Source organism: Suncus etruscus, chromosome 4 (genome assembly GCF_024139225.1).
Source record: "Suncus etruscus isolate mSunEtr1 chromosome 4, mSunEtr1.pri.cur, whole genome shotgun sequence".
Taxonomy (NCBI): Eukaryota; Metazoa; Chordata; class Mammalia; order Eulipotyphla; family Soricidae; genus Suncus; species Suncus etruscus.
Genome location: NC_064851.1, coordinates 98,079,212 through 98,151,300, shown reverse-complemented (window position 1 = coordinate 98,151,300; position 72,089 = coordinate 98,079,212). Strand labels below are relative to the sequence as shown.

The window sequence follows — 72,089 nt, the reverse complement described above, 5'->3', positions numbered from 1 at the left end:
GTGGGGAGGAAGGATATTATATAATAGGAACTATATACCATATAGGCAGGAATTATGTGCAATACAGGCTAGACAAGCATAGAGGAGTCTACCATGTATACACATATAGACAGATAGTGAAGATCTATTTGTAGGTTACAGTTGAAGGATTGACACTGTGGAATGGTTTAGAGCTCTTAAAAGAAAAAAATGAGCCCAGAATGTGGAGGTGGGTGGGAGTTTTCCAGTATCTAGGCAATTCATTCATGGTGGGGATAAACTTTGCTAGATAAAAGCTTCTGGAGTTAGATTATGCATAGAGCATTCTTATTACAATCATAATTTTATAATCAAGGATACTTAGCAATATGTTAGTGGACTCTGTAACAGGAATCTACCCCAAATTGTAAAAATATAGTCAATGAATGGGGCCTGTAACAAACGTTTAAGGTGTACATTTGCCCATTTTGATGATCTTTGCGAACATAAGCATTAAATCTATCAATCTTGATTTCTGTGGCATTGTGGTCTGAAAGGGTACTACTTGGTATAATTCTTATATTTGTGATTTTATGTAGGTTGGTCTTTTGTCCTAAAACATGGTCTATCCTAGAGAAGGTTACATGTGCACTTAAGAAGAATGTGAATTGGGGCCGGGTAGGTGGCGCTGGAGGTAAGGTGTCTGCCTTGCAAGCGCTAGCCAAGGAAGGACCGCGGTTCGATCCCCCGGCGTCCCATATGGTCCCCCCAAGCCAGGGGCGATTTCTGAGCACATAGCCAGGAGTCACCCCTGAGCGTCAAACGGGTGTGGCCCAAAAACCAAAAAAAAAAAAAAAAAAAAAAAAAAAAAAAGAATGTGAATTAAGCTTTTTGGGGATAGAAGGTTCTGTATAGATCCATTAGTCATATTCTACTTTCTAATTTAGGGCTCTTATGTCTTTGCTAGTGTTCTGCTTAGTGGATCTATCTAAAGGCGATAATGGCATGTTGAAATTTCCCACTGTTAACACATTTATTTCCATATGTTTCTTTAGGTTTGTGAACAAATACCCTTTATATTTTGCTGGTTCTGCATATGGTGCATAAATGTTGATCAACATTAGTACTTCTTGGTCTAATGTTTCCCTGATCAATAAGTAGTGTCCATCTTTTTCTCTGAGTACTTTGTTGAGGTTTAATGCAAATTGAGCTGATATAATTATGGCTGTCCCAGCCTTTTTTGTTTTCCAGCATCTTGTATAATTGTTTTCCATCCATTTACTCTGAGTCTGTGTCTATCCTGAAATTGTGTGTTTCCTGCAGGCAGCAGGTATCAGGGTTTTGTTTCCTGATTCAAGCCTCTACTCAGTGCCTTTTGATGGGAAAGTTTAGTCCATTACCATTGAAGGAATTTTTTGGGGGGTTGGGCCACACCCGGTGACGCTCAAGGTTACTTCTGGCTATGTGCTCAGAAATTGCCCCTGGCTTGGGGGACTTATAGGACACCAGAGGATAGAACTGAAGTCCATCCTAGGTTAATGCGTGCAAGACATATGCCCAACCACCTGTGCCACCACTCTGCCCCTACATAAATTATTGCTAGAGATGGTTGCTGTGCCAATATTGTGTAGAGTTACACAATATTGTGTAGTTGTTACAATTGGGGGGTTGGATCATATAGTTGATATTTGAGTAGTTCATGTAGTATTGGTTTGGTTAGCTTGAATATTGCGAGTTCCTTTTAGTCTGAGAATGTTTTAACCCTCCATCCCATTGTAAATGAGCTTTTTGCTGGGTAGTGGACTCTAGGTTGAATGTTTCTTTCACTCAAAAGTTTAAATATGTAATTCCATTATTTTATTGCCTGGATTGTTTCAAATGGAAGTCTGGTTTGATTTTTTATGTTCTTTCCTCTAGAGGGTTTTTTCTCCCTTACTGCTTTAAAGGGTCTCTCTCTCTCTCTCTCTCTCTCTCTCTCTCTCTCTCTCTCTCTCTCTCTCTCTCTCTCTCTCTCTCTCCCATTTTGATTATTATATGTCTTGCTGTTTTTCTGTTAGGGTCTACTTTTTTTTTGGCATTCTTTTTGCCTCTTAGATTTGTACAGCAGCATCTTTCCAGAGAGTGGGAAAGTTCTCTTCTTTTATCTCCCTCACTAGTTGTTCATCTTTCCCTTTTCCCTTTCCTTTGTAATACCTATAAGTTATAAATTGTTTCTTTTGTCTTTGTTCATTAAGTACCTACATTTTTTTTAATCTTTTGTCTTTTGTTTCCTTATTGACTTCTTTGTTGTTGATGGTTTGTAGTTTTTCTTCAGGTTCCTCTATGTGATTCTTCAATTGTATAATTCTGCTATTAGGGTTTGCTAACCTGTTTTTTTTTTTATTTCCCTTAACTCCATCTTCCGTTACAGTTCTTCTTTGAGTTGGTTGAATTGTTCACCTATAGATTTCTTTATTTTTTGGGTTTGGGCCACACCTGGTGACGCTCAGGGGTTATTCCTGGCTATGCACTCAGAAATCGCTCCTGGCTTGGGGGACCATATGTGATGCTGTGGATTGAACCCAGGTCTCTCCTGGGTCAGCTGAGCAAGGCAAATGCCCTACTGCTGTACTATCACTCTGGCCCTTAGTTTTCTTAATTTCTCAGGCTAGTGATTCCTTAATTTCTATTGCTAAGATATTCATTGCTGATTTTAGGTCCTCATCTTTTGGGCTCATGTGTTTTTGTGGATTTGGAAACTTGCTAGGATTTTCTCCATTTCCCCAGCTACTAGTGTCTTCTTAGTGTACCCACCCATATTTCTTTGCATGCAATGATATCTTTGATTATTGTTTCATCAGAGGAATTCCTTTCCTGTACTCTGGGGTCCCAGTGAGTATTGTTATTACTTTTGAATTCATTGCCCAATCATTTGTCTGCTATTATTATCTTGAGGCAATTTTCATTTTTCTGCTGTTTTATGAAGGTTTTTTGTATGTCTTGAAGATCACTGATTTTTGTTCTGAGCTACTCTTATTCTGCTGCTAAGACCTTTCAGTGAGTGTTTTATTTCACCTGCCGAACCCTTCAGTTTTATCATTTGTGCTTTTATATACTCTTGAGTTTTATATTTTGTGCTTTGCATTATATCTTTGTTCTCTTCAACATTTCCTCTTTAAACTTCATACTCTGGGCTGTGCTGAAAGTATAGAGATATGGCTCTAGCCTTGATTGTGACTTACTTGGGTTCAATCCCTGGCATCTATTATGATCCCCCCAAGCACTTCCAGGATCAATCCCTGAGTGCAGAGTCCAGAGTAGCCCCAGAACAATGCTGGATGTATGGCCCAATAATAAATAAAAATAAAAACAAGACACAAAAATAAATTTTTATTAGAAAGAGTGTGTAACTGGTTTTTTACTACTTGAGTGTTAAGGGATAATAGAATCATTGCTCACAAGATGTAGTGGGGTTTAATCTTACTTTCCCATTGTGACTTTTACAGTAAGGAGTTGCTACTTGTTTGTTTTGTGCCTACATGCCGAGTTAAAATGTCAGTTTTTGCTGACTGTAAGATATGAAGAAATTAAATAATGAGTGGGCCCCTTAATGGCAGGGATCCAGACCTGAGGCACAAATGTTGGTGGTTTATGTATATTGTTTCCTAATCAGTATGTCTTCAGGGGACACACTGTTTAGTCTTGGGACACAGATTGGGATGGAGCCAAGCTGGCACCAATAACCTCTTTCCCTTTTCACAGGAGGACAGAATGGTGAGTGGCTCCTGTATACTGATCTGATGCAATTTTTTAAGAACAAATCTTATTGGAAAAGCTCTAGAGTGCTAAGAACTATGTCTTTGTCAAGTAATCTCTGGGCTCACAGTTAGGTTTCAAGTTTTATTATCTTTTAGGCAGTTATTTTTTACTTAGATTGCCACTAGCCTACTAACTCATCTTTGTTATCACATGCATTTAATTTTAAAAATACTTGAGGAAAGTAAACGTGGGTTGTATATGACATTGAGAGGTGGGAATTAGAAGAAATGAGATTGCAAAAATATAGGCAATTTAAAAAATATAGTCAGTAGCTGATAATCTATGCTACTTTCTCTGTGCATGTTATAAAGTTACAGAAATTAGAAGTGTTTACAGAAGGGGCCAGAGTGGTGGCGCTAGAGGTAAGGCATCTATCTGCCTTTCAAGCACTAGCCTAGGATGGACCAGGATTCGATCCCTGGCATCCCATATGGTCCCCCCAAGCCAGGAGCGTTTTCTAAGCACATAGCCAAGAATAACCCCTGAGCGTCAATGGGTGTGGCCCCAAAACAAAACAAAACAAAGTGTTTATAGCAGGGTCCACAGTAATAATACTGTTGGTAGGGTGCTTGCCTTGCATGATTGCTCCTTAGCACCCCACCCTTGGCTCAGTCCTCTGAGCCCTGTAGGAGTGATCCTTGAGTCACAGTCAGGAATAAAAGCCCTGAACACCACCATCTATGCCCTCTCCAAAATAAATTAAAAAAACACACACACACAAAAACAAGAAATCCCAAAAACCTTAGGCAAACTGATCCTAAGGGTCAAGATAGTTGTTAATCTTATTTGGATTTGTGACTTAAAGGATACACAATGGATTTCTGAGATTCTTGCCTTGTTGTTGAATCTGGATGCTATTTACTTTAGTGTATTCACCAAGAAAATTCATTAACTTGTATTCTATGATGTCTATATTACTTTGATTATGTTTTATGTCATTAAAAATGCTTACATGAGGAGCCAGAGAGTAGCACAGAGATAGGACATTTGCCTTGCATGTGACCGACCTGGGACGAACCCAGATTCAATCCCCAGCATCCCACATGGTCCCCTGAGCCTTCGAGGATCTCTTTCTGAATGCGGAGCCAAGAGTAACTCCTGCTCAAAAGCCAAGAAAAAATTTAAGAAATGCTTACATGAGAAGTATAGCCTATTGGTAGAGATTATTTTACCCAGGATATTTATATATAGTAAGTTAAGAAGTTAAGTGACAGAATCCTGTGGAACAAAAGAATACTTATTTTTTGTCCATTATTTTTATATGGGCTCTTCTTCAAAGGCTCTTCCAGTAGTTTTCAGAAGGCAAGAATAATGCTAAGGAAAATTCTTTTAGAGAGTGGTATTGTAATATTTTTCAAAAATGTAAAAATAAATTCCTCCTAGAGACTGTTTTCAAGGTGATTTTGGACTGAATTTATTTTTACATTTGGATTATTACATACTTACTTGTCTTTTCCAGAAATGGCAAATCTTTTGAAGACATCATCCTTAACTGTTAGGACAAAGTTGCTACATCAATCAGCACTTTACAATACATCTCATGGCTTCCACGAAGAAGAAGTTAAAAGAAAACTACTGCAGTTCCCTGGTGGATCTATTGACCTTCAGAAGGAAGACAGTGGCATTGGTATTCTTACATTGAATAATCCTAGTAAAATGAATGCTTTCTCAGGTATTGTATATCTTTCTTTTATTGTTTTGTTGTGTTTTTGTTTGGGGGCCACACCCAGCAGTTCTTAGGGATTACTCCTGGCTTTGTGATCAGAAGTCACTCCTGGCAGCCTCGGGGGACTATATGGGATGCTGGGGATAGAACCAGAGTCTGTCCTGGGTTGTCTGCATGCAAGGCAAACACCCTACCACTTTGTTATCACTCTGAACCCTGTACATCTATCTTTTTGCTAGGTAAAAAATAAAATAAAAATCTAACCTATTACATGATTCTATTCCTCCTCTGGTGACAGAATTTGTGGTACTTTTTTGTAGAAAAAAATAAAATCACCAAAAAAGTCACACAAACTGCTTTCATATTTTATTAATATTTTTAGTGATAGAAAAAAGTCCATGTGCATAGATGTTGATGAAAAGGAAACAGATTTGTCTTGATTGTGGGCCCCAGGGCAACTTGAGGACTACCAGAACTGTACCCACTGATTCTCAGGGATGGTCAGTTGCCCACAAGGCATTTGCACTTTAACCCCTTACTTCTCTCCCCAACTCCATCATTGGAACTTTTGTTTTGTTGTTATTTTTTGATTTTTGGGCCACTAGTTTGTGTTTAGGGATTACTCTTGGTGGTGCTTTGGAAACCATCATAGAGTACCAGGGATCGAACCCAGATTCACCATGTGCAAGGCAAAGACCCTCCCTGTTGTACAATAGCTCTGGCACCTCTTATTTTTTGTAATTCGAATATAATTCGAATAATCTTTGAAAATATAACATTTGTCTACTTGTTAACCCTTTCTTAATGCTTAGTTTCTGATTACTACGTTCTGTTTGTATATGGCAGTCCAAGGAGCCTAAGGAAAGGCTCTTGTCTTAGAAGAATTCTGTAATTAAGCCTTAGAATTCTTTTTTGCATGTATGGTTAATTTTTCTGGGTCAAAGCTTGAATTCTAATTATATCATAATGATATTAGCTAAGGATTAAAACATAACCTTACTATTGAGCACTGGTATGTCAAAGTGGTTTTAGTAATCTGTCAGCTTTGTAATATCATGGAGGTAAAAGATACTCTTCAATAGCACATGAACTTTGTCCCTTAATATTAACTTAATAAGATACTTGATAGACATTCAGAAAATATTTGTAAGATATTTAACCTAAGCATCCTGTTTGACACGTCACAGTTGCTAAATTGTTTTCATTTACCAGTTTTGTATGTATTTGTGATTGCCCTGTTTCCCTTTTCTGTCAGGTGTAATGATGTTACAACTTCTGGAAAAAGTGATTGAATTGGAAAATTGGAAAGAAGGGAAAGGAATCATTGTCCGAGGAGCAAAAAATACATTCTGCTCAGGATCTGATCTGAATGCTGTGAAGGCACTAGGAACCCCAGAGGCAAGTGTTGCATGACTTCTGCTGAATTCTGTATGGTTTATAGTTTATCAGCGTTTCATTTATTTACATAAGTAAAATATATGATAGCAGTTATTATGTTTACTATGATAGTATTATGATAGCAACCTTCAAGCCTTCAAGGTGACAGTTGTAATTTTGCTTCTAAACTAAGAATTAAGGTATAGTAGTAATGTACCAGTACAAAAAAATTGAGGGAGAGGGAATATTAGAAATAACTAAAGTTCATTATTAAAGCCACTAAGATATGAATTTTTTTTTTGTTTTTGTTTTTGGGTTACACCCTACAGCGCTCAGGTTACTCCTGGCTCTGCACTCCAAAATTGTTCCTGGCAGGCTGGAGACCATATGGGATGCTGGGAATTGAACTGGGGTTGGTCCTGTGTTGGCTGCATCTAAGGCAAATGCCCTACTGCTATACTATCGCTCCAGCAAGATATGAATTCTTAAGAAAAAATGATTTGTTTTGGGGTCATCTCTTCTTCTAGTAGAGGTGTAATTCTATTGATAAGGGGGTCAGTTCTGTACCGTGGATCAAATCTGGGTCTTCTACTTACTAAGCTTGCACTTCAGCCCTTTTGTGCAATATATCTTGCGCAGTGATTTTTTTTTTAAATGGAACTTAAAATTTAATTCTTTTAAATGGAATCCCTTTAGCATATAACGATAAAATGTATGTTATTTAAGAAGCCAGCCTTTGTTTTAACAATAAGCTTTAATAAATGGTAACAATGAAAAGACTGTTGCTATTGAATTATAATAGAAATAGAAATTACATAATATAAATTACTATAATGAAATATCAGTTATCTTGTCATTTCTCCTAAAACTTGTTTTTCTTGAATTCATCCACTCCTTTATTCATATTCTTCTTCTAGGTTAGAAGAGATAAATGAAAAGGGAAAAATGATTTTTTGTTATTAGTTGTAGATAGGGGGTATATGTAGGTAGTACTGTCTTTCTAAGTAGAAAACTATCCTTTAAGTCTTGTTTCCAAATTAGCTAGTAAGAATAGTACACATACTACAGTATCTATAACCACCAACATTTATTGGTATAAGTTTGGGCCATACGCTTGATGGTACTCGGGCTAATCCAGTCTGTACTCAAAGGTCACTATTTTTTGTTGTTGTTTGTTTTGGGGCCACCTAGTAGTGCTCAGATAAGAGTTAAACTTCTGGCTCTGTGCTCAGAAATCACCCCAGGAGGTGCTGAGACCATATGGATTCCCCAGAATTGAACCTGATCTGTTGTGTTGTGTTCAAGGCAAGTGCCTTACCCACTGTCATTTCATTCTGACTCCTATGGGGCACTTTTTTAAAAGTAGTTGGCCCCTTAAGAAGTTGGTTTTAAGTGCTGGAAGTAATGTAGGGAAAAGGTACCCTTATTCATTGTTGAGACTATCAGGTCTAAAGGAAATAATATATAGACTTGCTTAAGAAATAGGTTTGGGAGGGCTGGTGGCACTAGAGGTAAGGTGCCTCTAGCCTAGGACGGACCTAGGATCGATCCCCGACATCCCATGTGGTCCCCCAAGCCAGGCGCGAATTCTGACCTCATAGCCAGGAGTAACCCTTGAGCGTCATTGGGTGTGGCCCAAAAACCAAAGGGGAAAAAAAAGAAATAGGTATTGAACTTCTTAAGTGAGCACAGACTCATACTACATTGCCTTTCAGACAGGAGCAAATAATTTTCAATGAAAGACTCACTCAAAGGGTCAGAGTGATAGCATGGCGGTAGAGTGTTTGCTTTGCATGTGGCCGACCCAGAACGGATCCTGGTTCAATCTCCAGCATCCCATGTGGTCCCCCCTCCCCCGCCCCACAGCCTGCCCAGAGCGATTTCTGAGAGCAGAGCCAGGAGTAACCCTCAACTCCCCTCCCCCCAGTTGTGGCCCAAAAACCAAAAAGAAAATAAAAAGACTCACTCAAAAGTTATCTTTTTTGCTTCTATTATTTTGTTAATTCCAAAAGTGTTTTTTTTTCTCTTAAATGCTTTAATCATACCTTTGTGTTTACTTTTCTTATTTAAAGGATGGAATGGCCTTGTGTATGTTCATGCAAAACACCTTAACAAGATTTATGAGGTAATGCATCTTTTTTTATAAAATATGATTACTCTAAAACCCAAAATGTATTTTTATTAGTACAATTTTTGTATCAGGTAAAATATATTAGCTTATTTTTAAGTTACCTTTATTCTTATGCTATTCCTTTATATAACAGAGAATAGTGGGGCCAAAGAAATAGCACAGTAGTAGGGCATTTGCCTTGCAAGCAACCAATGCAGGACGGACAGTGGTTCGAATCCTGGCATCCCATATGGCCCCCGAACCTGTCAGGAGTGGTTTCTGACTGCAGAGCCAGGAGTAACCCCTGAGCGCTGCCGGTGTGACCCCAAAACCAAAAAAAAAAAAAACAAAACAAAACAAAAAAAACAAAAAGAAACCCAAAATAGAGAATAGTAATTTATTGAATTCATTAAATACATGCACAGAGTTTTTAAATATTTGGTCGAGAAGTGTTTTAAAAATAGATGTAAAATAGGAATTTAAAGCAGTCATTCTCTTTATGAGCTTATATTACTAGCTATATTGAAGTAGAAATATAGGTTATGCAGAAAAAGGTAACTAGAAGAGACTTGCTATTTTCTAGTAATATAGTGTACTTTCTCTCATGATAAACTATCCCTTTTAGTGTATTTGCTATTATAAATGTAATAAAAAGTTTATTTGATTATATTTGTTATCTTAAAAATAACCTAGATAAAATATTAATAAATATTCAATATTTAATTTTTATTATTTATTAATTAATAATATTTAATAAAATAAAAATGTAGATAAAATATTAACATTCCACTTTTCTGTTTTCTTTTAAATATATAGACTTCCTTTAATAAGTGTTGCTCTGATTCAAGGTCGGGCATTGGGTGGAGGAGCAGAATTTACTACAGCGTGTGATTTCAGGTAGGATGGAGATGTATCCTCTTAGCTTAAATGTAGTTTATATATGCTCATTATATATATGTATATATATATATATTTTTTTTTTTTTTGGTTTTTGGGTCACACTCGGCAGCACTCAGGAGTTCCTCCTGGCTCTGTGCTCAGAAATTGCTCCTGGCTGGCTCAGGGGAGCATATGGAGTGCAGGGATTCAAACCACCGGTCCATCCTGGGTCAGCTGTGTGCAAGGCAAACGCCCTACTGCTCTGCTATCTCTCTGGCCCTTATATGCTCATATTTTATGGAATCTTATCTGACATTTCATTCATGACCTCTGACTTCGAACCTCTGGCTTTGTTGTTTGTTTGTTTTGACCACACCTGGCAGCGCTCGAGGTTACTCCTGGTTTTTGCTCAGAAATCGCTCCTGGCAGGCTTGGGGACCATATGGGATGCTGGGGATTGAACCTGGATTTTTCCCGGGTCGGCTACGTGCAAGGCAAACGCCCTACCGCTCTGCTATTGCTCCGGCCCCAGAACCTGTTTTTGAAGGAGTTATTTCTATCTATTTTCTGTTTCAATAGAAGCTTTTGTGTCTTAGAATATTTCTTCTGGGGCTATAGCAATAGTACAGTGGGTAGTATTTTCAGCTTGCACAGCTTCACCCTGGGTTCAGTCTACCGAGAACATCAGTAGCAATCCCTGACTGCAGCAGATTCAGGAGTAAACTCTGAGCACTACAGGATGTGGATCCAAAATCAAACAAACACAAATAACCAAAGGACTTTCTTCTGATTTCAGATGTACTTTTGAGAAGGACTTATCTGTTAATTTTGTGTCATACCATAAAAAGTGAGATGGGTCAAGAATTCTTTTTTTTTTTTTTTTTTTTTTTTTTTGGTTTTTGGGTCACACCTGGCAGTGCTCAGGGGTTATTCCTGGCTCCAGGCTCAGAAATTGCTCCTGGCAGGCACAGGGGACCATATGGGGCGCCGGGATTCGAACCGATGACCTCCTGCATGAAAGGCAAACGCCTTACCTCCATGCTATCTCTCCGGCCCCATAACTAGGGTCAAGAATTCTAACATGATCACAACTAAAGCCTTTTCATTTCTACCTCAGAGAAACTATTATCCTGAATCTATAATTATAATTTACCTCAGATTTATTTAACAAGTTGCTCCCTTATTTTTGTATTTCATAAATGGAATCACATAGAAATGTGAGGGAAAAGGCAATAAGCTAATTCATGCAGAGTACAATTTTGTATTTTTAGTTTTATAATCTGTGACTTACGTTTCAGATTACCATTTAAAATATATGATTTTGTGTACTGCTAAAAATATTATAACGTTACTATCTGGGGACTTGAGGGACAAAGTAATTGTACATGGGTTCTGTTATATTTTTCTTAATGTTCTTTGGCTGAAAATTCAAAATTAAGGTATCAGAGGTATCAGCAAGGGGACTTCTGAGGATTCTGTTTATGGGTGATTGTCCTTCCACTGTAACTTTACCTTGTCCTCTTTCTTTGCATCTTTGTTCTAATAATTAAAAATAAAAAAATTAAAAAATATATATAATTTTGTATTCACAGAGTGATGTTAAAATAAGTTTGCTCTATAAGAGGATTTACAAAGATCCTAGTTGTCTTGAAAACTAATACTAATTGGAGCAGAATCTAGTGAGTGAAGTGACCATTTCACTTGATAGTGCCCTCTGCTGTCATAAGTGTAAATTGCACCAGCTTGCTAATTTTTGTTTTAAGAAAAGGAAACATTGATGATCCTTGATGAAGCTAACTAGAAAATGTTCTGCAGCGACCGGAGAGATAGCATGGAGGTACGGCGTTTGCCTTGCATGCAAAAATGACGGTGGTTCAAATTCTAGCATCCCATATGGTCCCCCGAGCCTGCCGGAGGCGATCTCTGAGCGTAGAGCCAGGAGTAACCCCTGAGCACTGCCAGTCGTGACCCAAAAACCAAAAAAAAAAAAAAAAAAAGTTCTGCAGTGAAGTGACTAAATGTTTTTATCCTTTAACCTGTAATCAGGTACTTGTGAAATAATTTAAATATTTTATAAATTATTTTAATGTTGTAATATAGTTTAAGAAGTAAGTTGCATAACTGTTATTACACCAGCACACTCTGTACATAAAAGCTAATTTAAATGAAGCCCTACAGATGTTCTTAGGAGAAAGACTAACATAGTCTAGTTTTATTCTGAAGCATTTTATTTAGACTTTTATATAATCTTCCACACTAATTTCTGATCTGTGGAGATAGTGTTTAATTAAAGGCAAAAAACTATAGGAAAAAATGATCAGAGGCTGTTACCTTTTAATACTGCTAATTTGTCTTGTGTTATTACTAAAATAAAGGAAGCATCACGTGTGCTAATTAAGTGTTACATGGTTGAGGATCCTGGCCTCATTTTACATCTAATATTATACCCCATACATTCACATTGCTTCCAGTGTAGACATGTTCATTTATAGACCAACTTTTTTGGGGGAATGGTTGTACTGGGGATCTCAAAGCAACACCAAGAGCACAGGGGCCTGTAGGGCTGCACCCAGCAATGCTTAGAATGTGATGCTAAGAACTAGCATTACATATAAATAACATGTGCCCTGACTATTAAACTGTCTTCTTTCCCCAGATCTGTAGTGTTTTGTTTTCGTTTTTGGGCCACACCCGGTGACACTCAGAGATTACTTACTCCTAGCTATGTACTCAGAAATTGCTCATGCTCAGGGGTTACTCCTGACTATGCACTCTGAAATTGCTCCTGGCTTGGGGGACCATGTGGGATGCTGAGGAATCGAACCGTGGTCCATCCTAGGTCAGCCCCGTGCAAAGCAAATGCCCTACTCTCTGCCACTGCTCCAGCCCCAGATCAGTGTTTTTCAACCTTTATACATTTGCAGATGAATCTATGGGTCCGTGGTTGAGGAATGGGTGTCTAGAAAACTACTTTATACGGCCTAACTAGCAGAAACACTACTGTTTTTTGTAGTGGTTAGAATAGTTTTTGTTTGTTGGGGATTTAGGGGTTATACCAGTGGTGCTTGGATGTTTCCCAGTATCAAACCCATGCAGCACCTGTGCTCAGCTGTTTGAATTCTCTTAGTAGTTTACTATGTGTTAGGCGATGAGGCTATACGATATATTTATATTTCTAAATAAAAGTTTAGTGTTCTGCTTGTTTTATTATAGATCTAACTGAAACATTTCACATTTAGTTTTTCTCCCCTTGAGACACATTCAGTACTGCTCAGCAGCCATTCCTAGAGTTGCTCAGGAGTCTTCTGGTGGTGCTCAAGATTTGAGCAAGGGTCACAGTTGCTGTAGCCACAGGAAAAGCAAGAGCTGTACATCCTGTACTCTCTACCCCCACACTCCTTTTTTTTCCTTCATCATTTATGACCACAGTCCCTCTAAGCTCCTGTTTATTTCTGGTTATCAGACCACATGCAGTGGTATTCAGTTGCTCCAAGCAGTGCTTGGGGGACCAAGTAGTATTTAAGTCTTCTAGTATTTTATATTGTACATATATTATATATGCTGTATATATGTGCATTATGTCTATATACAACTACACACATTTACACAAGCACAAATATATGCATATAAATAAAACACCCCCAATGCATCTCAATCATAAAAAAAAGACAACTCATTCCAGTTCTGATGTCTCAGTGCAGTAATTCATTTTACTTCTAGAAGTAAATTGTGTATAATCCAATAAGGTCTATCAGAAAGCAATTTCTCTTCTTTTTTTTTTTTTTTTTTTTTGTTTTTTTTTGTTTTTGGATCACACCTGGTGATGCTCAGAGGTTAATCCTGGCTATGTGCTCAGAAATTGCCCCTGGTTCAGGGGACCATATGGGATGCTGGGGATTGAATGGCGGTCCTTTCTAGGTCAGTCGCTCACAAGGCAAATGCCCTACCACTGTGCCACTGCTCTGGCCAGCAATTTCTATTTTGAAGTATATTGGTAATAGGCTATTTTCCTCATATTATCTTCTAAAATTAAAATTTTTATATTTACACCTTACACTTAAATTGAGTCTTATGAAAGCTTACATCTGAATTTTAGGTATCTTTCATTGAGCTGTCCTGTTTTATAGATTGATTTCAAAATTAAAACATTTATATTGATTTTCTGGTTATATGTACTAATAAATGTTAAATATAGGGAACCATGGTGATAGAGGGCTAGAGCACATGCTATGTATGAATGCAGTGTGCGAGCCTCAGGCTTGATTCCCCAGCACCTCATTGCCCTCTATAAATAGTGTTGAGTGACTCAAGCATCACAGGATATGACCCCAAAATAATGATATATAACATCAAATTATAATACATCAATTCTATTATATTCCATTTAGTGCTATGTAATAGATTTGATCTTAAAAAGTTATCTTTTAAAAGATTGTCTCAATTTGAAGTAAAAAAATAAAACAAGAACAAATATATTTAAAATGAAGAACAACTGAAGTTAAAAAAACTAAATACCAGTATTTCAATGGGAATTATAGGCCAGCTTTTGGTGTCCTGTAGTGTGAAGACCCACCCTACATGAGGCTTAGAGTAGCCAAGAAACAGGAGGGGAGTTGAGAGTGTGGCGCATATCCCACACCTGTGCAATATAGGCATGGGTGAGTTGGCCATTAATCAGGACAGAGACAGCAAAGACACCCAGCAAGCTGAATAATGTCCTTGGTGGGCTACATCTGCCTCACGGGCTGTAGTTTGAGGACCCCTGGTCAAGATGGCATTCTTCACACAGAAATATGTTGCCAAGGTTGACTATATTGTCATAGTAATTTATCCAACACTGTTTAAATTTTATGTCACCTGATCTCTAAATACCAGTAGTTAATTTTTGATCTTTTACTTTATGCAGTATGCATAATTTTGGGTTAGATTGAGATTACAAATTTGCTCTTTATAAAAATCTTTTATTTAATCCTACCATTTCCTTGATTATTTGCCCCTAAACACAATTGTTCATTTAGAGGCAAGATTTTTCCTTGTAGGAATTCACAGCTGTGAAATGAACATTGTGAAAATGAACATCTCTGTCCCATTGGATTAATAAATAGCTTTTGTGAGACTTCTCCATTGAACTATTTCTATTTAAAGGGTCAGAGACTCATAAGTCTATGGTCCTTGATACTGATAGACCCAGACAGACCACCTGCAACTGAGCACCGACCACTTTGGAAAGCTGATCTTCAGAGTTTTTGTCAATAGTTTGAAAGCAGTCATTTTTCTTAAAAGGTTAAAATTCTGCTATTACTTATACAAATTAAGATTTTAAGATAAGTTTCTCAATTAGCATAGTCAAAATAAAACTCAAGACAGCATAGCTAAGCACTATAGCAAACAACCTAAATATTTTTAGTATACAAATATTTAGTGGGCAAATGTAAAGTCTTATACTGTCATTTCTTTGCTGCTCCTTTATCATTCCTTCTTTTTAATTTTCTACTCACAAAAATCTCTCAAGATATCAGGAAAATGAAACATGGCTAAAGGAATTCACTGACCTCGGTCCTGTCAACTTTAATGCTAGTGATAGCACAGCAGGATGCCTTGCACACAGCTGACCTGGGTTTGATCCCCAACATCCCATATGGTGCCCTGAGCCTGTCAGAAGTAATTTCTGAGTACAGACACAGGAGTTAACCCCTGAGCGCTGCTGGTTGTGGCCCCAAAACAACAACAAAAAAGAAACTAATCTAAAATCAGGGGTCTCAAAATCGCGGCCCATAGGCCGCAAACGGCTCTCCAAACATTTTGTGGCCCTGCCCTAGAGGAATCTTTTTTTGTTTTAGTTGTTTGGGTCACACCTCCCAATGTTCAAGGCTTACTACTGACTTTGCACTCAAGGATCACCCCGACTTTGCCTCCTGCGGCCCCCAGGTAAACTGAGTTTGAGACCCCTGGTCTAAATGCTGGCTCTATCATTTACCTATTTCCCTTTTTGTAAAATAAGATCATTTCTATATTTCATATAGTTGTCCCAAAGACTAGATTGGTTCTTTAGGTTGATGCATAAATGCATTTATTCTAATAAATCAACCAGGGCATTGCTCAGAAAATAAATTGGATGCTAATCACTTGTTGCCTCCTCTAAATGGCTTTCACATTTAAAAAGCTAAACTTCAAGGTACCGACAGTGCCTCTGATTTCATCTCCTGTTAATCTATGTTTACTCTACTTCAACTACTACTTCAAGGGCTGGCATTTGAATTCCTTTCTTCTGGAACATATTCATCCCAGCTTTTTACATCCTCACTCACTGGAGCTGTTGGGAGTATTCAGAGGCCTTCTCTATTTAAAAGTAACACGCCTCAACACACACAACCTCAACTTCCAATAATCTGCCTTGTTTTTAAATTTTAGGCTGCAACTCATGCTAAAAAAAATATGAGAAAAAATAAGGACAGCAAAAATGTCTTTAGAAAGAAGTATTTAGTACTGTGTAATAAATTGAATTTAGGCTGTGACTTTCTGTACAATGGTTTTTATATAACATTTGTAGATTTCAGGTCAGATCATGAATAAGTTCATTATAAACAAGTTTTCCCTTTTTTCTCTTTTCAGATTAATGACTAAAGAAAGTGAGATCAGATTCGTCCATAAAGAGATGGGCATAGTACCAAGCTGGGGCGGTGCTACTCGGCTAGTTGAAATAATCGGCAGTAGACAAGCTCTCAAAATCTTAAGTGGAGCCCTCAAACTGGAGTCACAGAAAGCTTTGAACATAGGAATGGCTGACGAGATCTTAAAGTCCTCTGATGAAAATGAATCACTGGAAGAGGCACAAGAGTGGTTAAAGCAATATATTAAAGGGCCACCAGAAGTTATTAGAGCTATGAAAACATCTGTCTCTTCAGTCAAGCAGCTTTGTTTCGAAGAGGCACTGCAGACTGAAAGAGATCTTGTAGGTTCAGTTTGGGGTGGACCTGCAAATTTAGAGGCTATTGCCAGAAGAGGAAAATTTAAATAATTTTTAAAAGTAAACTCTATTAAATATGCACGAGCAGTTAAAGGATATTAAATACATCAGAATTATTTTGAAATCTACAGTTAGTACTTGATTTGTGCTAATTGAATACCCAAACTCATTGGTTTTCAGTGTATTTGGATTACTACCAAATTTTTTGTTTAAAATATATAAATGACCGAATATCTCTAGTTCTTAGAGTTAGCCAAAAATCTATTTTGAAAATAAAATTTTACAAAGTCTGTTCCTAGGGTTGTTTTTTTATATTTTATCCTTACGTAGAAATAACTAAAAATATAACAATGAACTATGTAAGAACAAAAATGGAGAGGCTACGTGAGGAATAACAAATCATTTTCTTCAGCTAGAATATAAAAGCATTAGGTGTGGTCCTTGAAGCTTCCTTCTTTCACCCTCCTACAAATTTGGAGCTTTACTAATTTGATCATTTTAATTATTTTCCATTTTGAATTATAAACAGTGATAATATGGCAAGTCTACTATAAACTGATAATTTATGTGCTCTGGAATTTTCAAACTAGTAATAAAATACTACTTACTATCAGTAAGTTTTACATCAAAATCACCTTAGTCTTCAAAGGGATTCATGTTACAACTTATATGTATTTGTATTTATACCATGTTTCTAGTTTGTGAAAAAGTAAACAATCCTTTTCAAGAAATCTAATAAAGATGAACAACTTTATTCTGTGTTTGCAGCAACACTTTAAAATTTAGACTTACAGGGACTGGAGCCAAAGTACAGTGGGTAGGGCTTTTGCCTTGCACATGGCTGACCCAGGTTCAATCCCCAGAATCTTATATTGTCCCCCAAGCTTGCCAGATATAATTTCTGAAAGCAGAAGAGCGTCCCCTCAACTTTAAAATTACTTGTACGTATTCTTTATCAATATGATCCTATTGTTTTTAAGTTTTAAATCTATCTTAATTGCTATTATTATTACCGCTAGTTTGCAATACTATAAAAATTTAGTAGCCCTATAGCTTAATACCTCTTGGTGCATACAGAATTCACCACCACCAAGGTGGTAATGCCATACAGCATACAACTTCAAAGCTCAGAACCTTCAACTCTCATCCCTATGTCCTATCCCTTGGTGTATGTATGTCTAAGGTCTGGGATCAAATAGATTTGTCCTCTTGTGTGTGAGGCATACACCTATCCACCTGAACTAGCAAAATACAGTAAATCAACCCAAAACTGCTTTTGTCCAGAACAAACCCCTCGCTAGATTACATTAATTCATTATTTTGTGGCCTTCCATAGATTTTTACATTGTTTTAAGTGAATGGCTATTGATACGGTTTATAATAAGCCTACCATTTAATTCATATTAGTGTAAGAATATAACTACAGAAAATAGGCAAAGAAATTTAAAAATACAGTCTTTACTAACATAACAAATTTAAGTCACAGGCTTTAGGTTTATACAGAGTTAATGCATGTTCTGCCCATTATTTTGTTTCTTTTCTATAAAGAATCAAACTGTGCAGGTGACTATTAAAACTATTATCAATAACTACACTAACAACTAGCATGACAATGTTAAAGAATGAGAAGTAAAATGCTTGTTACAAATACAGGCAGAGGTGGCAGTGGCAATGTTGTACTGGTGAAGGGGGGTATTCTGTTTATGATTGAAATCCAACTACAAACATACTTGCAATCATGGTGCTTAAATATTTAAAACAAACAGGTAAACACTGAAAAAAAAACTTACCGATTCAAGCTATAATCTTTAGCCAACGGTTGTAAAAATATTTCCAACCTCCCCCCCTTTTGGACTCAAATAAGAGACATATTGTTTTTGGTAAACTCTAGTATTTATTAAATTATAAATTCTGTAACCAAAAAGAAAAATGCAGACTGAGAAATCTCAAACTACAAGGACTAGACAGCAAAGCCTATCAGAACGTCATGAAGTGTTATAAACAACAATCTGACACACGTAAGTTATTAGCTTCTTTCTTTACATTTCCATTTCAGCAATTTTACTATTATAGTTGTTATTCGTCTATTTTTAAATTCCAATTCACATATCCTCACATTAAGCTTCCCTTTCATACTGATACCAGATATCCTATAGGTGCCAAATTTTTGTAATGGTTTTATGTCAATTCATGCAGGAAAATAAGATGCAATGCAAAGTCGTGAGGACTGGAAGGTAATGCACAGATAATACAAACACTGGCCAAAAACCTGAAGAAATGAAACAAAACTGAACTATAAAATAAGCAGACCTCAAGAAAACTGGGTTAATACTAAGAGCTCTCAACTATCAACACCCAAGTTCCTTACATTAAATAAATTTCTCAACAGAAACATGTTAAACTTTTAATTACAGGTTTATCCTTCCCATATCCCTTCCCACCCCAACACCCAAAATGCACTACTAGGGATGAGTATAATGTTACGTGGGCAGAAATTTATACTTTAACCTTGAGTATAGAGCTGAAGACTTTAAACTTCAGTTACTGTGCATTGTCCATCAGGCCTCCTAGATCTAACACTCACTGTTCCACCCCCTGCCACTGGTCGGTCATTTCCTAGTTGATCTGATCTATCAGACACTGTCTGGTTCGCATTAGGAACCAAAAGTCTCTGCTGGATCAAGGACTGTTGTGCAACTAGCGCAGATACATCTTCACTATCACTACTATCATCTGATTCGGTTTCTTCAATGGAAGTGTCTGCTGCTGGTCCCCTGCCTGAAGATGGTGATTCATGATCTTCTTCTCCTTCTCCTCGATGACTCCTCTCAGTTATGCTATCTCCACTGAGTTGTAAATGAGCAAAAGAGTCTTCTAAGGAAGTGCTTGCATCAGGAGTTGGTGTTGCAGGACTTGTTAACTGACCATCTACTGATGTCAGGGGCCTCACAGATGATACCAGCGGCTGAACAGATGCTCCGCTTTGTGCTGATACACTGTCCGCTCCATCTGCAGAGTTTTCTCTTGCTAGGTTTACCGTATTAGCATCACAATCCAGCCTAAGTCCAGCTACTCCCTTCTTTGGTATATCAATTATATCCCGCTTAATCTTTCTGCGACGTCCATGTTCATTTCTCCTATATTGAACCATATTTTCAAGATCGGCAACATACAAAAACCCAGCTATTAACATTTCAGTGCTCTTTTTACCTTTGGAAAAAGCATCTTCCAGCTCTCTACTAGTACGCTCATCATACTGCCACCATCCATTTCTTCCTTCATAATACCAGGCATATTCACCATTTCCTCTGCTTGCTGCCTTGAGTTCTTCTGGAGACAGTAAAGTTGGCTTGTCAAGGAAATCCTCTGGAATTTCTTGTCGGCAGAGGGCACATCGCTTTCCAAGCCATGAAGCTCCCTTTACACATAAATAGCAGAAAACATGCTTACAGGGTAGACTGACTGGGTGAACACAGGTTTGCAGACAAATGGCACATTCAGGAACAGTTAGAGAAGGTGTGGTATTGGAACAGGACTCATTTGCTTTCTTGTTTGTAGGAAGCATATTTATTGAGTGATCGATTTCACCACAGCCAGCCATCCTAAGAAAATGAGTAAAATAAGAGTATTAAAATGTTTACTCTTTTAATATCAATTCAACAATTTGGAAAACACTAAGTACCTACCTATTATGTGCATGTTATAAATAATGGGATAAAAATGATGAGTAGAGGGTGTAGAAAAAATATTTTTAATTTATCAATTATATTTGTGAAATGAAACAAACAACAGTTAAGCCAAAAATATTCAAATATATATATATATTCAAATATATATACACACATATATATATTTATTTGGTTTTTGGGCCACACCCGGTGACGCTCAGAGGTTACTCCTGGCTATGCACTCAGAAGTCGCTCCTGGCTTGGGGGGACCGGGGGATCTAACTGCGGTCCAACGTAGGCTAGCGCTGACAAGGCAGACACCTTACCTCTTGCGCCACCACGCTGGCCCCAAGATATATATTTTAAATAAAGTATCATTTTATCTTAATCACAGAACTTAATATACAGATTTAAAAATATTGTGTGTGTGTGTGTGTGTGTGTGTGTGTGTGTGTGTGTGTGTGTGTGTGGTGGGAGAGAGGGGGAGTAGTATAATACTATAACTGGAAAAACGACAAAATGGTAATTTTACTCTTTTTTTGTTTGTTTTTTTTTTTTTTTTTTTTGGTTTTTTGGGTCACACCCGGCAGTGCTCAGGGGTTACTCCTGGCTGTCTGCTCAGAAATAGCTCCTGGCAGGCACGGGGAAACCATATGGGACACCGGGATTCGAACCAACCACCTTTGGTCCTGGATCGGCTGTTTGCAAGGCAAACACCGCTGTGCTATCTCTCCGGGCCCAAAATGGTAATTTTACAACTTAGGATATTACAAAGTTGGAATTTTGCAAATATTTCCAGGTATTAGTATACTTGTTTTCTTGAAAAGAATATAATTTATTCTTAATGTGAATTTAGGCTAAATTATAGAAATCCGAGAAACCCCCTATTTCTGCTGTATATCTAAAAAAATTGATCATATCAGTCTTACTTCAATCACCCTCATTGAAAAACTATACTATCTTCCTCAAGACTTCAATTACTATTGCTGTTTTCTAAATCATATGCTTTTCTTAGTATAATCTGTTAGGATTATCTTATGTACAGTCATGGCCTCAAACATTAACTATGTACAAATAACACAAATCACTATCAGGTCAGGTCTCATAATCTTATACCTTTATTTCTAAGTATCTATTTTAGCTCTTTTCTTAGATATCTTATATATATCAAGAAACCTGGGTTATGGTAGATAAATTTAAGGCTTGTTTCTTTGTACCTAAAAGTCTACCCAACCCACCCATGAAACCATCATACATATTTTTTATCTAAAAATCTCACCATTGAAACTTTACTTCTCTTACTCCTCACCCCAAACCAGTAAGTTTTAGTAATTATCCCATCACTTTTTTTTTTTTTTTGGTTTTTTTTTTTTTGGTTTTTGGGCCACACCCGACATTGCTCAGGGGTTACTCCTGGCTGTCTGCTCAGAAATAGCTCCTGACAGGCACAGGGGACTATATGGGACACTGGGATTTGAACCAACCACCTTTGGTTCTGGATCAGTTGCTTGCAAGGCAAATGCTGCTGTGCTATCTCTCCGGGCCCTATCCCATCACTTTTTAAAATTTGTCTATTGTTCATTGTTATTCTTTGCTAATTACCAAATAAAGTTTATTATATAACTTCATGACTTTAAATTTGTCCACCCTTACTCCTTCCTTTCTACAGATCTACAGATCTTGCATAATTTGGATGCCATCTTCATGTCAACCTAATTTCACATCAAATTTCTCCTTATTCAGGCTTAAAGCCATGCTAACTACTCATCCCAGTAATGTATTTTTCCTCTATAAATATTTCCTCAGGTCCTATGTTCAACATTCCATCTTATAAATTCTTAGCCAGCTTACACTTAACACCATTTTGTGAAAGCCTTCACAAGATCAAATGAAACTGCTTTTAAAATATTACCAAATATATCTCATCCCAAACATTTATCAGAATTAAAATATCACATTATTTAACACAGGGTTAATTTTAATTCCTCTCCCGAAGATATACAAAGCGTCATCTTAGCAAAAACCTGCAAATATTTTGACTCATCTTAGCCAGATCCTACATAGAACAAGCAAAAGACAATAAGCTATAGCCACTACTCCAAGACAATTAGAACAAAACCGTCTAAACAATAATGTACTGACAGAGATAGGGAATAGACCACTGCCACACAAGGCACAAGGGAAAACATTTGCAAAAGACAGAAAGGAGGGAAGAGGATATACCTTTCAATTCATAAAAACTTCACTTCTGTAATGAAGTATATGCTGCACATGTTATAGGACCACACCATCATTAATTATTTTCACTTCCCAAAGACCAGCAAACCAAAGCCATTATTATTATTATTGTTTTTGGCTTGGAGGCACGCTCAACAATACTCAGAAGGTGCTGCACTCAGGAATTAATCCTGGTGGGATTCTGGGGGTCATATGGAATGCCGGGTATTGAACCCAGGTTGTCTGCATGCAAGCCAAGCACTTTACCCACTGTGCTATCTCTCCAGAACCCAAATCTGTTATTTTAAAATTCAGTCAAAGCATCTTTCTTTTCCCACTCACTAAATTACTATTTTAAGACATTTATAAATATTCCAGTTAAAATAACTTAAGATTTTCTTGCCATCAAGGGCCTTGAGACACAGATGGAGAGATGCCGACTTTGGTGAGAAAGTGTAGAGTTTAAAATCAGTACACGTGAAACTATTATTAATTGTGATGACTAAATAAAAATTGGAGATAAAAGGAAAAAAGGGCTGAAGAAAGTACAGCACATAGAACCAGGTTTGATCCTTGGCACTCCATATGATCCCAAGTCCTGAAAAGAGTTATCCATAAACTCAGAGCCAGAAGTCCTAAACACTGCTAGGTGTGGCCCCAAAATGAAACAAACAAAAACAGAAGAAAAAAAAAATCCTCAATTCAAAATGTGCATTTATCTTCACTCTTCTTCTTGGCTGATTAAATTGTTTTCAAAGCTAACCCCTCCCCCAACTTTCTGGTAAGATTTTTGTTTTCTTACCTGTTTCTGGTAGATTTTGATCCCCTTCATGTAAGAGTTTAATATTCTTTTAAGTTTCAAAAAAAACCACTAACGTTTTTAATAAACTCTAGTGGCTTCAATTTTTTTGAGCCATACCCGGCAGCGCTCAAGGGTTTCTCTTGTACATAATCCTTCCTGATCCCCTCAACATGTAGGACATGTAGGTTGATTATAACTCTTAGCTATTGTACTGAGTGCTGCAATGAATAGTAGTGTGCATAGATCCTTTTGTATGTATGTTTTTTTCTGTCCTGTGGATATAATACCCAATAGTGGGATAGCTGGGCCATATGGGAGTTTGATTCTGAGTTTACTGAGAACCCTTCATACTATTTTCCATAAAAGTTGGGACCAGAGACCATTCCATGGATTCTAGAGTTCCTTTTTTACCACATCCCCATGAACCCATATTGTTCCCAATATCTTTATATGTGCCATGAGATGCTTGTTTAGGTAATATTTTCCCTCATCTGTTGACCTAGAAACTATTTCCTCATTTTTTTATATTGCTAAGCTTCTAAACCTAAAGACTAAATTAGAGACTAGGAAAATAGCACAAAGGGCAGGGACACCTTGCCTATCAAGCAGAAGGCCCCAAATAAATTCCTGGCATTCCAAGGTACCCCTCCCCCTACCAGATATGTTCTAGTGACCTCCAGAATACTGATGAATCAAATACTGAATGGCTGGGTTGAAGACCATGGGTAGTGGTCCTGTCTCACTGAGCACTGCTGTGTACTCCCCCTGCATCCCTATGCCACCACAAAAACAATAGACATTCTGTCTATATAGAATGTTTCAGAAAGAATCTTCAGTACTCAAAATATTTTATTTTCATCTCAATATGGCATCTGTTCCACTATTCAATCATTTATTAGACTATCATCTAGGTTTCTTGATGGTCAGCATCTGGATTATTTGAATTACACACTGAAAAGGTACATCATCATTATTTCTTTTAAATTATAAAATATTTATTTTATATGTAAACATGAACATTTATTATATAATAACAGAAACAAAATATCTATACTTCCAACTTAAGTTTTTTTTGTTTATTGTTTATTTTATTTTATTTTTTGGTTTTTGGTTTTTGGGTTACACCCGGCAGTGCTCAGGGGTTACTCCTCGCTCTATGCTCACAAATTGCTCTCGGCAGGCTTGGGGGACCATACGGGATGCCAGGATTCGAACCACCATCCTTCTGCATGCAAGGCAGACGTCTTACCTCCATGCTATCTTATTTTGGGGCTACACCCTGGCAATGTTCAGGGTCTACTCCTGGGTTTGCACTGAAGGATCACTACTAGCTGGCTTGGGGACCATAGTGGATGGAACCTAGGTCATCCACATCAAGGCAAAGAACCAGCTCATATCATTGTATATCTGTCTGGTCCCTATTTTCCTAACTTTAAAATACCAACTAGTTTCAATTTTTACCAAATTCTTAACCCTGAGTAGTTATGATAACCACAATTTAAGTCAGAAATGTAAAAGCATCTTATCAGAAAAGTAGATAACCACAGTCCTGTAATTAGAAAAACAAATAGTTTCTACAGATGGTAACTCTGGTTCAGTATTTTAAATTTTTACCAAGATTATTAAAAGTCAGTAAAAGTTGACTGAATTTTCATGAGTGACGTCTAGTTGGACAGTGTTCAGATGGAAATGTTTGTGATACAAAAATGTTTCATTAACAGGGGGAAATGAAATGATAGTGCAATGGGTACAGTGCTTGCCTGCACACAATAAATCCTGGTTTGATCCTTGCTATAGATAATTCCTTGAACCCCAATTGTGAGGGGAAAGAAGTGGGCCTCAAACAGGGCTACCACAAGAATCCAAACCAGGCTGGAGAGATGAAACCAAGGGTCTGGACTTTTCTACCATGTGGAGAGAAAGTGAGAGATCCGCAATCTTTATTGGGAAGAATAGGACCACCCCTACTGGGTGGTTTCCTAGTGGGTGTAGAACAGGTTGGATTAGAGAGATTATCCAGAGGTGCTTCCCATGCAGGTGGAAATCAGGTATGTAAGGAGGAAGCCATCTTTGATGACATCTTTTAATAGGTTAAAACCCTGTTAACTCCAACACTTGGTACCTAATATGATCTCCCAAGCCCTGCCAAGAGTGAACCCTGGATGCAGAGTCAGGAGGAAATGCTGAAAACCAATAAGTGTGTCCTATTCCCAAAAATAAAAACAGTAAAGTTCAATATAAAAAAGATCAAGGTAGAATAATATATTTTTTTTAGGACCTATAGGTTTCATACTGTGGGCACTGCTAGGTATGTATAGCAGAGGAGGAAAAAATGAAGATGTTCTGAATTTCCAATAATATTTAAACATAATTTAACTAACATAATATTCATTTATTTAAAGTGTTACTGGAACAATGTATGCATTAATTAACATCATTAATATAATAAATAAAATTATGGTTAATATTAATTAATATATTATATATTGTTATTATTATTGATATTGCATATTATGTTATATTTATTTATTTGGTCTCCCAATTCACAATACAGATCAGGCAAAGGGCCTGGGTTGAGGTGTATATGGGGTGTATTTACTGTACCTCCTCTTTCTATAAAGTCAGTGTAAAGAACACAGCCTGTGCTAAGAATTGGGAGGCCTTTTCTTTTCTTTCTTTTTTTTTTTTTTGGTTTTTGGGCCACACCTGCGGTGCTCAGGGGTTACTCCTGGCTGTCTGCTCAGAAATAGCTCCTGGCAGGCACAGGAGACCTTATGGGACACCGGGATTCGAACCAACCACCTTAGGTCCTGGATCGGCTGCTTGCAAGGCTAACGCCGCTGTGCTATCTCTCCGGGCCCTTCTTTTCTATGATTTTTTTTTAACACATATATATAAAAATCCTTCACCAGTGCAGCATTCCCATAACCAACTTGGGATATTGGTTATGAGAATATTTTAGAAAGCATATCTAACAAAACCAGAATGATAGAAAACACACACACACACACACACACACACAAAAACTAGAGACAAATGATTTCAACATGATTAAAATGCAATAATTTACTAAGTTAAAAAAAGCCAGTATGAATTAAGTTTCTTTATTTTAGTGAAATAATATTTTGTTGACTGTTTTTATAATTCATAAGTACTTTTTATTCATTCAGAAAAGCTGATCCTATCTATCTTTTTGGTTTCTTTTGCTTCTTTTTCCTGAGCAAACTTTCATTTTTGGTTTTAGGACTTTTTCTGTAATAGGAAAACTCAAACTCAGGTAAGCTTCATAAATTCAAGGCAAGTGCTTTACTGTTAATTCCTTTGCTTTCACTTTTTATAGGCATGGTTGAAATCAACCTAATAATTTTTGTTTTGTTTTGTTTTTTTGGGGGTCATACCCAGTGGCGCTCAGGAGTTACTTCTGGCTTTGCACTCAGAAGTTGTTCCTGGCAGGCTCCAAAGACTTTATGCGATGCCGTATTCAAATCGGAGTCCATCCTGTGTTGGCCACATGCAAAGTAAACACCTTAACCGCTGTGCTATCGCTCCGGCACCATCAACTAAATAATTTAATGTAAATAAAAGCTGAATTTCAAAATCATAAGCTGACCAAAGATATTTATTTTGTATAATTAAAACTAATGATGAAATTACTTGATTTAAATCCATTCTACTTAAAATTTATTGGTTTTGGAAAAGCAATGTTATACTTACATTTCTATTACAAATGTCTGCCATTAAAATAAAATATCATCTTCATCAGCAGTCAGCCAGTTTGCAGTATTTACTCTTTGACTGTTGGTTCATCCTATATTGCAAAAGAAAAATATTTAAGCTTTAACTTCTCTGGAGACAAATGAATTAAATCTACAAAATTAGCCAAAAGTGTGATTCTTTCATAACAAAAGTCAATACAAATTTTATTCTGAGACTAAAAACTTCAATCAAACTAACTAAATGTTCTAGCAGTACACTGAAGTTCTAGAGTAAGTTAGGACAAAAAAAAAAAAAAAAGAACAAAACATCTGAAAAGCATACAAAATGATGAAAAGTAAAATTATTTGCAGATGGTAAAAGTGTCTCTGTATTTTATGTTCAAATTCTCAGATACCCCCCCCCCAATAACACAGTTAATATATCTCGCAAAGTTGTAGGTTATAAGTTCAATGCACAATAATGTTGTTTCTCTAGTGGCTAATAATAAAAAAAAAAAAGAAAAAAAGGAAATCAAGAGAACTCCATTTATATCTGCACCTGAAAAAATACAATACTTTATAAAAATGAATGAAGTTCAAGGTTCCAAGGAATTATACAAAGTGAAATATAAAAGAAAAGAGACAAATAGTGGGATTTTCACCTATGTATGTGTTGGTTTACTGATCTTACCCTAATCAATAATTGTTCCCTACCCTAGGGTGTGACCAGGCATTCTGCTCCCATCCTAGGGTGGCACCTGATTCTTGTGTATAAAAGCAAGGGTCTGTGGAAAGCTAGGGCTTTTTCTGGAGTTGATGCTGGGGCTTTTGCTTCAGCCTTATCCACTGAATAAAGCTGATATCTCCTGAAGCCTGACTGCCTGTGAGTTTTCTATCTGCTGTTATCACCTCAGAACTGCGTGTTGAACGCGTGTTCCAAGCTGGAGGAGAAAGACCTCATCCTCCATCCCACCATCATCCAGCCCCATCAAGGGCTGACTTGAAACAGTATGCATTATAACAATATAATTGGGGCCAAATCAAAAAGTCAACAAAATAGTAAGCATTGATAACATAACTAACATAATCTGAAAAGGGGATAGAACAGGGGTGGCAAACAAATTCGACACAAAGAGCCAAAATTTTAAACTGTGAGAGTCAGAGAGCCACACCATGCAGTGACCTGCCAAAACAGACAAACACTCACACAAAAGCATCTAATTTTGACAATGATCTATGAAACACATATTGCATTTTGCCATTTGAGTGAGGGTCAAAATCCTGCAGTGATGGTGAGGATGTGCTGTGTCCTCCACACTCAGAACTAATGGCAAGATGTGACCCAACATGTGACACACGGGTCCCCTGCTCGCTGGCCAGTGCAGTTGTTTCCGAGGGATGGGATACAGGATGACACAGCCTGGGGGCGGGACTCCATGCTCTGAAATCTCTCCTCAGAGGTCCCTCCTCAGAAGCAGCAGAACAAAATCCAAACTTGCAAAGAGCCACAGTATACAAAATAATGATAAGAGGCAAAGAGCCACATTCATTTTGGCCAGGAACAGCATGAGGCTCGAGAGCTGCGTGTTCGCCACCCCTGGGATAGAAGGTGTGAAAAAATGTACAAGGTCAGAGGAATAGTAAAATGGAGTGCATGCTTTGCCCTCAAGAGGCCTAGCAGTACATAATCCTAAAAAATACTAGTAATGACCCACAAATTCAAGTTAGGAGTAGCCCCTGAGCACTGACAACAACATCTTTTTTTTTAAGTAAAAATACAAATAAAGTTAAGATATAAAGGAATAAAATATATAGAAGTTCAGATAACCAACAAGGTGAAAGATTTGTAAACTAATATAAGCTAATACAAGGAAACAAATAGTAGTAATGGGTCGAAAAACTATAAAAATAAGAATACTACACAAACTGATCAAACAATTTAATCTAATTCTTTTTTTTTGTTTGTTTTTCGGGCCACACGCGTTTGATGCTCAGGGGTTACTCCTGGCTAAGCGCTTAGAAATTGCCCCTGGCTTGGGGGGACCATATGGGACAGTCCATTCCTTGGCTAGCCCTTGCAAGGCAGACACCTTACCTCTAGCGCCACCTTGCTGGCCCCTAATCTAATTCTTACCAAATACTGAATGGCTTTTTTTCTATGAAATGGAAAAGTCAACTCTCAAATATAAAGACTACTGAAAAACACCCAAAACAATATTTAAAAAATAAAATCACAGAACTCACAATTTCCAATATAGTAATATACTGCAAAGCTACAGTAATGAAGACAATGTAGAATATAGAAAAAGACAAACAAGCTAATAAAACAGAATCCAAGTACAAACCCATATACAATTTATGATCACTTTATTTAAAAAAAAAGTGTCAGAGCGGAAAGATAGCACAGCAATAGGGAGTTTGCCTTGTATGCAGCTGACCCAGGATGGAACTGGTTTCGATCCCCTGAGCCTGCAACTCCTGAGCACTGCCAGGTGTGGCCCAAAAACCAAAAAATAAAAAAGTGTCAATTACATTTAATGGAAAAATAGACTCTTCAACAAATGATGGAAAAGTTGAATTTATACATGTGCAAGAATTAAGTTTTTTGGTTGTTTTCTGTTTGTTTTTGGGCCAAAGGTGGTGATGCTCAGGGATACTCCTGGCTATGCGCTTAGAAATCACTCCAAGCTTGGGGGACCACATGGGTTCTGAGGGATTGAACTGTGGTCTGTCCTAGGTTAGCACATGCAAGGCAAATGCCCTACTGCTTGCGCCACCATTCTGGCCCCAAGAATTAAGTTTTTATATACTTCATACTATATATCAAAATAAGCTGAAATGAACCTACAAAATATAAGAATATAAATCTCATAGAACAGCTCTACATACAGAGGTAAAAGCATGGATTTGACAATAAACTAATATGACACTAAAAGTGTAGCACAACAACAAAAAAACCCCAACAAACTGCAAACTAGACTTTAAAATACTAAGTTTTATGTATTACAGGATATTGTGCAAAATAAAAAAGCGAAAAAGCAATCTAAAAAAATGAGAAGTTTTTACAAAGTGAAGAAAGCTGTAATGAACACTAGAGAATAAAATTCTTTAAAAATAAATGGGGGGGTGTTTCGGCCACACCCGGTGACGCTCGGGGGTAAATCGCTCCTGGTTTGGGGGATCATATGTGACACCGGGGAATCGAACTGTGGTCTATCCCAGGCTACCACACGCAATGCAGAGGCCTAATGACTCACACCACTGCTCCGGCCCCTAAAAATAGTGTTTTGGAGCCCCTGCAGTTGATCCCAAGAAGAGAAATTGTTGGTTCATGTGGAAGCTCAATTTTCTCTATTGAGTACAGATTAGGGTGATAAAAAAGTTTTGAAACTATATAGTGGTGGAAGCTGTCTGACAGTCTAAATGTAATTAATTAGAGACTTGTACTTGGTCCAGGGTCAGAACTGATGAGATAATTTGCACAGGTGATAACTCAGAACCTAAGTGATGGAAACAGCAGGTTTCCCACCAGAGCACCCTACTGGAAACCCTCCAGGGTACAGCAGCTCAAGGGGAAAGAACTCGGGCCTCTTTGAGCAAGACCAGGTCGTGGCCTTGGCCTATCTCCCAGTCATCTTCACTATTCCTTAGCAAAGGGTCCAGCCTGGGTCCTGAGGACAGAAAGGTTTCTTCTGGATGTGTGGGGTATGGAAGACACTTGGAGCCAGGATGGATGATGTCCTGAACTGGGCAGTTTCTAGAAGGTTCCACATGACCTGGAAGTGTTTCCTCCACTTGATCCAAGAAGTAGTTCCTGGCCAGGACCAGCTGGCCCCTGCCTGTCTCTAGGTTCACACTATGCAACTTTGGGCTCAAGTGCGGCCTTGACTCCACATTATTCTGATGCACTGAGGGGCTGGAAAGATCATCACGTAGGGGCACTCTGCCTGCTCCAGGCACAGGGGCCTCATCTACCACAGAAGGGAGGTTTGTTCCCTTCCGTGCGAAGAAGAGGGTAGTAGTGCATCAATGCTGGTCAGTCTTCAGGAAATGCCATCCAGCTTGGTGATATGGCCAAGCAGGGCAGTGCCCGAGTTGCTAATATTCCTCCAAGGCACACACCTCAGACTGTCAGCACTGTCTGATAAACTCTGTTCCCAGAGTTCTCGTCCCATTTGTGCTGTCTGTACAGCCCCCAGAGCCTTGAGTGCTTTCCTACAAAACTTTACCCTTTTGTCTGTTGTTTCTGAATAAACTCATAAACCCGTTAAAGTCACCATTTTGTAACACTAAATGTACAATGCAACTCTTTTCTGATAAGTATATGCAAAGAGAAGAGTAACACATTAAGAATTCCTAATATTTTTTCACTACCAGTGAATTTAAACAATTTACTCAAACAGGCACCAACTAAAAACAAGTAATATTGTCCAACAAAATTTGTGAGCACTTAAATCATACTTCTACTATTTACATATACATTATATTTTCTGAAAATATCAGGATTTAATTATAATTCAACTTTCCAAGTAGAATTAAAGGTTAAAAAAATAAACAAAAAAAATATTAAAATAGGGGACCGGAGTGATAGCGCAGCTGTAGGGTGCTTGCCATGCACACAGCTGACCCAAGACAGACCTGGGTTCACTCTCCAGCATCCCATATATCCCCCAAGCCAGGAGCGATTTCTGAGCATATAGCCAGGAGTAACTCCTGAGCATCACTGGGTGTGACCCAAAAACAAACAAATATATATTCAAATAAACAGTTTAAATATCAAATTATATTTGAAGAACTTACATCTGTCCGATATTAACAGTTAATATGTAATAAATCTTATCCTTATTCAAAATATACAAAGTAAAAATGTTCTTTATAAAAACTATTAGTGACAAAAAAGAAATATTAAATTTTACAATTCTGTTATTAAGTCCCTCTACATCCTTCCCACCTCAAAAAGTAATGGAGTGGAAAGATCTAGTGTAATTCAGCAAATATATCTTTGTATTTCTTATATAATGTACCAAGCTGAGAGATGCAACTATATGTCCTACTATTTTCATCTTTAGCTTTATTAAAACTTAACTTACAGAAGGAGTTAACAGTCTTCAGTGAAAACTCATTTCCACTTAAAGTGGAATACTACTTGAAATGATTTCCTTTGGGCCCGGAGAGATAGCACAGCGGCGTTTGCCTTGCAAGCAGCCAATCCAGGACCAAAGGTGGTCGGTTCGAATCCCGGTGTCCTATATGGTCCCCCGTGCCTGCCAGGAGCTATTTCTGAGCAGACAGCCAGGAGTAACCCCTGAGCACTGCCGGGTGTGGCCCAAAAACCAAAAAAAAAAAAAAAAAAAACAAAGAATGATTTCCTTTACTATATAAAAGGTCTCCTAAAAACATAATGTATGGTGGTCAGAGAGAGAGTATAGTAAGTAAGGTGCTTGCCTTGCATGTGGTGGACAGTCTGATACTCATACTTTCTCCTGAGCACAGCCAGGATTCCTGGGTGCAGAACCTAGGGTCACTCATGAGAATCACAGGGTGTGGCCCCAAAACCAAACTGAAACAAAAACCAAAGCAAAAACAATGTATAGCAATGAATGGTCCTAACAAATTTCATATCCAAACTCAAGTAAACCTTTATATTTCCCCCCCAAAAGTGGGATTTGCACTTTAATGAAGATTAAATGAAGATGTGACAATGTCAACAAATACTTTTTCCTTTTTAACAGAAGTACTTTTCTGCAACTGTTTTATATACAAGAATGGTTTTGCTATGTGTGACCCTGGCCAAGTCATATAATGACAGGTTTTAATTACTGCCCCCAAAATAAGGCGCTAACAGTAAATAGCCCATAAATAAGCACGTGGTTGAAATAGAATTTAAATATGATGGTTACCATACCGACCAAAATTGCTCCTAATCCACAATGTTGATCCCCACAGTCAGGTTCTTTGGGTATAAAACAGGCAAGACAACGAAAAAGGCTCGCTTCTGCTATTAACAGAGGGAAAGAATTAAAATACCCAACTGATGGTGTGTCAGAACTGTCAGGATGGCAAACGGATAATACATAGACTTATACTTTTTAAACAAAACAAAATTTTGTTCTGAAATAAAATATTTAACACTAGTCCCTTTTTTCCCCCGACAATTCAATTTGGTGGAAATGGAATCAAAATACTTCAGCAGTTGACACACACCATCTTTTTCTTTCCCTTGTCTAATGACCAGCTGTTTGGAAAACAGTTTTCCAAACTCTTAGAAGATTTTTTTAACAACCAGAAACTAACAACACTTCCAAATATTTAACTGCCTTTTACATTTATTTACAGTTTACGCAGGCCTATTTCAAACCAAATTCTAAACCAAGGGTCAGTTTTAACAAAATGCTCCGTTTAGACATACAGGGCTTAACAATCAAAACAACAAAACCCCTAAAATCTATTTTCAGCATTCATGCTTCCTGTTTTCTCTTCAAAAAAGAGCCTTCCTTGACAAGATCTCCTATGTGTTTAGGTGAGATGAGCAATCTGACAGTCACGAAAACAGCAACTCCAGCATGGTGAATCCTTTTCTGTGTGGCCATTTTCATGTTGCCTAATTAGGCCATGTCTTTGTCAAGTCTACAAACTAGATCCATTTATTAAAAAGACAAAGCAGCCTGACGTTTCCCACTTTTGTAACCAGGAACTGCTGCTGCAAGGAAGGCTAATGTCACACTTTCCTCACCCTACTGCCAAAGTACCAGCAGAACTGGGGATGGGGATGGGGGGCGGTGGAGATGGTGGTGGAGCACCTGACATGACAATCACATGAAGACAGGAGCTTTTCCCCTCTCAACTCGGGACTTTCTTCACCCCAACACTGGTTTCACAGGGGAGGGGGGGGGGGGAGAATTAACAAACCATCCCCCTGTACTTTCCCAACTTGAGCTTTTAGAGCTAACAATATCCCCCCGCCTCCAAAAAAAAAAAGGACAAGAAAAATAAAGGCATCAACTAGGCGTGGTGGTGCTGGTGGGTGGGATCTAGTTGCACAAGTACAAGTACGGAAACTATAAAATAATTTAAAAAAAAAAACAGTTTATTTTTCTTTCAGCCTTTGTCTAGCAGCCGAAGGAAAAAAAAGAAAGAAAAAACAGCGACAACAATGGAAGACCTGTCCTCTTCCAAAGTACGAACGGTGGTGAAGGGGGTGGTGGGGGTGGGTAGGAAGCCACCCCAACTCTTGGGGCCCCGGCCAGCAGAACAAAGCAAGAGCTTCGGCTTCGGAGATGCACCCACCGGGTATCGGGCCATCCCGGTGGACTCCAGGCCAGCTGTCAAGACCCCCGAGACGGCAGCGCAGGGTTTGCGGGACCCGGCGGACCGGGAAGGAGGGAGGGAGGGAGGGAGGGAGAGAGACAGGGAAGGAGGGCGGGCAGACCCGAACAGGAAGGAAAAGGTTGCGAGGGAGGAGAATGGCAGCGGCCACAGAGATCCCTCCGAGGGGAGAGCAAAAACACCGAAAGGGCGAACTCGGAGGAGAGGCCCCGGGAAGGCCCGGCGAGGGGCAGGCCTCCCTGCAGCCGCAAGGGCACGCACGGGCGGTCCCTCCCCGGCCCAACTGGCGTCGCCCGCCGGGCTGGGCGAGAGCGCGGGGCCGCGAGGAGGCCGGAGCCCAGCGCCGGCGGACGGAGGAAGCCTCAGGCCTCGGGGACGGGGACCCCGCGCTCAAGCAGCCGGCAGGCGCGGCGCTGCGCAGTCATGGCCGCGGCTCCTCCGCCTCGCGCACCCCGGCCGGCCCGGCGACAGGAGGCGGCGGAGCGGGGGCGGACGCGAGCGCCGGGCGTTGTTGCTGCCAAGGGCGGCACCGCCCGCCCGCCCGCCGGCCCCCGACCCCGCCGCCCCTCACGGCCCCGAATGGAGCCGGACACTCGGGCCAGCCAGGGGGACGCCACAGCGCGGCCGCCCCTCCCCGAGCGAGGCGCCTCGAAAGCAGCTGGATCTCCCCGCCACCGCCATCGCCGCCACCACCGTGTCTCCCCGGCAGCCCCGACTCGCTCGCACCTCTCCGACCACCAACCACTGCCGGGAGGTCCCGTCCCGCCACGGCCGCCTCGATGTCTTTTTTTTTTTTTTTTTTGCCTCCTCAGTCTCGGAGCCCGCAGCGGCCGGGGACGGACGCACGCACTCACGCGCACGCGCGCGGTCCTCACGTGACCGCCCGTCGCGTTGCGAAGCGGCGCTCAGACGGCCCCGCCCTAAGCCCCGCCCCCGCGTTGCAAGCCACGCCTCCTGCTTCCGCAGCTCCCGCCCCTCCATTGCCCGCCCTCTTCTGGAGTTGAGGCCCTTCTGCTTGACTGCGCGGATCCTTCCAACCTCTTTTTCTGTTTTGCTTCGATTTCGAGCTCACTAGGAGCTCCAGTCTTAAGAAAAATAACGCAGAGGCGCCGGAGAGACCATGGAGGCCTAGGAAATAAGTCTCGTGTAGGGCCAGCAGGTGGTGCTACTTCTCAGAGACCCAGCATTCAGACCTAGAAAAAGTGGAATTTCAGGACGAAGTGCTCTTAGCAAAGAACTGCTTGTTTTCTAAATTAAAAATAATAATAAAAAAGGAGTGTATCTTCTAAGATTGGACAGTTTATTCATCTTCTGAATGGTTGAGCTACTTAAACTGGAAGACAAAAAGGAATCTTCTTATTGGAACTTTTTTTTTTCACAGATTCAGGGACTGGAAGTTGGAGAAAAGATTGATAATAAACTTGGGTGCGTGTATTTGGTTTGAAACTTCAAAACCCTGGTAATATTCTCTTTTATTTTTAACACGAAGAGCAGTTATTATTGGAATTTGGTGTTTTCTTCATTACAAGTAAAATAAAGATTTGGAAGAACGTGCTTCTTTTTTTTTAAAGATTATATTTCCACAGCATTCCATGCTAGTATTTTCATGCAGTGCTATTGCATTTTGACACCTCATTGGTTATTCAAGATGGGATATTTTCATGATTCTTATACAAAGAGAAATTTGTTATTCCTCTAAAACCAGTTTATTTCAAGGACCCATTACATATATAACTAATAGTTGAAGAGTATCATAGATTTAGTGACATTCAATCATGTGACAGCAGTATTTTAGCAATGTAACACATTGTTAATGTAATATATAAATATAAAAGGTAATATTACAATATTAAATTTCTTCTTGAGCCATATAGTTTTACTCAGTCCACATACCCTATGAAGAGATCATATCAAAAGTTTAATATTTAAGATATATTTAGTATATTAAATATACTTAATATATTTAATGTTTAAAATTCTAGCTTGAAAATATACTAATATTCACATTTGAAAAACACTACTAGAAGAGTTTTATGCTAATTAGCTCATAATAAATTAAGAGGTAGTTACTGTTGTTATTCCCATTTTCATGATACCTATAGCTAGGACTAGAATGCAGCCCTGAGTAACAGCCCCTACTATAATAGTTAATCTGGTTCATCTATTCATTTTTGTCAATTAGTAAATCACTTGCTTAAAGACTTTTTTGTCTAACATAGAGTCAAGGAACACAGGTAGGTTCCATGATCTATAAATTCTTTAATTAGAATAAGTTAAATACAGTTCTCCAGGCATCTATTTGGAACAAGTTCTCTAAATTATTTATATTCTCTCCATCCATCATATGCAAGAAAGTAGCAAATCAGCAAGAATCCCATGAGAAAATGCCCTTGCAGGCTTCAAACTGTCAAACACATCTGTGATAATACCTATTCAGTGAATACCTTTGTTTCTTCCCTTGTTCAAGTCATCTTTAAGACCTCTGGGAATGCGATGTGGAAATCTGGTACTCAGGACCATATGTAGTGAACCAGGGTTGCTTTTAACTGGCCCTTTGATTTCTCTCTCCTTAATAATATTATCCTTATTTTAAACAATTTTTAGCTTTCTTCAAAATATATCTACTTACCAGATCTAGTACAACTTACATATATCATCATTTTCTTGGATTGTGGTAATGTCCCAAGACTAATCTTTTGTGTTTAAACACAGAGGCCAAAGAAAATTTATTACAAAAGGAGTTATATCATGCCACTCCTTTGTTCAAAACCTCTTAGGGCTCAGGAAGCATTGTAGAAACCAATATCCTTTATAAGACTACCCATGGTACCTCTGCAACCTCTCCAGTTTCCCACCCTGTTTGTAATTCTACCTGGTAGGCAAAACTCTTTTTTGTTTGTTTGTTTGTTTTGGGCCAGACCTGGTGACACTCAGGGGTTACTCCTGGCTCTGCATTCAGAAATTGCTCCTGGCTTGTGGGACCATATGGGATGCCTAGGGATCGAACCACAGTCTGTCCTACCGTCCTAGGTCAGCCTTTGCAAGGCAAACACCCTACCACTCCAGCCCTAACTCTTAATTCTTTGCAGCTGTGCTTGTTCTTAGACATTTTCATAAATGAATGTTTTCCTCTTTTCAAATGATATCTTTTCCATCTGTTCCCTACTAGTCACCTATTTAAAATCATGATATCTGCCAATTACAAAATTCTATATTATCCTTTACTTTTTCTCTCCAATGACTATCACAATGTGAAGATTGGCTTTGTGAGGGAGAGAGAGAGAGAGAGAGAGAGAGAGAGAGAGAGAGAGAGAGAGAGAGAGAGAGAGAGAGAGAGAGACTTTGCATGTCTGACATGAATTTGATCCACAAATTCCCATATGGACCCCTGAGACTGCCATGAAATTCTTGAACACAGCACAAGGAGTAACTCGTGAACTCTTGAGCACCACTGGGTATGGTTCCACTCCCAAAATGGTATTATTTTTCTTTATTGAGTGTCTCTTCACATGGAACATATATATTTTAAGGCCAGGAATTTGTGCTTGATTTTGTATAGCATCTTCCAAGATGAGGATCTGATAAATTTATAGAAGCTTTATGTAAATATATGTTGAATCAATGAATAAATATGCATATATATTTAAATTCAAACACTTGATACATATTTAAAGAAACCATGCCAAGTAGAATTTGTTGTCTGTTATATATAAAAAAGAAAAATTGAATTATAGACAATATCTATCTTCAACCAGCTACTTGGAAAAAAGATAGTATAGTATTGAACTTTTATCAATATTGAATAATATTCAATATTTATCAATATTATAAAAGTATCTTAAATTCCAATGGTTTCTGGAAGTTGTTAAGATATCCAAATGTTCCATGATTTTCTTGGATTAGGCCAGAGCCTAATTTTAATTGGTTAAGTTAAAATAACTCCATAATAATGTTACTACCCCTTGCTCTCTATTATGGTTCATTAAATCAAAGATGAAGTTGCAACATATTGTGTAGAACTTATCACTGTGTATAAAACACTATCTCTCATGAGAGATAAAATGTTTTATGAAAACCGTACATTATTCCACATATCTCTCTCCCATGTTATCCTCCACTACCTCATAATGTTTTGTGTTAACAGCTTTTGCTTAAAGATCAATTTTTAGTTTGTTTAGTTAGTATCTAAAGGCATCCATAAAAACATGCATGGGAAAAGTATGCTTACTGTGGAAAGTTATTGTTATAGTCATTCTGAGTTCAGGTATTCAAAGTGTGTTTTAGTGTTCTCTGGTAGTCCTTGAGAAAATTTCAGAGGGTAGTAGAGGTGTCATTGTTTGGATGATATTTAGACTCTGGCTGTCTTATTTCTACCTTTCTCCCTTTACTCTCTTCCCTTCTTGCAAGTGTAGTTTTTCCCCCAACAGATAGGTATTTTGTGATATGGCAGGTTTCTATAGAAGTAGATATGAACATTTGGCTATATTGATTAAGCTGGCATTAAAGAGATTGCAAAATAATGCCATTCTCAGTATGTCTAGCTTTGTTTTAAAGATGTGGTTATTTCTTAGGAAATATCTTTACACTCAGTATTTAGTGTACTGTTTTTTAATGGTAATATTATTTAAAATAGTTTTAATAGATTAAATTAATAGATCGAAACATATCAACAACAGATTTTTTCAGTTGCTCCCCCTTTTTTTATTTTGGTTTTTGGTTTTTGAGCCACACCTGGCAGTGCTCAGGGATTACTCACTCCTGGTTCTGCACTCAGAAGTCACTCCTGGCAGGCTTGGGAGACCATATGGGATGCCGGGAATTGAACCGGGGTCTCTTCAGGGTTGGCTGTGTGGAAGGCAAATGCCCTACCGTTGTGCTATTGCTCCAGCCCCCTGTTGCCTATTATTTTTAAGAGTAGAAATCACTTCCAAGACCTAAAAGTTTGGTATAACAATCTAGGGTTTTTGTTTTTTACCAACTCAAAATTAGGTTTCTTCCCATGTGCCAGTAATCATCTGATAGCTACGGGCACAGCTTTTCATAAGTTTGGAAACAGAACAAACAAGATTCCGGAATGTACGCATCATTATAACTAGCAGATGAATATGATGAAAGCCAAGGGGATGTTTTGGGGAAATTTTTTCCATTGTAGTTGAAGATGTTCCTTCCAAAACTGATACAAACCTTGGTCTCTGTCTTGTCGTTTCATATAATTCTACTTTTAGTGATAAAATAAAATACATTTCTCTTTCGAGATGCCATTGTGAATAATAGTATAAGTAGCCAATTTTGCTTGTGTTTCTCCTTATTTAATGTGAAAATGTGTGCTCCCTTTTTTGACTAGTTCTGAATGTTTCTACTCTATCCTTAGTAGTTACAAATGAATAATAACAATTGTATGTCTGGGAAATAGACCAACACAAAACAGTCAGTGAGTCCAATTTGTGTTGACTTTAAAAACAAGAAAGTCTTTTAAAATTCTTGTTTTATGTTAATATGTTGTATATGCTGATTTTTAGCTATCTAGTATTGATAAAATTAGCTATTATATTATTTCTATGTTCTATATCAGGGGTCTCAAACTTGCGGCCAGTGGGCCACAAAAGGCCCTCGTACAACATTTCTGCCCTAAAGGAATCTTTTTTTTTTTGTTTTGTTTTAGTTGTTTGGGTCACACCCCTCAATGTTCAAGGCTTGCTAATGACTTTGCAATCAAGGATCACCCGACTTTGCCTCCTGTGGCCCCAGGTAAATTGAGTTTGAGACCCCTGCATATGCTCTTTTACTAAATAACATAACTCTCAGTGAGTTTAGTATTAAAAATGAGAATAAATTCTCTATTTTATTTTTGATGGAATTATTTGTTATTTAATAGCTAGATTATCATGTTAGTAAAAATGGTACAATATAACCTATTACATAAACAAATAGGTTTATAATAGTAAAGATAATAATTAGGTTTTATATTGCCCATATTTTATAAAATATTTAGTATTTCAATCTCAGGTGGCATTAAAGTAATAAAACTTTGATATTTTATTAATTGATGGCTTAGTAATTTGCTTATACATTGCAACTTAAAACTTAAATTTTTTCTTTTGCTTTGATTTTGACACTTGGTGGGTGTCCAGAGGCAATGCTTAGTGGCCCATATTCAGTGTCTGGGATTGAACTTGAGTCAGCTGTGTGCAAGGCAAGCACCTTATCTGCTGTACTATCTCTTTGGTTCCCAAATTTTAAATATTTTTCATATTAAAAGTTCAAGGGCCTATGTCATATTATGTTTGAAAAGCACAAAACTACCTAAGTATTTCGAACAAAGGAAACAATACAGTGTATTTGGCTGCAAAATATTAGAGAACTGGTGATGTTTAAAAAAGGAATATGAGGATATCCTGAAATCAGTAAGTGTAGAGACTCACTGTTCTAAGGCTGGAGGAGCTCAGTGTTTTAATACATCCTTTTGAGCAGTGAGGATAGTAGGCAGGAACTCATCTGTTCTCTGGAGCTGCAGGTATCCAAGAATTCATCATCATAAGCAGTCACCTACTCCTCCCATTGCCAAAGCCAAGAACAAGGAAACAATTATCATTCCCCTCCCCCCATACCTTCTATTTCCACTAGCTTAATTAAACAAGAAAGCAAAAGAATTGTTCCCGATCCCTTAGTTATAAAGCAGAACATGCAAGTTCCAGTGATGCTGATCATCAAGGCAAGGAATTCCCTACTTTGTATAGAGTTGTGTTTCTCCTTTTATTTTCTCTTATTTGATCCTAATATCCATAGAAGAATTCATGAGTTTGAGAAACCATAATTTCATTTTTGTGAATGGAGCTTGTAAACTTGACAAAATAGATGAGTACATAGTAATCCATAGGCTAAAACTGTAGAACATAAATATTTGACTTAAGACAGTATTAACATGTGAATTTTGTGATTTTATATAGTTTGGGAATATAGACAGTTTCCTTTGGATGATATTACATACAGGTTTCATACCATGATCTGCCTCATCTCTATCTTCATTATGAGGAAAATTGGTATATGAATAAAACTGAGAGGTTGAAAACAACAGAATTAGGAGAATGGTAAAAGCCTGAAGGAGCATATAGTGGGTGAAAAGGACTGGCTTAAAAGACTAAGCACATATTTTGCATTTTGGAGACCTAGGTTTGTTTCCCATCACATCATGACCCACTGAGTAAAAGTGGGGAATGACCATTTAGCAGAAAACCTAATATAGCCCCTTCATGACACCCCCAAGAAATCAAAGAAATCTAATTTCTCTCTTTTCTTTAAACTTCATGATTTGAGATCATATAGTCCCTATGTTTTTTAAGCTAGTTTGAATTAGCTTTTTATGTAGTATTTGCAACAAGAAACAACTTTTGTTGTTGTTGTTGTTGTTGTTGTTGTTTTGGGTAACACCCAGCAGTGCTCAGAGGTTACTCCTGGCTCTGCACTCAGAAATCAGCCCCAAGAAACATTAATACATTATATGTTTCTTAGCTCTAGCCAAAAAAAAAAAAAAGAAAAAATTCTGGATATAAAATTTTCTTACTTCCAGCTCTCATAGTTTCTTAGTCTAACTAAATTGCTAGAAATATGAGGTGATATGTAGAGGTCAAAGTGCGTAGGAAAACTAAACTATTAAGATTCATAGAGGGCCCGGAGAGATAGCACAGCGGCGTTTGCCTTGCAAGCAGCTGATCCAGGACCAAAGGTGGTTGGTTCGAATCCTGGTGTCCCATATGGTCCCCTGTGCCTGCCAGGAGCTATTTCTGAGCAGACAGCCAGGAGTAACCCCTGAACACCACCGGGTGTGGTCCAAAAAACAAAAACCAAAAAAAAAAAAAAGATGTCATATTCATAGAGTACATTGGGGCCAGTAAGATAGCGCTAGAGGTAAGGTGTCTGCCTTGCAAGCACTAGCTTAGGACGGACCGCGGTTCGATCCCCTGCATCCCATATGGTCCCCCCAAGCCAGGGGCGATTTCTGAGCGCATAGCCAGGAGTAACCCCTGAGTGTCAAATGGGTGTGACCCAAAAACCAAAAAAAAAAAAAAAAGATTTCATAGAGTACAACACATTTATTGAAAAAATGACAAGGGAGTAGTTGCATGTTTTATAAGGTTGAATTAATAGATATATCATGATCTCAATATCCACAACAAAAATATAGTCCATTCATATTCTCATTTAATAACTATCATGATGAGGGGCCTGAGAGATGGGTAGGTAGGTGCTTACCTTGCATTTGGCTGACCTGTCAGATCTTCAGCACCTGTATAGCCCCCAAATTCTGCCCGGAGTGATACTTGAGGGCATCACTAGAATTAAGCCCTGAACTGTACCAGGTGTGGCCTCCAAGCAAACAAAAACAATATAAAAAAAAAACAACAAAAATAATGACCATACAGGAAAAAATATAAAAAAATTTAATTAACTTTATTCCACAATGATTATTTCCTCAAAATTCCTAGACCTAAATATTGGATATATTTTTGATAATCATTTAAATAAGGTCAAATTTAATAATAAAGTATTAAAAGAGAACATGTTTTTTTATTTCTTTCAAATTCAAAGCAAAGTCTTAACTCTTGGGCCATTAATAAAATCAATAGAATAAGTTGAGATAAGCTAAAAATAGTACATAGTACAAGAACATAATGATTTTTTTCAATGCAAGACAAGCAATGCAAGAATGATTGATTTTCTTTTTAGCTTGGCAAAAAACATATTGCACATAAAATTTGACAGTATGTTTTTTAAATATAAACTAGAAATAAAAAAAGAAAAAATATATAAACTAGAAATAATTTTCAAAGTTACACAAAATAAAATTTACCTTGCAGAAGTTATGGGAGAAATTTGCCTACTTGGAGAAAAATATATATTGCAGCATTCATATTATGGAACAAATTGCAAAGTGATCATATGTGTTTTATAACAGAATCATAAATATGTAATATTTTTTGTATGGCACTCTATTTTTTTGGTCAAGGAAAGCACACATGCACACACATAAAACAAACAAACAAACAAAACCCTAAGGGTCTGGATATGTAGTTCAGAGGTAGAATACTTGCATGTGTAAAATCATGTGTTTGATATTCAAAACCTAAACAAATTAAAACAAAATAAAAAAGCAACCAATGAACAATAAAACTGGGAAGACCATGTAAATTAGTAGATGGAACAATACTAGACTTAGTTTTGTTGATGGAAGAAATTGGCAAGAACAGAGGAATGTGAGATGTCCTCCCTCCTACTCCCCAGTTTTCTGTAATTTGGCACAGCTCTTCCTACTTCCTGTTATCAGATTGCCTCACACATATCCAAAAGGTTCCTACAAATATTTATTTGCCTTAAAAAATTCCAAGAATCTCACATTAGCCATAAATAACATTATAAAAGACATTAAAAAAACTGTTAAGTTCTGTCAATATCTTGTATATCTTATTATATTGCCCTTATCTGATGGATATTGAGTGAATAGTTTCACCCATTCTGTGGGTGAACTTAGTATCCTAATTACTATTTCCTTTGAGGTGCAGAAGCTTCTCAGTATAACATAGTCTCATTTGTTTATCTTTGCTTCCACTTGTTGGACAGTGCTGTTTCCTCCTTGAAGATGCCTTTAGTCTCAATGTCATGGAGTGTTTTTACCTAAGTGTTCATCTATATACCTTATGGTCTGGGTCTGATATCAAGGTCTTCAAACCATTTGGTTTCTACTTTTGTCTTTTGTGCATGGTGTTAGATGGGGGATTCAAATTCTCTTGTTTTTTTTTTTTTTTTGTTTTGGAGCTACACCCAGTGACACTCAGGGGTTACTCCTGGCTATGCGCTCAGAAATTGCTCTTGGCTTAGGAATCTTATGGGATGCTGGGGGATCGAACCGGGGTCCATCCTAGGTTAGGATGCAAGGCAAATGCCCTACTGCTAGTGCCACTGCTCCAGCCCCTGAAGTTCGCTGTTTTGCATGTGGCTGACCAGTTGTTGAAGAGGCATTCTTGCTCCTGAATCTCTGCTAAAAAGGCCAAGAAAGACCCAGTATTAGTTGTCTTCCAGAGGCACCCTGGCAGAAAGGTAGCTTCTCTGTCTGTGAAGGTGGGGGAAGGTGTCTGGTCCCTGCTGTAGGCATAACAACAGCCAGAGAGACTGAAGGAATCTGTTGCCTTCGCCTATCCCTTTTCTATCCTGTCTCTGCTAAGAAGGCCAAGAAAGCCAATAAAAGCTGACATTCCATAGTCGTCAGAAGAGCACGTCCGCTTTGCTTCCTGCCTCATGCTCTAACTAATTAACCCCACCATAACACGTAGAAAAAAATCACACTACAAGAGTGACAATGGGGAAACCTCGTTGACAAACACCATGCACAGAGAATGAAGCTCTGATGACCCAAAAAATACCAACCATCTAATGAATCTCTAAGATAAGGGGTTTAGAATAGATATACAGAGGCTCCTCATAGAAATCAAAGAAGAGACATTCCTTGCTCCATTTTGCATTTCTTGCCCCTTTATCAAAGATTAATTGATTATATGTCTGGGGAACATTCTCTGAATACTCAAGTCTATTCCTGTGATCTGAGAGTCTATCTTTATTCCAATACCATGTTGTTTTAATGACTTCATTTGTAGTACAATTTAAAGTTGGAGAAAGTGACACTTCCCATCTTCTTTTTTCTAAGGATTACTTTAGCTATTCATGTTTATTGTTACAAATGAATTTCAGAAGTGTTTGATTCATTTCTTTGAAGAATGTCATAGACATCCTTAGAGGAATTACACTAAATCTGTACAATGCTTTGGGTGGTATTGCCATTTTAATGATGTTAATCCTCCCAATCCATGAGCAGGTATGTGTCTCCATTTCCTTGTGTCCTCTTTTATTTCTTGTAAAAGCGATTTGTAGTTTTCTTTGTATAGGTCCTTCACCTCTTTAGTTAAGTTGATTCCAAGATATTTGATTTTGTGTGGCACTAATGTGAATAGGATTTTTAATGATCATATCTTTTCTATTATTATTGGTGAATAAGGTCATTATTTTTTGCTTGTTAATTTTTAGCCTACTACTTTGCTATATGAATCTATTATTTCTAGAAGCTTTTTGGTAGTCTTTAGAGTTTTCTAAATATAGTAGCATGCCATCTGCAAACAGTGAGAGCTTGACTTCTTCCTTTTTCTTATGGACACCCTTGATATCTTTTTCTTGTATAATTGCTATGGCAAGTACTTACAGTACTATGTTAAATGGGAGTGGTGAGAGGGTGCAGCCTTGTCTTGTACCAGAATTTAGAGGAAAGGCTTTTAGTTTATCTCCGTTCAGAATAATATTTGACATGGACTTGTAGTTAATTGACTATATTGAGAAAAGTTCCTTCCATTCCCATCTTGCTGACAGTAGTTAATACAAAAATGCCTTATTTGTGGTGAGGTTCATGAGGTGGGATGAGTTTAGATGGAGAAATAACTACATTGCAAACTTTTCTAACAATGAGAATATGTGAGGGAAATAGAAAGCCTGTCTAGAGTACAGGTGGTGGCGGGGAGGGGAGAAGGGATATTTGGGACATTGGTGATGGGAATGTTACACTGGTGATGGGGGGGTCATCTTATATGACTGAAACCCAACCACAATTATGTTTGTAACCAAGGTGTTGAGATAAAAAATATTACAAAAAATAAAAAAAGAAATAATTTTACAAAAATGAGTTTTTGATCATTCAAAAGGGATTTTTTTGTCTTCCTTCCCATTCCTGGACTAGAAGACTAGCTCTCCTAGGTGACTAGAATTACTAAGATACCAAAGAATGGTAATTTTTTTGACCAATTAGTGACCCCCTAGTTTTGATCATTATGGAACTGGCTTTTTTAGCCAAGAACCTTAGACATAGAAATTAATAAGTGGATGATAGTCTTCCCATGAACCATCTTAAATTTATTTCTGTGTATTTACTTTTGAGCAAATGGTGCTGGGCCTTCAACCAAAATCTTAAATAGACATATACTTAGAATTTGATTAAATAATCCTGTAATCAAGTTAAAAAAAAACAAAAATGCCTTATGCACATCTATATTCATTACAGTGCTATTTACAATAGTCAGAACCTAGAAACAACTCAGATACCATACAACAGATGAGTAGCTAAAGAAACTGTGGTACATATACACAATGGAATACTATGCAGGCATCAGGAAAAATGAAGTCATGAAATTTTCATATACATGATGGACATGGAAACTATTATGCTGAGTGAAATAAGTCAGAGAGAGAAGAGAAATAGACACAGAATAGTCTCACTTATATATGAGGTTTAAGAAAAATAAAAGACATTATTGTAATAACACCCAGAGACAATTGAGATGAGGGCTGGAAGGACTGGCCACATTATGAAGCTTACCACAAAGAATGATAAGTGCAATTAGAGAAATAACTACACTAACACTATGACAATAGTAGTGATTGAGAGAAATTAAACAGCACACTTCTGAACAACCAGTGGATCAGAGATTAAATTAAAAAGGAAATCAAAACTTTTCTGGAAACAAATGACAATGAAGACACAAACTACTAGAATTTATGGGACACAGCAAAAGCCGTACTAAGAGGAAAATTGATAGCTTTGCAAGCACACATCTTGAAAGGAAGAAGGGGCCTTACATAAATAGTTTTATGACAGAACTTTTAAAATTAGAAAATGATCAACAAAAGGTAATTATAAATCACCAATATAGGTAATTTATAATTTGTGGAAATATTTTAATAATTATAATTTAGGGGAAAAAGTATAAGATAATAGAAAGCAGGGGTTGGGCCTCACTCAGATATTTAATTCTGGCTTTGTGCTCAGGGATCACTTCTGGCAATTCTCAGGGAACCATGTGTGGTGCCAGAGATAAAACGTACATTAATTCTTCAAGTCAAGTGTCGTAAACTCTGTACTCTTTGACACCAGTAATGGTATTTTTATATTTAATGACTATACACAATTAAATGAGTTACATATTGATATTACTTCACATTAAAAAATTCATTGTTGCCTATAAATTTTACTTCTAGAAGTGTAAATATTTAACCAAAATCTATGGACTATAATTCTGGGTTTTATTCTTTTATTCTAGTTTCATTCTCTACTCATATTGTAATTGATACAATATTTATAATAATTGGTAAAACATATTGAGTGGCTATTATAATTATTTATATGACATATTTTTCTTGCATAATATTAGCATTCACAGAGCAAAGTTGTAGTAATTTCATATTAAATTAAACTTGAACAATTCATCTCTCTTGCAAATGGTTTAGTAGAGTTCTGCTTTGTTTCTGAGTAGATGCTTTTTCCACCATTTTGCTTTGAACTGTGGTCTGATGATCTGTTGATAACAAAGAACAGTCATTCCAGTTACTAGGCATACATTGCTTTCTATCTTAACTTTTGTATGCCTCTTGAATATTCTAACTGGACTCTGAATTTACATGTACACAGATATACTTACAGGTTAAAATATATTAGGAACATAAAGAATGATAAAAAGTAACAACTTAATTTCTTAAAAACATGGTTTTAGAGTCTAAGCAAAAATAAATGCCATGTAGGAAGTCGGAAATGCACACAATGTAAACAAGTAATTCAGAAGACAAGTTTTGGGGTAAAATAATGCAGTATGTTTAGTTGATTCCAAATAAAGTACATGACCAAAACCACACACTCTGTAATTTATTTACTTTCTTTCCTACAAATGATCCAACTCTCAGGTTTACTAGTTGCCTCAGAAACATTTTTATCTTCAATTTTAGTTTCCCATGACTCTGACTTCTGGAAAGCATCCAAGTCCCGATGCCTTGAAGTTTCTCAGATATCTGTATTACTACCCTGTTTCTGTTTGAATTGGGTGGCAGATTAATTATAGTCACACTTATTTTGACATCCTTCCTATCAAAAGATGGTCTCTCTCACTCCTCATCTTAATTGTTCTGGCAAGTGGCTATTTATAAAGTTTCAAACCTTGTTTTAGTGTGACTAGAAGCTTCTGTTTAGGTCTCCTTAAGTCCTGAAATGTAAACTAAAAAGTCAGACTATGTTGCTGGAGAAAGTTTAAGAATACAGACAAGAAAGTCTCACCAAGTCAAACCCTAGATAGATAGCTGTTGCAGCTGTCATACAGGGGAGTGAAACAACCTTAGATCTTATAGTTCAATCCATCCACCAGGCAAAATAGATAAGCCTGCACCCTTTAAATAAAAACATTTGCTCAACTGAGTGTGCTCAAAATTTTCACACTCAAAATTGTTTAAAAAAAAGAGAGAGAAATTGAATGAAGGAGAAATGAATCTAAGAGAGCAAAAATGATTAAAAAGAGAAATTGAGAAAAAGAGAAAAATAGATTTATTATATAGAGGAAAAAGAGATTTAGACACATAAGGAAAGAGATAATGAGCAAGAGAGGTTTATTACATGGAGAAAAAAGAGATTTAGACATAGAAAAACAGAAAATGAAAACATTTAGAGAGCATTTGCCCCTTAGAAGGATAGAAAGTGAAAAACTCTGATAATCCCACAACTGTCCCCTATTAGCAGAAGCAGCTAGAAAGAATTTGTCACCCCTTTACCCTAAAGGTTTGGAGTTTTTCCACTTTCTTAGGTTAGGCATAGGATTGATAAAAAGTTACAAATTTAATGATTGTTCCTTAAACACTGTTTCACTTCTTCCCTACACACTTCAGAGCTTCTAAATGAACTGTCAAGAAGAGGAATACAGCTGACAACCACCATGGCTTTGACAGAGACCATCATTTTACTGAACTCCACTGATCGCTAAGGATAACTCCAAATAATTTATAAAACCACACAAAACACAAAAGGTGGAAATGTTAATGTATGGCAGATGGACTTGAACACGCCCCTTGGATAACCTCACTGTAATGACTGTTGAACCTGGACACACCCCAGGACACAATCCTGACACACCCCTTGGACACACCCCCTTGCCATGCCCGGTATAAAAGGACAAACTTGGACCTTTACTGGGAGGCCTAGGATAGTGACCAGAGCAGTGCCTGCTGGTTCGCAGGAAGCCAGAGAATAAAGCATCAGAGAGATGCTGCCTGCTTTGTATCTATTCCTTTCTTTTTCTTGAAACGGCCTCCCCTGGCATGTCTGGCCAGTGAATTTCCATTTATTCTCCCTCTTTCTCAGAAACCCCTGCCTGCAGTGGCAGGCCTCAGATTCCAGGGAGAATAAAAAGTATACTTGGTTTCTCTTGCTCTCTACTCTCTCTCATACTGGGCAGATGGTCACTACATGTTCGCATCCTTGGGTGGTCCTGAGACCCCACGCGGCAGCCGGGCTCCACAGGCCCTGTGAGCCTTGCAGCAGCCAAGCAGCAGGCAGACTTGCAGCTTACTTCAGTCACCTGCTGGATAATGGCGAATTTCTACAAAACTCTATATTCACACATAGGCACACTCACATATTCATATATTTTATCACAACTAAATACATATCTCTGAATGTAAGATGGAGGGACGGAAGGAGGAAGAAGAGGTTCTGACATTCTAATATAGCGAGTTTCAAAATGAACTTTTATGGGCCAGAGTTATTTTACAATGGGAAGAGAGCTTGCCTATGCACGGCCCTACCCAGGGTCAATCCTCAGTGGCCCACCAGGAGTGATCCCTGCTCACATCTGGGTGTAGCCGCCATTAAATAAATAAATATGAATAAATTGATAAATAAAAATAGCTTTCAGTTCCTTTATACCAGGGGTCTCAAACTAGCGGCCCACGGGCCATTTGCGGCCCTCCATACAACATTTTGTGGCCCGCGGCCGGCCTTCAAATATTGCAGTATTCGCAATTATTAGCTTATCAAATAATCGAAATAAAAATCGCATTAGTAAGAAAAAAATCGCATTAAATATTTGCATACCCCAAGCAGTTCAGGTCGGGGTATGCAAATGTTTAATGCGATTGTTTTTGCGATTTTTTTTTCTTACTAATGCTATTTTTTATTGCGAATATTCGGTAAGCTAAATTCCTTATGCGGCCCTGCTTCACCCCGACTCTGCCTCCTGCAGCCCCCAGGTAAATTGAGTTTGAGCCCACTGCTTTATACTAAAGAGATCAAGACCCCTTACCTAGTGTAGAAGAGGATTCAACATATCTGTAGATTCAATCTAGACTCCTTTCATTTTACCTTCTATGACCATGGTAGATTTTATCAGGTCACCTACATTGGGATTTTTATTTAAAAGCCCTTATTACTATTTCAGAGCATTTTTTTTTCAGAGCATATTTTTAAATATAGCTACAAGCTCAAGTTTCAGTAACATTTGATTTCTATAGAGACTTGACTCGCTAATTTGTTCCATCTAGTACTGTCAGCCTGCTTTTCTTAACATTGGTGTCTTTCTACACCACCTCTCTCTTCCTTTCTTTTTCTTCCTTCCTTCCTTCCTTCCTTCCTTCCTTCCTTCCTTCCTTCCTTCCTTCCTTCCTTCCTTCCTTCCTTTTCCTTCCTTCCTTCCTTCCTTCCTTCCTTCCTTCCTTCCTTCCTTCCTTCCTTCCTTCCTTCCTTCCTTCCTTTTCCTTCCTTCCTTCCTTCCTTCCTTCCTTCCTTCCTTCCTTCCTCCCTCCCTCCCTCCCTCCCTCCCTCCCTCCCTCCCTCCCTCCTTTCTTTCTTCTTTCTTTTCTTTCTTCTTTCTTCTTTCTTTTTCTTTCTTTCTTCTTTCTTTCTTCTTTCTTATTTTTCTTTCTTTCTTCTTTCTTTCTTTCTTTCTTTCTTTCTTCTTTCTTTCTTCCTTCTTTTTTCTTTCTTCTTTCTTATTTTTCTTCTTTCTTTTTCTTTATTCCTTCTTTTTCTTCTTTCTTCTTTCTTATTTTTCTTCTTTCTTTTTCTTTATTCCTTCTTTTTCTTTCTTCTTTCTTATTTTTCTTCTTTCTTTCTTTCTTTCTTTCTTCTTTCTTCTTTCTTCCTTCCTTCCTTCCTTTCTTCCTCCTTCCTTCCTTCCTTCCTTCCTTCCTTCCTTCCTTCCTTTCTTTCTTTCTTTCTTTCTTTCTTTCTTTCTTTCTTTCTTTCTTTCTTTTTCTTTCTTTTCTTCTTCTCTTCTTCCCTCCTCCCTCCCTCCTCCCTCCCTCCCTCCCTCCCTCCCTCCTTTCTTTCTTTCTTTCTTTCTTCTTTCTTTCTTTCTTTCTTTCTTTCTTTCTTTCTTTTTCTTTCTTTCTTTCTTTCTTTCTTTCTTTCTTTCTTTCTTCTTTCTTTCTTTCTTCTTTCTTTCTTTTTCTTTCTTTTCTTCTTCTTTCTTCTTTTTTCTTTCTTCTTTCTCTTTTTCTTCTTTTCTCTTTCTTCTTTCTTTCTTCTTTCTTTTCTTTCTTTTTCTTCTTTCTTCTTTCTTTTCTTTCTTCTTTCTTCTTTCTTCCTCCTTCCTTCCTTTCTTCCTCCTTCCTTCCTTCCTTCCTTCTTCCTTCCTTCCTTCCTTCCTTTCTTTCTTTCTTTCTTTCTTTCTTTCTTCTTTCTTTCTTTCTTTCTTTTTTTTTCTTTCTTTCTTTCTTTCTTTCTTTCTTTCTTTCTTTCTTTCTTTCTTTCTTCTTTCTTTTTCTTTCTTTCTTTCTTATTTTCTTCTTTTTTTTCTTCTTTCTTTCTCTTTTTCTTTTTCTTTCTTCTTTCTTATTTTTCTTTCTTTCTTCTTTCTTTCTTTCTTTCTTTCTTTCTTCCTTCCTTTCTTTCTTTCTTCCTTTCTTTCTTCCTTCCTTTCTTCCTCCTTCCTTCCTTCCTTCCTTCCTTCCTTCCTTCCTTCCTTCCTTCCTTCCTTCCTTCCTTCCTTCCTTCCTTCCTTCCTTCCTTCCTTCCTTTCTTTCTTTCTTTCTTTCTTTCTTTCTTTCTTTCTTTCTTGATGCATGAAAGTATAGAAAAGAAAGAAGAAAAGAATAAAAAAAGAAGACGCTCTCAGAAAGCATTGTATTGTATCTCACAAGAGGCAAGAAGATTTATCTCATATTGTCTTATGTAAATTCTCAACAAGAGCCAGGAGAAAATGAAGCAACATGCTCTGAGAAGTAGGACAACTATTTTAATTATGCCACTAGAGCACGTACTCCAACGACTAGGTGCCTACAAAAGGCAAAAGCTTCATTTTATGTACAACATAATGGGAGATGTATACAGCTTCTGGGAGAGTACAGAAACAGATAATTCAAGCATATCACTTTGCAAAGCAAAGTTGAACTACCTCAAAGTTTTGAATACATTTGCAGTACATTCCCAGGTTAACAGGTTACAAAGCAAGACTATGATCATATCAAGAACATCCCTAATGCAGTCCATGGTTATATCATTTTCCCCAGATTTGGCAGTTCCTGCTCTCTGATGTTGACCTATTTGAAATTACCTGTTTGAAATGTGGGCAGGGGTCACACCAGTTGTGTGTGGGCAGGGGTCACACGAGTTTCCTCACCAGTTGTGGAAAACATTGACTAAATCATAATTATCATACTTTACATATACTGTACTAATACTGAAAACATTAAATATTTGAGGTTTTATCTAACAATTTCACACACAGCAGGATAATTGTTACAGTGAACATAGGTAAAAATTCATCTGAGTAGAAGATAAGCTCTACTCAGGCGATGGTTCATGGAAAATCTCAAAGAGGGAGAACAGAAAGTAAAGCCTGTAGTTACAAATGCAAACTGCACTATTCACTTACTGTTTGCTTTTCCCATACATTAATACAATATTATGAGAAACTGCACAGGATTTATAAGTGGGGATTTTTGTTTGTTTTTTGAAAGGCCACAGCTGGTGATGCTCAGGGAACCATATGGGATGCCAGGTATTGAACCAGGATTGACTGCATGCAAGGCAAGCACTACCCACTGTTCTCTCTCTCTGGCCCCAGAAGTGGGTTTAATAGATGTATTTGGCACCTTTGAGATGTGGATATAGTAAAAAAAAAATTATCCCTCTCTATAATTTCAGTGTCTTGGGTCAGATCAAGTAGCTCAACAAAGAATTTAGCAGTCATCACCTCATTTATAAGACTTGATATGTATTAATTTGAAACTCTTATTCTCTGTTTTACATCTTGTTGCCAACTTTTAAATCTATTCCTAAGGAAAATTTGTTTTAACTAAGACACAGATAAAATTCCTATTGTAAAGAGAAAAAAATCCCAGAAATACACCTAGAGTTAGATTAGTTACATATAAACATTACAGGGACAAAATATACAGGAACAGAGTTGTGCCTGCAGTAAGTCATTCTAAATGTTCTAAAAAGCATTAATGCAGCTGAAAGACTATTTTTTTATTGAAGTACTGACTTATAAGACATTGTATATATTTAAGGATATACAAATTGTTTCTTGGTGTTATACACATGTAAAATCACTTTTACTTTCACATTTTGTGAGTCATTTAGCACAAGTATTTTTAATTATGTCAACCCTGACCATCAGGTGATTTATGTTAAACTCTGGCTAGTAAAAGTGGCAGAGAAAGCAGCAGAGAGCTTGAACTTAGCAAATTCAGTAATATTCAAGAAGCTCCTCAACACCCCCTGGCTGAAATACACCTCCTGTGATTCCATCTGGTTTCTTGTGTGAAACTGCAAGCTGAGACTCCACAGAGTTTATTATCCCACCAGAAACACTTAAATAATCACTATCTCTCCTCAAAGCATCTTCCACCTCTTCAATTCTCCCTTGTCCCTTTCTGCTAACTTCAACTTCTTGATCAAAATCCAAGAATTTTCATTTAACACTATGTTCTTCTGCTTTGAGTCATTATATTGCATACAGATTGAGTTCATCTGTTCTTTTCTTTATCCCTCTTACTTTTCTTAGCAAGAACATATCTATTTCTATGTGTATTGCAAATGAAATTTCATATTTTCTTAGTACTGAGTAATATCCCATTAGTTATATATCACAGTTTATTTTAATAAAAAATAACTAATTGAATCACTGTGAGATACACAGTTACAAAGTTGTTCATGATTGAGTTTCAGTCATACAATGTACAACACCATTTACCAATGCACATTTCCTGTCACAAATGTTCCCAGTTTCCCTCCCACCCTTCCAACTGTCCTCCCTGCTGCCAGCCTCAGTGGCAGAAATTTTTCTTCTCTTTCTCCCCCAACCTTTTTCTTATTCTTTTTAAAAATAATTTCTTTATTTAAACACCATGCTTACACCATGATTACAAACATAATTGTAGTTGGGTTTTAGTCATAACAAGAAAACCCCCCTTCACCATGCAACCTTTCCATCACCAATGCCCCGTCTCTCCCTTCCCCACTTCCCAACAAATGACCTTTTCTCCACCCTGTTGCTTCATAGCTCAAATTTTTTAATATTTTATTAAAACACCGTGATTACAAACATGATTGTGGTTGGGTTTCAGTCATGTAGGGAACACCGGCCATCACCAGTGCAACATTCCCAACACCAGTGTCCTGAATCTCCCTCCACCACGCCACACCCCTGCCTGTACTCTACACAGTCTTTCTATTTCCCTCATACATTCTCATTATTAGGATAGTTAACAATGTAGTTATTTCTCTAACTAAACTCATCACTTTTCGTGGTGAGCTGGAACTTCTAGCCCTCCTCTCTTTTGTCTCTGAAAATTATTATCGCAGAATGTCTTTCATTTCTCTTAAAAACCCATTGATGAGTGAGACAATTCTGCATCTTTCTCTCTCTGACTTATTTCACTCAGCATAATAGATTCCATGTATATCCATGTATAGGAAAATTTCATTACTTCATCTCTTCTGACAGCTGCATAATATTCCATTGTGTATATGTACCACAGTTTCTTTAGCCATTCATCTGATGAAGGGCATCTTGGTTGTTTCCAGAGTCTTGCTATGGTAAAAAGTGCTGCAATAAATATAGGTGTAAGGAAGGGATTTTTGTATTGCATTGTTGTGTTCCTAGGGTATATTGCTAGGAGTGGTATAGCTGGATCGAATGGGAGCTCAATTTCCAGTTTTGGGAGGAATCTCATATCGCTTTCTATAAAGGTTGGACTAGACAGCATTCCCACCAGCAGTGGATAAGAGTTCTTTTCTCTCCACATCCCTGCCAACACTGCTTGTACTCATTCTTTGTGATGTGTGCCAATCTCTGTGGTGTGAGGTGGTACCTCATAGTTGTTTTGATTTGTATGTTCCTGATGATTAGTGATGTGGAGCATTTTTTCATGTGCCTTTTGGCCATTTGTATTACTTCTTTGTCAAAGTGTCTGTCCATTTCTTCTCCCCATTTTTTGAATGGATTAGATGTTTTTTTCTTGTAAAGTTCTGTCAGTGCCCTGTATATTTTGGATATTAGCCCCTTATCTGATGGCTATTGAGTGAATATGTTCTCCCACTCAGTGGGTGGCTCTTGTATCCTAAGTACTGTTTCCTTCAAGGTGCAGAAGCTTCTCAGCTTAATATATACCCATCTGTTAATTCTGCTTTCACTTGCTTGAAGAGTGCAGTTTCCTCCTTGAAGATGCCTTTACTTTCAATGTCCTGGAGTGTTTTTCCTATGTGTTGTTCTATATATCTTATGGTATCGGGTCTGATATCGAGGTCTTTAATCCATTTGGATTTAACCTTCGTACATGATGTTAGCTGGGGGTCTAAGTTCAATTTTTTGCAAGTGGCTAGCCAGTTGTGCCAACACCACTTGTTGAAGAGGCTTTCTTTGCTTCATTTAGGATTTCTTGCTCCTTTACCAAAAATTAAGCGATTGTATGTCTGGGGAACATTCTTTGCGTATTCAAGCCTATTCCACTGATCTGAGGGCCTGTCTTTATTCCAATACCATGCTGTTTTGATAACTGTTGCTTTGTAGTAAATTTTAAAGTTGGGGAAAGTAATGCGTCCCATATTCTTTTTCCCAATGATTGCTTTAGCGATTCCAGGGTGTTTATTGTTCCAAATGAATTTCAAAAGTGATTGATCTACTTCTTTGAAGAATGTCATGGGTATCTTTAGAGTGATCACATTAAATCTGTACAAAGCTTTGGGAAGTATTGCCATTTTAATTATGCTAATCCTGCCAATCCATGAGCAAGGTATGTGTTTCCATTTCCGTATGTCCTCTCTTATTTCTTGGAGCAGGGTTTTATAGTTTTCTTTGTTTTTTGTTTTTGGTTTTTGGTTTTTGGGCCACACCCGTTTGGCGCTCAGGGGTTACTCCTGGCTATGTGCTCAGAAATTGCCCCTGGCTTGGGGGGACCATATGGGACGCCGGGGGATCGAACCGCGGTCCTTCCTTGGCTAGTGCTTGCAAGGCAGACACCTTACCTCCAGCGCCACCTACCCGGCCCCTATAGTTTTCTTTGTATAGGTCCTTCATATAGCAATGTAGCAGGCTACAAAATTAACACACAAAAATCAATGGCTTTTTTGTACACCAATAATAATAGGGAAGAAATGGACATTTCTTATTCTTTTTAACACTGGTTTTCAAATGTTGTTAGTGATGGGGTATCTTGCATATTGCTTTTTCTATTTTTGCACACAGTTTTTGTCCAAAGTGATCATTTACAACTATCATTGTCATAGTGGTCTCTTCTCTGCTCTAAATGCATTCCCCAGATATTTGTGGCAAGTTTTCTACCATCGGCTAGTACTTATTGTCCTAGTCTCTATTGTCTTTGGATATTATTAGCACACTATCTTTTATATCCCACAAATAAGTTCATATATCACATTTTCTTGAAAAGTAAATTACAACAATTCAATTATTTCCCAGAGTGTTGCCACTCCTATTCCTTTTCACTGTGGTATTTGTACAGTGGAGTATACTTTCCATGTTCTACCTTAAATTCCCATTTGTCATTTCTGAGCTGTCCATTACTAGTTTCTTATCTGAACCTGAGATTCTTAAAAGGAATCTGAGAACTACAGAAGCTGTTTTTTTTGACAGACTGAGAAAACTATCTAAGACAGTGATAGTGTCCATACTTTCATATTCCCAATTTAGGGTCAGTTACTGACAAGGAAGTATGAATAATTGATTGTTTCCTCTCTAACTAGAACCCAGGTGAATTTTACATTTCACAGAACCTCGTATTTCATGAATCAGGTTGAGGCTATTCTGGACTAGTTTTGTTTTCTTGTTCTGCTAACTAATCCTTTTCTCTTCTTGAAGACTCCTACAATTATTTTCTGTACAAATCACATTTCTGTGGGAGTTATTTGCTTCTGAAAATCCTTGCCTAAGACAACATCCAATATTAAACAAACAAAAAATTGTAAACCTGAATGTGTACTGCCAGAAATAAGCATTAAAGAATAATGACAAACTATTTTTTATAGGAATGATATCCCATATGTAAAAACATACACCTACAGGCACATACACACACTATAACTGGACTCCCTTCCTAAACTAAATTTGGATGATGAATATTTGCAGTTATTTAGTTTTTGTTTCTCACGAATGAGAAATAAAACAGTGTGCATTTACATACATATTAGGTTTAAGAGAAAATTTTTAGAAACTACTTTAATTGATTATTATTGAGGTAGCATTAAATCATGACATTAGATAGGATTTGGCTGTCCATAATGATTATTATAATGATTTATTTGTATACAAATCAATACCTATATGTAATACATCATATTTACCATTACAAGTCCATTTTATCCTTTATGATTAGACTTTCTTTTTTTAAGTTTTTTGTTTTTGGACTATCTGGCTGTGTTTAGAACATACTCACAGCTCTATAATCAGGGTTAATTCTGGTGATGCTTGAGAGACCATATTTGATACCAGTGATCAAACCAATGTCAGCCAAGCACAAGGAAAGCATTTTAAGCCCTACACTATCTCTTCAACCCTCTAATTGACTTACTTTTCAAACTAATATGAGATTAATTACTTCTGAATTTTTATAAAAATAGTTATTATACAAAAAAAAAAGAGAAATAGAAGAGGCAAAGAAAAAAAGTAAGGGATTGAAGATGGTGCGAATCAAAAGAATGTGAAGGATACAGGAAATAACACAGAGCTTCAGTCATGCCTAGCATGAGCCAGACCTAGGCTCTAGTTCATGGACCCACATTGTTTTTAAGCATTGTAAGGTGTAGCCCTTAGCCCTAGGTGCCCTCACCTCATATCCTGCCAAAATGATCCTTTAGGAACTGCATTCTTTGATCCTATAATTAGACCACCAGTCTGGATGGTCAAGTACCATGACGAGTGACTCCTAAATTTTAAGAATATTATCATCAACAATATCAACAACAAAAATTAAGGAAAATTAGTTTAAATTAGGGCAAAGAAAAATGTTTGAATTAAAATGTAGTTACTGTTGGCCACTTTGAATTGAAGTGTGTGAGCCCAGACAACAGTATAGATATGAAGCAAAGAGGAATGCCCACATATTTCTTTTAGTCAAGAAGCCACACAAGAACATCTTAAAATAAAACAACCCAGCACCACACTACAAAGGTCACAAAAGATGGAGGAAAACAACTGTAAGATACTAGTGGTGAGATCCTGGCCCACATCATTGAACATGGTATAGTAACACAACAAGTATAAAGAAATAAAATTGGTACATTGTAAAAATAAAATAAAAAGTTAAAAAGAGATTTTGTCAAATGATTGAAACATGTGTATTTCTTTTAGCAATTTAAAAGACAATGGAAGTCTCATGCTGTTGTGTGGAAGCCACAGTGGCCCCTCACAAACAGACAGTTGAAGGAGCTAGTAGATTTGGTAGAGAAAAAGCTTAAGCTGGGACACATTAAAACCTCCCTTTCAGAATAGTCTTCTCTTGTCTTTGTTATATAAAAGAAATCAGGAGGGGCCAGTGAGATAGCATGGAGGTAAGGCGTTTGCCTTGCATGCAGAAGGATGGTGGTTAGAATCCTGGCATTACATATGGTTCCCTGAACCTGCCAGGAGTGATTTCTGAGCATAGATCCAGGAGTAACCCCTGAGCACTTCTGGGTGTGACCAAAAAAAACCCCAAACAAACAAAAAAGTCAGGAAAATGGCAGTTGTTAATTGACTTAAGTAATGTTACTTCTGCCATGGTTCCATGGGTGCCCTGAAATCTGGTCTCTCTGCCCAGGTAGTGATACTTAATGATTAGCCATTAGTTGTGACAGACTTAAAAGATTGCTTTTGCAATATACCTGTGCACCCAGATGACTGAAAACACTTTACATTTTCCATTCACTACCTTAAAAATAGGAACCCCATTCAAAGATTTCAGTGAACTATTTTACCTCAGGTAATGACTAACTCACCTGCCATGTTCCAATATTTTACTGATGTGATTTTATGCCCTGCTCTTGTGAGGTTTCCCAATGCTTATATTATTTACTATATGGATATCTTGCTTTCATATTATATGACACTCTGCTTCAGGGATTATATGAGAATGTGATAACATGTGTGCTGGCAACTGCTTTACTGGTCATCACAGAGAAAATTTAGATGCTGCCCCTCCATGTTATTTGGGTTATGTTTTGGAACACATTACAGTGGATTGCCAGAAAAAATCTGTCTACCAGAAAGATCACAAAATCCTTAATGATTTTGAAAAACTACTGGGATTGGAATACCCAATTTAGATCTTAGTAATTATTTCCCACCCTTGAAGGGGACTCTGTCTTGGATAGCCCAAAGGAGATAAGCCCTCAAGCTCAAAAGGAATTGAAATTTGTTATGGACTGTCTCCAAAACTCCTATCTTTTTAGAAAAACTAAAAAGGCTCTACTCTAAGATCTGGTGTGAGACCAGTTTGCCCCCCCTCTCATCACTTATATTCAATACAGAACTGTATTGCTGTAGGAACCAGGCAAAACAAAGATTTTAAGGGCATCCTGATAGGAAAAGAAGTCAAGCACTCACTGTTTATTGGTGACATGATACTATACTTAGAAAATCCTAGAAACTGTACCAGAAAGCTTCTAGAAATGATAGAAATGATAATAAAGTGGCAAGTTACAAAATTAGCACACAAATGTCCATGGCTTTTTAGTATACAAATAATAAATGTGAAGAAAAGAAACATTAAAAATAATCTCATTCATAATTGTGCCTCAGAAAATCAAATACTTTGGAGTGAACTTAAATAAGAAGATGAAATAAGTGATTAAAGAAACTGTGGTACATATACACAATGTAATACTATGCAGCCACCAGGAAAATGAAGTCATGAAATTTATCTATACATGAATGACATGGAAGTTATTATGCTGAGTGAAATAAGTCATAGTGAGAGATAGACATAGAATAGTCTCATTCCTCATGGGGTTTAAGAAAAATAAAAGAGGGTCTGGAGAGATAACATGGAGGTAGAGCATTTGCCTTGCATGCAGAAGGATGGCGGTTCGAATCCCGGCATCCCACATGGTCCCCTAAGCCTGCCAGGAGCGATTTCTGAGCATAGAGCCAGAAGTAACCACTGAGCACTGCTGGGTGCGACCCAGCAAAGCCCCCCCCCCAAAAAAAAAAGAAAAGAAAAGAGAGAAAGAAGGAAGGAAGGAAGGAAGGAAGGAAGGAAGGAAGGAAGGAAGGAAGGAAGGAAGGAAGGAAGGAAGGAAGGAAGGAAGGAAGAAAGGAAGATAAAGAAAGAAGAAAGAGATAAGGAAAATAGGTGTTTTTTTCTTTTTTTGGTTTTTGGGCCACACCCGGCGGTGCTCAGGGGTTACTCCTGGCTTTCTGCTCAGAAATAGCTCCTGGCAGGCACGGGGGACCATATGGGACACCGGGATTCGAACCAACCACCTTTGGTCCTGGCTTGGCTGTTTGCAAGGCAAATGCCGCTGTGCTCTCTCTCCGGGCCCAGAAAAGAGTTTCTTAATATTCCCCAGAAACAATAGAGATGAGGGCTGGAAAGACCAGCACACAATATGAAGCTTACCACAAAGAGAGTGGTGAGTGCAGTTAGAGAAATAACTACAACAATATCTATCATGACAATAGTAGTGAGCGAGAGAAATAGAATGCCTGTCTCAAATACAGATGGGAGTGGGGTGGGGGAGGAAGGAGATGGAGGGTATTGGTAGTGGGAATGTTGTATTAGTGAAGGGGTGTGTTCTTTCTTATAACTGACACCCAATTACGTACATATTTGTAATCATATTGCTTAAATAAAGATATTAAAAATAAGAAATAAACATTTTTTGTAAAAAAAAAAGTAAGAAGATGAAAGACCTATACAAACAAAACTACAAAACACCGATTAAAAATAAATGAGGACACAAAGAAATGGAGACATATATCATGCTCATAGATTGGGAGGATTAACATAATTAAAATGGCTATACTTGGTGCCGGAGTGGTGTTGCAAGTGGTATGGCATTTGCCTTGCACACGCTGGCTGACATAGGACAGAACATGGTTCAATCCCCCAGCGTCCCATATGATCCCCCAAGCCAGTAGTGTTTTCTAAGCTCATAGCTAGGAGTGACCCCTGACCATCATCGGGTGTGGCCCAAAAACAAAAAAAAAAAGAAAAAAAACCTGCTATACTCCCTAAGCATTATACAGATTTAATGCAATACCTATTAGAATGACAATGACATTTTTCAAATAAGTAGATCAAACACTCCTTAAATTCATTTGGAACAATAAACATCCAAGAATAGCTAAAGAAGTTCTTAGGAAAACGAAAAAGGGGGAAATTGGTGGTGGGAAAAATGCACTGGTGATGGAGGATGTGCATTATTGATATGCTAATTTGAGTGTTCTGAGACTGATCCATAGGTATCTAATCAATAAAGAGGCAAGAAATACAAAGTGAAATAAGGAAAGTTTCTTCAATATGTGGTGTTTAGAAAACTGGTTAACTACATGCAAAAAAAGTGAACTCAGACCTCTAACATTATGCACAATGGGCAAGTCAAAAAAAATTAAAGACCTTGATATCAGAATTGAAATCGTAAGGTACATAAAGAAAAACACAAGCAACACTCAATGACATTGAGACTAAAAGCATCTTCAAGAAAGAAAGACCACTGTCTAAGAAAGTGGATGCAAAATAAACAAATGGGGCTACATTAAATTCAGAAGCTTCTGCACTTCAATGGAAATAGCGAATAGAATTCAAAGACTACCCATGTAATGGGAGACACTATTCATCCAAAACTCATCAGATAAGAGATTAATATATAATATATACAAGGAACTGATAGCAAAAAGAAATAAACAGCTAAATTCACCCAAAATTGGGAGATTTCCTCAAAGAAGAAATACAGAAGCCAAAAAAAGCACACGAAGAAATGCTCCACATCACTAATTATCAGGGAGATGAATATCAAACAACAATGAGATATCACCTCACAGCACAGAGACTGGCACACATCACAAAGAGCAGGAACAACCAGTCCTGTTATGGTTGTGGGGAGAAAAGAACTCTTATTCACTGCTTGTGAAATCTGGTCAGCTGCTTGCTAGGCACATGCCTTGCAAATTATACTTGCATGCTCTGGATCATGAACCAATCAAAATTTTATTTCTAAAATGTCTTAATTGAAAGTTAGTTATACAACTAAAGCAGCATAGCACATTCTTTGCATGCTTGAAGGCCTAGGGTGGATCCTTGGCATTTCATAGCCTGCCCCACCCAAGAAACCTTTGAGTGTGACCCTGGAGACCTTGGTGAACTAGGTATGGTCCCTTCTAAAAAGCAAAATAAAAATACTATCACTTTTACTTCTTGAATTTTGATGTATGTATGGTCAAGGCTATTTTCAGTTTCTGTAGTGATCTCCCAATACTCTTACATCATGCCTAATGTTAGACATTATGAACTCTGGTCGAAGAGTCACTCCTACACCCACTATGTATACATAAGCACACATATTCATATGACAATTCATAAATATATGTATATGTACAGTCAACAACTATTGGGGATTACTCAGAAAATGGCAACCACTGTTTTACAAAATTTGTCTTAGGTCATCGTTCTGTCCTTGGGAAAAATGAGCGAAAGAAGTAGGACGATACAGAAAGAGAAAAAAAAGTTAATTAAGCTTCATAAAAACTATAGGTTAGTTATACATATATTTGATATATTCTTTTTTTGGTTTTGAGCCTCACCTGGCAGTGCTCAGAGAGACCATATGGGATGCTGGGAATCAGACCCAGGTGGGTCTAAGGTTGGCCGTGTGCAAAACAAATGCCCTACCACTATACTATCGCTCTGGCCACTGTTCGATGTTTTGAACCAGAAAGGGATCATGTTGTATTAAATATAAAAATACTATACTGTATATATATTTTAAATAAATGAAAAAGGTATATTGTATGTATATATAAGATGATCTCATAAGATTAAGGGTGTGGATAAAGCAATGTTCAATTGTTTTTTGTGGTAGTATTTGCACAATAACATTTCCATAACATTTTTTATAAAAATGTTTAGACATACAAATTTTTCTAAGAACTGAGCTTATCAATGCAGGAGAGATGACTGGGGTGAGTTACTAAGAATGGTGAAGGGAAGCAACACAGATAGATGGAATATTGTATGCATAAAACCTTGTCATTAACAACAATATAAATTCAGGTGCCTCAAATAACATTTTAAAACTCAGCGCACCTCGTGTCCCCACTGAGGCCGGCTGGACTTCATTCTCTAGGTGCCTCCTGGAGTCGGGCACTGCTAGGATTGGGGGTCGGGGTAGGTGTGGAGGCGTGTGTGCAGGCCCCACACAGAGCAATTTACAAGTGGAAATTAAGCCAAATGGTCAGAATAACCATTTGTACTTATTATCAACTGCTGTGTGAAAAAAATGTAACTTTAAAAATCAATGGCTTTTTGCCTGGCCACGTGACTGGGCAAGGCAGTGAGGTGGATCCCTTGGAGGAGTTTATTGGTTTTCCTAGGCTTTTCCCATTTCCCTCCCGGCTACAAAGGGAGGGTCTGGAGTGGGGGATCTGACCTTCTGGCCTTCTGGCTCCGGAAGGATCTCTTTCCTTCCTGGGAGCCGAGCCAGGAGGTCCTGCCAGCATGGCATTTGGCAGCCCTCCACCATGCCAAAGGCTTCTGTAACCAGGCCTAGGAAGGGGTGCGGGACATGGGTCACCCCAGCACCTCTCTATCTCCTTCCTCCGGTACTCCAGGGCTTTGCCTGGCCACATGGCTGGGCAAGGCAGCGAGGTGGGTCCTTTGGAGGAGTTCCTAGGTGGAAATAGCAACACAATAGGTTCTGGCATTAGGACTTACCAGGGTATTTTTCTTACTAAACCTGTTTATTGTGAAACCGCGTGGGGGCGCGGAACTTTATGAGAAATATATGGATATTATTGTTTTTTCTCTGCTTGTCATTACCTGAACGCTGTGCAGGCACTAGTTTTATTCCTTTACTCCCTCACTCCCAGCTCTTGTTACCCCACATTTAACCATTTTTCTGTACTAAGGGTTTTTGTTTTGGCCAAGGTGGATTACATATCTTTCACAGTAATTTTTTTTTGGTGGAGTTTGAAGCTTCAGCAGGCAACACGTCACGGCAAGGTTCCGTGCTGTAGGCTTTTTGGCCAAGATAAGGTCAAGATGCAGCCTCAGCTGCCTTCCACAGCCTTCTCTCTCCTTCCTCCTTGTCCCCAGGGTTATTCCTGGACACCTGCTCAGGGTCCCAGCAAGTGGGTTCCGGTGAGGTGCAATTTAAAAAAGACCCCAGGCTTCCTTGTTCCTGCAAGGGGCTGGGAAGGGACTGCTGAACTTTCAACTTCCAGCAATTAGGAAGCAAACACCTCTCGGGGAGTCAGAAGCTTCAGCAGGCAACAAGGTGAGGGCATGGCTCCATGTTCTCTTCGCTTTTCCAAATCACAGACCAAAGTGGTGTCTTAGGAACAACTCCCCTCCCTCTTGACTATTTTTAAAACATAAAAGGGTCACATGTATCTCCCTTGTATATCTAGGTGTATTCCCTTTACATCTATAACTCTTTTCAAATATCGTCATATAGTGACAATTTTGCCTACTGGATTTGTTATTTGATTGTTTGATTTCCCCATTTGAGATCTGTTTTATAAGCTACTGGTAGAAGAGTATCGCTGTATAAATTTCATGTATGTACCAAGTTACGGGGAATGTTGGACTTTATTCGTTGGCCCCCAGATGCACCATCAATATCTTGTGGCATTGCTTCTCTTTTGCATAGGCACATTAAATGGGAAAATAATACATATGCAAACAAGTTCTTATCTAATAGAGATGGGAACACAAATTTGGTAATGTAATTAGGCCTTTTACCCTGAACATTGGCATAATGATTTGGCTCAGGCCTCAGAAGAATGGGCATCGCCCACACACACATGAACAATGGATACCATTTATGAAAACAACCACAATTGTCTATAACATTACCAGGATCCAAGCCTCTATCAGGGAACACCTACCACTGCTTTGGCATTGACTTACTCCAAAGAGTGCTCCCAACACCCAGACGACTCAGCAACAGTCTGCATGCAGGGCAGATCCCTCCGCATTGAATGGTATGTTGAAACTAGAGGATGCTCCACGTCAGCCTGATATCAATGAAAGAAATGCACAGAATTCAGAGTCTTTAAATATAAGAATCTGATAGCAACAATAGCTAAAGTATGCCTGGAACCCAGAGTTGGTCTTATGCCAATAAACTTCTGTGGTGAGGCCTTTTTGTAATCAGGTCAAGGATTTTTTTCCATTTCCCCATTTTTCTGGACCTATGCAAACAACGGCGATTGCCACTATCACACCTTTATTATATGTTTTTACTCTTATCCTTTAAGGAAAAAATACAACTTACTGAACTTAAAAACAAATAACTGTAGTAGAATGCCTGTTTCAAATACAGGCAGGGGATGGGAAGTGGGGAGGGGGTAATGTTACACTGGTGAAGGGGGGGGTGTTCTGGTTATGACTGTAACCCAACTATGATCATGTTACTTAAATAAAAATATATTAAAAAATCAGTGGCTTTAAATAACAGCTATTGTATGTCATCATTTTGAGTGGCCAGGGACTTATGCCTTTATGTCATGTAAAATGCCTTTCCACTCTACTATCTCTCCATCCCAACTTGCAAACCTTTTAGTTGTTGGGCTTACTGAAAGGAAGACTTTTAGTTTTATTGGTTGTGGTATATTAAAAAATGTCACATATGGCCCTGTAGTTGCAATGGTTTTGGTGTATCAAAAGTATCGATTGTGGCCCTGGCTCACAGGTAGCAGAGCTGCCAGAATCTCAGTGTATGTGTAGAGCAAGGAAAGCCAAACTTGCAGCCTCACATTTCCAAGGCATTAATTTGTGATGCTGGGAGTGTGGCATAGAGCAAATATGGTATCTGGGATTTAACTCAGTATTCCTCACTTAAATTTATCCTAGACTTTACAAAATATACTGTTTTTGCAAGTGGACCATACCTGGTAGTGCTCATGAGGTTACTTCTTGCTCTATGCTGGAGGTTGCTCTTTGCTATACTAAGGACACCATGTGGTCTTAGTGATAGAAGAAAGCAAAGCTTATGCTCCAGCTTTGGTAAGTTATCTCTCTTGGCTCCATGCAAGAAATTTTCATGAATTAAGATTTGATTAACCATTATAGGATACACAAGCTTCATTTTATTCACAATAGATTTTTGTACTTACAAATTTGAAAAACATTTTTTGGCAGTATAAGCATAGAAAATTATGGAGTGAGATGCTTTACTGCTATATAAGATAACCCCAAATTTTCACAGAGAAATCTAGTTCTCTGTGGGTCACCCTATGTTGATTCTTTTGATTTGGCTAATTGAATTTAAGAAACCTAGGAATAAAGTCCAGTGAAAAGACTCTTGATATTTTTTCCTCCAAAGTTATAATTTAAATTCTAAATAGCAGTTCTTTAAATCTAGAAAAGCACACCATCTAGCAACGAAATAGTGAAAGAAATCATGGAAAAACCAAGACAGTTTTGTCCTAAAGTATAGATCAGATCTGGCTAGATAGTCTTTATTCATGTGTACAGTTTGGCTGGGAGAGGAACTCAAGTGATTTCCTTTGGCTCTTCTGCAGCTGGGTGGAAGAACTAGCCAGCGTTGTGCAACATACACTAGATAAAAAAAAGAAAAACTCCTTCAGCTATACAAGGTCAGAAATTTAAAATGATTAGAAGTGTTTTCTTTTTATAAAACTAAGAAAGCAAGAAAACCCTTTGTTAAAGAGAAAGTCTTTTTTATTTGTTTTCAGATAATATCTAGTGGTGCTCAGGAATTTTGGGGGGGAATTGAAGACCATATTGAAGACTAGGGATCTAACCTTGGTAGTCTATGTGCAAGTGCATTACCTGCTATGCTATTGTTTTAGTCTCTAAATAAAAAGTCTTTTAGTTGCAGCTTATTATTATAAGTATTATTCCTGGTGGAATATTAAAACTTTAAATATGCATTGAAACATTTACTATTTTTTTGCCTGATATTCTACTGTCTGAACTGGTGCTCAGGATTTTCAAGTTTTTAGTGTGTCAGTTCCAAGTCTACTATACTTGTGTTGGTTTTATTTCTTGAGCAATTTTCTTCCTTTGAGTACAGCTTTCACAAATTCTCTTTTTCATCAACTGGTTGACTTGAGGGACTAACAGTGAATGGATCTGAAAGGGAATATTCATTAAACTGGGAGCTCTTTCAGGAGTTGAATTTCTCTCACCTTTCTGTTCAAGAACTATGGGATGTGACACAACCAAAATGGTTAGGGGACATTCTGCTTATTTCTCTATTAGAAAATCTGAGCAAATTAAGCTCTCTTTCCACTATTAACAATAGAAATGAGAAATGGGAAGAATTTACTGAAAATATCATCACAATCAGAACATCTCCAGAATTTATCTTTGTGGCAGTTTAATTTCTGTTATTCTGAAGATTTGGTTGTTTAGAAAGTCTCTAAATTATAAGTACTGCCTCTCCAGTTAAACTATTTTTTGCTTAATCTAGTTTAATGTGGGTTCCTGACACATATATCTTGATTAATATGCCAAGACCTTAATTTTGTAAAAATTTTTCATATACGTTTGGAAGATAGCTAAATGGGCTGCTCTGGATTGGATCCCCAGCAATTCATATTCCTTTAATCACCAAAAGAATTGAGATTCTCAGCAATTCATATTCCTCCAATCACCAAAGAAATGACTCTGATCACTGAGTCAATAGCCACTAAATACTCAGTCAATGTCTCCCTACCCCACCTAAGTATATGAGTGTTAACTAGGACTTAAACTTCAAATTCTATAACATAACAATAAGTTATGAGAAATATAGTGAACATGTTTTATGTAGATTGGGTGAAACTAAATGACCTAGAAAAAATAAAAAAAATTATTTGAATTTAATGGACTGAACATAAACAGAAAAGAATAAGGGCTACAAAGTAGAGGCTGAAAAATAGAGAAAAAGAAAGGAGAAAAGTTTATTAAGAAAATGCAAAATATATTTAAAAGATGTTAAGATTCACTCTAATATTAATAATTTATTTATTAAATGTTTAAAGTTTCTATTTGCTACTCATTTTTATGGATGCAATTTTGATTGCATTTTCTTTATACCATATAGGTTTTGGAATATCTGGAACATTCCAATCCATCTAATTTATCCTATGTTCTTGTTTAGTCCAATATAGATTGCTTTTTCACATCATTTTATTTCTAAAATATCAAGATATCTTTTCAAAGATATTATAAAATATTATAAAAGCATAATATTCTGTAAGGAGAAGTATTAAACATTAAAACATAGAGTCATTGTTAAGGTCTTTCCTGTAATCTTCCCTATCACAGTCAATGGCTATTTCACCTTTCCTGTTATTCATAATAAAATTTTATTGGAGTATTTTTTTTTTACTTCTTTGTTTTACTTTTGGGCCACATTCAAAGATTGAGGGCTTATTCCTGGCTCTGTTCAGGGATCACTCCTACTGGAACATGGGGAACTATTAATGATGCCAGAGATCAAACTAGTATCTAAGTGATGCCAGTAATGCAAGTGCATTATCAGCTGTATTAACTTTCATGCCTCCAGCTCTGGGAGTTATTAACTTATTGCTTTTATATTCTACTTACAGACTATTCGAAATCTGGTGGCTCTGCTTTCAAATAGTTACAGAATCTGATAATCTATTAGATGAATTTGTTCTATTCTAAGACTCCCACCACTCCTGGCCACCTCCTGAGACACCTTTGTTTTTCATGAAATCTGTTCTCAGTATAGAAATTATAGGGATTTTATTTAATTAGTAATTAAATCATGGCACTCCTATGTTCAAATCATCTAACAGCTCCCCATTTATTACAGAGTAAAATGCACGAACACTTCTCTGTACCTTTAAATAGTCAACTATATTTCTCTTCCTCTTTGGTATGAAATTTAACAGTATAAGAATCTAGTGAACATGTGCATATCTATTTTATTGCCTAATTTATCTCAAATATTGGGAATAATGCAAGCACAGATAAGTGTGTGCATATTTGCTAAATACTGTATTTTTCATATGGTAGACACACATTTCCCCCACAAAGTGTGCCCTATGGAGTGAATGCTGCTTGGAGCTGAAGCCTGAGTGCAGGGAAAGAGAGCATCTAAAAACTGTGTGTATTATGGAGCGAAAAATGTAGGGTAAATAAATTAATGTTAATTAGCTTGAGTTTTCTTTGATAACTCAGCATATAAACTGTTACATAATTTTTACTAGAATCAATTTAATCGGTTTTTTTTTTACTAATTTTTGATATATTTTTATGCAGACATAGAAGCTATCATTGCATAAATATTTTATGGCCATTTGAGAAAATGTAATAAGTTGCTGTTGGAATGGAGAAGATAAAAAGGAGAGTACCTACAAGAAGTGAGGCTGGCTGGATAAATAGAGACCAGATGATGAGTTTTCTGATATCTATACTATAACATTTGGATTTTATTTTGAAATGATCATAGTATGACAATTATCAAGACTTAAGGAATTTTTGTCTCATTAAGTAAGAAAACATGCCCATAAAAGACAATCACATACAGCAAGCTCTGCTGGACAGAATTGCATGAGAGAGAAAAGTTTTTCATAAAAGTGATTGTCCAAGGACTTATGCACACAGAGGACCATAAATAAAAATATGGTACATTTTTAAAAATAAAAGAAGCAACAAGTATTGTTAAATTAGTGGAGAAATATTTTAGGGGGTGATTTTGACTGATAATTTATTTACTGGGTAAAATTTTCAATGTTGTTTCACACATGAGAAAAGATATAAAGATACCAGCTTACCAAGAGTGTAAGAGGAAATGGACAAATTAAAGGTAGGAGAAATTTACATTTGGAATAATATATCAATGCTATAGTACACACAAGACAGAATGTTTTATTCTATTTTTACTAGCTTCCTGGATCTGAGCTTGACAAAGTTTGCAGGTTTAAAAATTGGAATACTTATGCTAGAAGATAGTTGAAACCTAAAAAAAAAATTTTTTTTCTGAAGAGAGAAAAATTAAGAATATCAAACATATAAAAAATTCAGGATAATGATAACAAATATCAAAAAATTAGAAGGCTTCTAAGTAATTTACAGATGCACAGAATACAATTTCCATAAAAAGTTTGTGGCATTTTTCTAGCACTTGAATAAATAAATCCCAAATTATATATAAAGTTCTTAGAATAGCAAACTGATCTTAAGAAAATAGAATATGGATAATATCACATTCTCACATTTAATCTTTATTACAAATCTACTGTAATTAAAATTGCATGGTACTGAAGCAAAGACCATTATTAGATCAATGAATTGAAAGCCTATATATAAAAACTCAAATATATGGGTAGTTGATTTATTACAAAGGAACAAAGAAAGCTCAACAAATCTTTAGCAAATGGTTCTGGGAAAACTGGATAGACACATGGAAAAAGATTAAAATTGATTCCTTTCTTACCTTCCTTACACTAAGCACTAAGAATAAATTAAAATAAATGAAAGATATTGATATAATTTTATTTCTATACAATACATTAAAGAAACCATAGTTAGGACTCTCTAAGATAATGCACTCAAGGGGTTTTCAATGATTTAAACTCATTGGCAAAGAAAACAAGCAGAACAAATTAACCTACACAAAACAAAATAAAATTATGTATTATAAAAGAAATGGAATCAAATTTAAAAGAAAAACATGCTTCCTTGTATAGGAGAAAAATTTCAAAAATCACACATTAAATGAAAGGCTAGTGCCCAATATCTAAATAGCAACCTTAGTGCTAAAAGGAGATAAAGTGATATAAATGATACCTCTCAGTAACATTATTACAACCATAGTGTTTAAAAAGGGAATAAAGAAAGATGGAAGGAAACTCCTGCTATCTCCATCCACCCCCCCCCCCCCCCCCCGTCGCATCCCTGAGGTTTCTGGGTTCTGCAGACGGTAGGGGATCTTCCTCTCTCCCCGCCCCCCCCCACGCATGTCTCCAAGGTCTCCAGTGCTGCTTTGATGGGCTAGGAACTACATGGGGGGGGGGGGATTCTGGCAGAGGCCTGGACAGGACAGAGCCCCTCTGACTTCCAGGTAGGGGAGAACAAGGGCGCAAAGCTCAATAGCGCCCTCCACCATTGTGGTCAGGAGCGGTACTGCAATGGCTGGCA

General features: G+C 37.5%; 2 protein-coding genes and 1 non-coding gene across 3 annotated transcripts in view; 1 reads left to right on the top strand and 2 right to left on the bottom strand.

Moving 5' to 3' along the window:
* Positions 1 to 16,829, top strand: part of ECHDC1 (ethylmalonyl-CoA decarboxylase 1) — a 23,677-nt gene extending 6,848 nt beyond the window's left edge. Inside the window, exons 2-6 of the mRNA XM_049771164.1 lie at positions 5,216 to 5,428; positions 6,678 to 6,820; positions 8,872 to 8,924; positions 9,726 to 9,806; positions 16,401 to 16,829. Coding sequence (XP_049627121.1) covers positions 5,218 to 5,428; positions 6,678 to 6,820; positions 8,872 to 8,924; positions 9,726 to 9,806; positions 16,401 to 16,806 — 894 coding nt within the window. The 5' untranslated portion in view covers positions 5,216 to 5,217 and the 3' untranslated portion in view covers positions 16,807 to 16,829. The remainder of the gene's footprint in view (positions 1 to 5,215; positions 5,429 to 6,677; positions 6,821 to 8,871; positions 8,925 to 9,725; positions 9,807 to 16,400) is intronic.
* A 2,425-nt stretch (positions 16,830 to 19,254) lies between these two features.
* On the bottom strand, positions 19,255 to 35,269 carry RNF146 (ring finger protein 146). Its single transcript, XM_049771130.1, has 3 exons — positions 35,190 to 35,269; positions 27,157 to 27,250; positions 19,255 to 20,357 (listed from the first exon to the last, which is right to left on the bottom strand). Coding segments are annotated over exons 2-3 (1,074 nt in total). The 5' UTR covers positions 27,159 to 27,250; positions 35,190 to 35,269; the 3' UTR covers positions 19,255 to 19,285.
* On the bottom strand, positions 25,972 to 26,104 carry LOC126007815 (small nucleolar RNA SNORA51). Its single transcript, XR_007495297.1, has one exon. It is a non-coding gene; the product is annotated as a small nucleolar RNA SNORA51 (small nucleolar RNA).
* Positions 35,270 to 72,089: the final 36,820 nt, after the last annotated feature.